This window comes from Camellia sinensis, chromosome 3, assembly GCF_055761805.1.
Source record: "Camellia sinensis isolate YWXY chromosome 3, ASM5576180v1, whole genome shotgun sequence".
NCBI lineage: Eukaryota > Viridiplantae > Streptophyta > Magnoliopsida > Ericales > Theaceae > Camellia > Camellia sinensis.
The window spans coordinates 174,814,952-174,887,040 of record NC_138963.1 but is presented as its reverse complement, the minus strand read 5'-3'; the positions used below and the strand labels follow the sequence as shown (position 1 = coordinate 174,887,040).

The window sequence follows — 72,089 nt, the reverse complement described above, 5'->3', positions numbered from 1 at the left end:
CTATGCAATCAATTTTTTTAATTAATTTTTGTAACTATTTTTAAAGTTGAGATATAAAATATTTGGTTGAATTTTAAAATTTTGTTTTCTTTTTTTAAAAAAAAATAAAAAAATTGTTTGGTAAAAAAAATTATTTTCATTTTCATATGAATCTATCTTTTTTTTGAACAAAAACACATTTTATATTCAAGTAATTTAAAATAATTCATATTCATTTTTTAAAATTGCGTACACTTTTTATTTACACATCTCATTTATTCATTTTTTAAAATTTCGTACACTTTTTATTTACACATCTCATTTTTATTTTTAAATATTTCAAAACAATATAAAATTTTAATTATTTTAAAATTATTATTAAATATATTCAATATTAAAGACATTGTCCATAACTTTTTAATAGAATTAATTTTGTAAAATCTAATTTATATTTTAAAAGTTATATAAAATTTATCAAAATAAATAATAATGAAAAACAAAAAATAATAATGAAAAACAGAAACGGAGAGAGTTCAAAAAATGCAAAACAAAAAACGGCGAGAGAGAGAAAGAGAGTTGAGAGAGGGGGTGATTTGACAGGTGAGAGATGAGCAGAGTGTGAGGGAAAAAGACAAAAAAAGGATAATTTGGTCCATTGATAAAAAACAGTAGATGCTTTTTTGTGATAATTTTGTTTATATTCAAAAAGCACCCCACTGTTCTGTAGGAGAATCCCTATCATATTATTATTCAAATTTTATCTTAAAATATTATTAAAAAATTTATTTCTTATGTTAAAAATTATTATTTTTATCTATTTTTCTCGACAATTTTCTATTTTTTTTATTATATTAAAACAATCTTTTTAATTACTTTTAAATTTAAATTTTATTTTAATAATAAAATAATGAAAACAAAGGAAAAGCATCAGAGGAAAACAGCTTACTCACAAGACAAAGAATGGTTGTCGACCGGTCAAACTAAGGTCAAGTTTGGGAAGACTAAATAAGTGTATTTTTTGATTTTTCTTGTATTATGTGTAAAAAAAGTAGAGAAAAGATATTGATTGATGTGACCCAAAAAAGATAAAAAGACGAAATAAGTGTACTTTTTTAATTTAGCCAAACTTGACCTAATTGTGAGTATTTTCTTTCTTTAGCTATAGTGCACCCACAAAACATTCGGGAGACATTCGAGGGGACGTTTGAGTTATAGTGATTCTCTATAAATAAAAAATCACTGTAATAATACTTATATTTGGAGGATTGGATAAAGGATCTATTAAAAAAGAATTTTTGAAAAATTAATTCCTTATAATAACAAAAAATTATTATAAAGGAGCTGCTGCGGATCGGCTAATGTTTTTTTGCTGCCACCATTGGCAGGTGATTCCCCCTTGTATTAATTGGTCTTGATTTCAATAATTTTTAATTTTTAATTTGTGTGTTTATTTATAATAATATTACATTCATATTTTTTCTTCCTCACAATCTCCTGAATGAATGATGGGAGAATTTTGAGAAAATATTTAAGTGGGATGACTTTTTAGATTTTGTTTATCACACCATTAGGCGAGATATTGGAAAGAAAAATTGTATGAATGAACAATTTTCATTTAATTATATGCATTTATTGTTTGACTATTTTAATAGTTTTTGAATTTATATATCATATTATATAATTAATTCTTTATGTTTTGTATGCATAAAACTAATTATTCATTAAGATTTAACAAATTTTAAAATGTATTTAATGCAAAAAATTCTCATTAATTACTCATTATCAAGTGTTTCGGGGCACTAGTTAGCATGATGATGGCTAATGTTAACGAGTGCCTCTTAGAGGCACTATGGTGTGTTTATAATTGTATTAATTGATATTTATGTCAATAAATTCCTATTTTTAACTTGTGCATTTAATTAAATACATTTATTGATTGACTATTTAAGCCTCCGTTTACGAAGTGGGTTGGTTTTTTGATTTTTTTAACTATTTTAGCCAGAGCTAAAAAGCTTAGTTTGGGAAAGACTTTTTTTATTTTTTTGACTTTTTTTGACTTTTTTTGTGAGAGAAGAGTGTAATGATTATGAGTTGGATGTGATGTTTATTTTTTGTGACTAAAATAGCCATTTTAGCCCTTCCCAAACAATGCAGTAGCTTTTGATTTTATATACTATATTTTATAATTAATTATTTATATTTTCTATGCATAATATTATTATTCATTAAGATTTAATAAATTTTGAAATGAATTTAATGAAAATAAACTCATTAATTACTCTTATTTGATAACATGACACAATGTTAACAAGTGTCCAGAGATACTCGTTAAGGCATATTTATAATTGTATGAATTAGCCTTGATTTCAATAATTTTTTATTTTTAGCTTGTGCAATTAATTGTATGCGTTTATTGTTTGACTAATTTATGGTTGGTTTGGGAAGTGAGTGGGCTTTTTGACTTTTTTGGTTACTTTAACCTGTGCTAAAAAGCTTGGTTTGGGAATGACTTTTTGGATTTTTAACTTTTTTGACTTTTTTTGTGAGAGAAGAGTGTAATAATTATGGGTTGGAAGTGATATTTTGTTTTTTATGACTAAAATAGTCTATTTTATCTTTTGTGGCTAAAATAGCTAAAAAAGCCCAATCTAACTCTTTACAAACGGATAATTAGTAACTTTTCAATTTATTTTATAATTAATTATTTACCTTTTCAATGCATAAAACAATTATTCATTAAGATTTAATAAATTTTAAAATGTATTTAATAAAAATAAATTCTTTAATTATTCCTCATCATCAAGGGTCCCAGGCAATTGTTAGCGCTACCCATTAGGGATATCAAATATTTCTCTTATATATTGATTTTATTTTTAAAACAAATCATCTAAATTATTATACTAATAGTGCCTAACATAGAGTTAAGATCCTCTCCTTGGCCTCTCTTCTTGCGTCTCTATTTGCAACAGTGAAAATGTACTTTGAATTGATCTAACGATTACGATTTGACTATTTAAAAATAAAAAAAATAATAAAAAAAATTCAAATTTATTTTTTCCGCCCAAATCTAGACCGTTAGATCAATTCAAAGTGCATCTCTACCATTGCAAGTAAGGAGGCAATGAGAGAGTCCAAGGAGAGGATCTCAACTACCTAACATATACCATGTGTCTTTTTTAACTTGAAATGAATACATTATGGGTTCGTTTGGGATGTGAGCTGGCTTTTTAGCTATTTTAGCATGGGGTAAAAAAGTCTCGTTTGGAATAAATTTTTTGATTTTTTTGACTTTTGTGAGGGAAAAAATAAAATAATTATGGTTTGGATGTGACATTTTATCTTATTGTACTAAAAAGCCTATTTTGTCTTTTTGTGACTATTTTAGCCAAAAAATCCCATTTAACTTATGCCAAACAAGGACTATGTCTCATTATTAAGAATGTCACTAACAATTTTATTAATCACTTAATATTATTATTAAGGTTCCTAATATTGTTATTCATTATTTTGTATAAAAAATTTAGGAAAGTTTATTAGAAAATCCTCTATCAAGTACTTGTATATCAATTAGTCCATAAGATATTCTTATATTCCAATAAATCCTATTATTTTAGGCATTTGATTCACTAAATCGTAATTCCCATATTTAAGATATTTTATGAACAATTTTACCCTTATAAATATTTTTTCAACCTTTAGCAATTTAGTGATGTGAACATTTATATTAAATAAATTTGACAATATGAATGTTTACATCATAAAAGATTCACACTGTCAATGTGAAAATTAATACGCGCTTCACAATATTATTATTAAGGATATTTTAGTAACTATGTCATCCAAAATATTTATTGGAACATAAAAAAATAATTTGGACTAAGTGAAACATAAGTAATTGAAGAGGGATTTATAAATATATGTCCTAAAATTTTATACAAAAAATATTATTTGTGAGAATATTTTTATATTTGTATGTAAATTTTAAATTGGGCACTTGATGCATAAATCTAAATTATAATTTTGGTCCCTTACCGAAGAATTCGTTTGCTGTTGCATAGTGTAGCTTGCTCGGCTCATGCATAAATCTGGAAATAAGATTTACAAAGTAAACAATGTCTGGCCTTGTATTAGTGAGATAATTTATTGAACCAACCAATTTTCGATAGGCAGAAGCATCGACTTTCTCCGATTGATCATTTACTTGCAACTTCTTATTTAAAGAGATTGGAGTAAAAACTGACTTGTAGTTAAACATATGAAATTTCTTCAATAAATCTTCAAGATATTTTTCTTTGAGAGATAAATATTTCTCCTTTTGACTGTGTCACTTGAATACTGAAAAAATATCTCATAAGTCCCCAATCAGTCATCTCGTACTCCTTTATCATGGCTCTTTTAAATTCTTCTACCATTGATGGTTTAGTTCCTGTATAGATTAAATCATCAACATATAGGCAAACTATGAGAAAGTCTTGCGTACCTCCTTTCTTGACATATAGTGATGGTTCACTTTGGCTTCTTTGAAAACCATTTTGACGAAAATACTTGTCAATGTTGCTGTTCTAGGCTCGGGGTGCTTGCTTCAAACCATATAGTGCCTTCCGAAGTCGGTAAACCTTGTCTTCTTTTCCTTTGATTATGTACCCTTGCGGTTGTTCAACATAAACTTATTTTTCAAGCTCTCAATTGAGAAAAGTTGATTTGACATCTAGTTGATATACTGGTAGCTTATTTTATGCAGCCAAGGCAAGAACGGTTCTTATTGTCTTCATGCGAGCAACTGGAGCAAATGTTTCATTGAAGTCCACTCCAGGTTGTTATGAGTAGCCTTTTGCAACTAATTATGCTTCTGGATGGAGCCATCTTCTTTATATTTGGTCATGTAGACCCATTTAAGTCCGATCACATCTTTGTCTTTGGGTAAGTCAACAAGTTCCCAAGTGTAATTCTTTTCAATAGTCTTCATCCATTGCCATTCTCCAAATTTCTTCTTTCACAACTTCTTCAAAAATCTGTGGCTTACAAGAAAAAAATGCTGCATCACAAGTTTCATATATTTCTCTTGAGGAACGTACCTTTCTTGGTATTGATTCAGATTCTTCAGATGAAAAGCTTCTTGGAGAGTCATTTCTTGGCCTGGGGCTCGGAGTGTTATGTGGACTTTGGTTTGGGGTTTCTTTGAGAGTATAAGATCCTTCTCCTTCTGTTGTTTCATTAAATTCAAATCCCTTCTACTCTAATCATCCCATTTCCATGTTGTCATTTCATCAAATATGATATCTCTAGAGATTACCAATTCATTTTTCATTGGATTATATCGATGATATCCTTTTGATTCGTCGCTATATCCAATGAATATATATTTCTCCCATTTCTCATCAAATTTTTCCCTTGTTGGGAAAGGAATTAAGGCATAAGCAAGACAACTGAATACTTTGAAAAGATTTACCTCGGGTTTCTGTTTGTGCCATGCCTTATATGGTGTTTTGTTTTGGACAGCCTTCATGGGAGATCGGTTTAGAATATAAACAACAGTATTGATAGCTTCAGCCCAAAATTTGTTAAGAAGACCTTTGCCTTTTAACATGCTTCATGTCATCTCCACAACTGTTCAATTCTTCCATTCTGCAACTCCATTTTGTTGAGAAGAGTGTCGAACTGTGAGCTGTCTTTTAATCCCATTTTCTTTACAATAATTCATGAATGGAGTATAAATGAATTCCCCGCCACAATCTGTCCTCAACATTTTGATTTCTCTGTCACTTTGCTTTTTCACCAAAGCTTTAAACTGCAGAAATACTGAGAAGGCTTCAGATTTTCTATTAAGAAAATAAATCCACATCATTTGAGTATAATCATCAATAAAGAGTAGAAAATATCTCTTGTTACCAAGAGATGATGTTCGGCAAGACCCACAAATATCTATATGCACCAACTCCAAAGGTGCTTTGGCTCTTCAAGAAGTCTTTAGAAATGGCAATCTATGCATTTTTTCATAAATGCATCATTCACAAATTTTATTGATTTTGCCAATGTGAGACAATCCTAGAACCATATCTTTTTCTTTTAATAATTTCATGCCCTTGTAATTTAGATGTCCATATCTAAGATGCCATAGATATGGATCATTCGTGTTTTCACTTTTAAGGGCAAAATTATCATTCAGTGGCATTACAAGATGGAAGATTTTGTTTGGAGTCATTTTGACTTTTGCCACTGTATGATTTTTCTTTTTATCAGAGATTATGCATTCATCATTATTAAAATTTACTGCATAACCTTTTTGTACTAATTGCCCCACACTTAATAGATTTTGGGTTAGCCCTGGAACATAAAGAACATCATAAATTAATTTTTTGTTACCTTCCTTTATATGGATGGAGATGACTTCCTTTCTTTCAACATTTTGTAACTTTCCATCACCAAGCTTTACTTGAGACGAGACTTTTCATCTAGTTGCCCAAAAATCTTGCGATTGCCTATCATATGATTACTACATCCACTATCCAAATACCAAATATTTTCTGACTCTTGTTGGGCATTCATGCAAGAAAATAATTGTTTTGCTTCATTTTCTTCAAAAACATTAGCTTTGTCTTTATCATTATTGAACTAGTAATCAGGTTGTGAATGTTTTGAATTTTTGCATCTTTTGCACCTAAATCTGCAATCTTTAGATGCATGATTAAATTTTTGGCAAATAGTGCATTGAGAGTCAGAGTTACCGCTGGAATTTCCTTGATTGTTGTAGTCTCTTTCTTTATTCTGGGCTTGAAATGAACTTCGGCCTCCTCATCCTTTTCCAGGCATTCTTTTTCTTTGAAATGAATCCCTTCCTTGATTTTCTTGTTTCTTGTCTTCAATATTTGTTGGAAAAATGGCTTTTGAAACTTTTGAAAAAATCTTATTTTTTGCTAACTTCTAGCATTAATTAAGTTGGGACCCAATTTAACATTTCTAATTGGGTCCATGTTTAATATTACTGTAGACAGCGCCCGCGTGGGCCTCATGCTACAGTTCGGACTCGATTTGTATCACGGTTCTTAATCTGAACCAAAGAGTCCAAATCCGGCAAATCGTTTTGAGAAACAAATTTTTTTGAAAAGAAGTGCCAAACATGGACTGCTTTGCCAGATACAGAGTCGCCACCTAAATATTTTTGAAATGGGGAAATTTAGGAAACCCTGACTCGGTGCCGAAGGCCACATGTCCGTCATCACCGGAGTTGTCTCGGCTCGGGAGCTTGGGTACGATCGGGGAAGGTCAGCTATGAGCACCCTCTCTCGCCCGGTCCGAAGACCGGCCTCTACTAACTATGATATCCGATTTTGAAAAATTTACGTGTTCTTATTCCAATTATTAGCCTAGAATTACTATGTTATGCGCGCAACAAACAAGTATAGACTAGATTGCCTAACTTGGGAATAAACATTATGACCCTCTGTCTATCATGGATCCACTAATTCTCTGATTTCTGGTATGGAGCAAAGCATTGTGCAGAGCTAAGTGCTACACTATTATGGAAGCCATCTTTAGAGTTCATACAAGCCGCTTCTTGAGTCCACACATCTGTTTTGTTCTGCTTTGTACCGTGGTTAGGATTATTTAGGTTATATGATTTCTGATTATATACTCTACATTTAATATCAAGTTTTGTTTAGCCAATAATTATTCATAGTGATTTTATGCCCTTATACTTTTAGTATAATATTTCTCACTCTGGCATGTGCTTATAGCTGTTTGCCAATTTTCATAAAACAATGCAATTCAGAAATAACTTTTGAAAAGTCTTAGACGCGGGGCTGCGGAATAGACACACATAGCACTTTTATAGTATTTATAATTTTATTATTCATATGTAAATATCGACCTTTTTGGTCAATAAATTTTGTTATAAAAATAAAAGTACCGATGATTATTTTGGTACTCTTACTTAAATATTTTTCCGCTTGCATTTAGTAATTTGTTTAAAAATTGGTCGGAGGTAACTTCAGTTATTGGTCATTACGATACTTAACCCTTGAGTACGGGGAGCGGTTCGTGATACACTTTATCCGTGAAATACTAGATAATTTTTTATTTTTTAAATACTAATTTATTTTCTCTTGATGAGGTGTGGATAATTATTTTATATATATATATATATATATATTTGGGTGTGAAATGGCACTGCAGAGCAAGTTTTCAAAATAATAATAATAATAAATAAAATTACAAATAATGAAAAAATTTATCAATTTTAATAATTATTGAATTTGTAAATATTTTGTAGTAGTATCACAACAGATCAAATCATCAAACCTTAAATGAGGCAACCAAACTGATTTATTTTTATTAAAACATACATAACATGGGGATGGGGTCCTAATTCATGTTCATCCAAACAAAAACACATTCATAGAAATCTAATCTCCCCAACATTGCAATAATATAACAGAATAACATGTATAACGGTAAGTCTCGTCATATTCGACGTAGACACAATACTGTTAGGCAACTACTCTTAAATGGAATTATGTCCATTGAGCACATAAGGTCAAAAGATAATATCGTGGATCCGTTAACCAAAGGTTTGACCAGAGAGTAAGTGTTAAGATCATCGAGGGGAATGAGATTAAAGCCTACTAACTAAAGAGTCGTCTTAATGGCAACCCAACCTAGCTGACTGGAGATTCCAAGATTTAGATTCAAAGGGACAACCGAATTATGTGTGACTCATCAGTATCACTAAGGGAAATTTTTTACCCTTTTCTATGATGACATAGTGATGTCTGCAACGTTAATCAAGTTAAGCTTTGCTTTTAATGATTTTCATGTCTTGGAAATCCAAGTGGCGTATAGCAGAATACTCTTAATGAGAATTACTTATATGAGTGTGAACTGGGCCGGTTCTATGAGAATTGAAAAAAAAAATGCTGAATTCTCTAGAGCGCTTAGGAAAACTAGAAATTGTCCAGGGCCAAAATGGGCACAACCGATAGAACTAGACTGTGTATGGAAATAAAACAGTGTGACAGACTGTTGTCTTGGTTTACACCAATGGCAGAATAATTCAAGACCTCATGTTCACTAATCAGCCAGTAAACCCGTTCGTTTTTTACAAGGGAAGGTTCAAAACCAAAAGTAACCTATCCTTTGCAGGATATTTTCAATTTTGTACTCTTTGTGTCTATATGTTGTTGCATGTTCGCTTCCAATTTTATTCATGTGGGAGATTGTTAGAGAAAATGGTTTATCACCATTAATTTTTGGGAATTTTGAGCTATAATTTATGTAGGACCACACCTCAAGTTTGGTGGGTCCGAGTGGCAACGCGTTCCTTGCCGTGTGATAAATAAGAATATATACTCGGGTGGTCAAAACCATTTTCGAGTGAAGGAGAAATTGATACCGAAGTGAGCCTCATGAACATGAATATGTTTGGTGTGGTTCCCATGAGTTGGTATCTAAATCTTGTCCCACATAGGAAACTTGGAAGAGTTTCCATAAGTATATAAGCTCTAAGTTGGAGACCTCGGGTTGGGCCCCAATGGGTATCCAAGTTTTGCAGGATGAGGAGTTATAGACAAACCCAAAACCACCACACACGCGCGCCACTATCGTCGCTCGGCCGGCCGGGTTGGGGCGGACGCAAGTGTGGGTGTGGGTCAAACCCGTCCTTATTTTTTGCTCCAAAATTATTTGAATATTTCGAATAATTTTTTGCGGGAAAAATTCAAATTCCAGAATTTTGAATTCAAAATTTTCGGTTGCAACTCTTCTTTATCTCCAACCAGTCGCGTTTCCTGTCCGATGATTGTTCATCACAACTCTCTTCCATTCCAAAAAAGGCACTTCACTGCCTATATATATAGCAACTCTTTATTCCAAAATAAATTAGTTTTTTCTTTCCTTCCATCTTCTCTCTTCACTACTTCTTTCGTTCTTCATCTTGCATTCTTTGAGAGTTTGAAAACACAGCATGGTTCGCTGTACAAACAGTACGTTGTGCTGCATCTGTTTGGGTGATTGTTGAATCTTGGAGACAGAACGTCCATTATTCCTCTAGAACCTTAGGAGAGGATGAATTTCTGTCTTAAAAACACAGTGTTCAAACATTGGCTTTATAGCGACCCCGGTCTTTTCCCATTTGATTATTGTATCTGGACTTAGGTTCCGTAGATTCTGTCATTTGTGTAATTGTTGTTGTCGTCCTTTATTTTCTCATTTGGAGTTATAGGATGTGTTGGGCAGGTTTGTTTCAAGTTGGTTGGGTTCGGAAACCAAGTGTTGCTGTCCAGTTTTTGGGTTGGTCGCTCGAGTGAGTACTTGGCCGCTCGAGCGAGGGTTATATTTTGTGTCTGGTGGCTCGAGCCAGCTTTTCTTCGCTCGAGCGAGCGATTGCGTTTAGTATAGACCTGAAGCATTGCATTCTTGGCTCGAGCGAGATTTTCTTCGCTCGAGCGAGGATTTCTTATGTCTGGTCGCTCGAACGACCAAGTCTTCGCTCGAGCGAGCCTGTCCAGTTAAAATAGGCAGCAGCGGGTTTTTAATCAGTTTTTCATCCTCTTTTGATTCCAAAACCCTAGGTCCGACTTTTCTCTCCCTCTACTCACCTTCTCTCTTAGGTTTGATCTATTTAGAGTGTGTTTCTACCCTAGATCCTTTATTAAAAAGATAGAGTGAGTCGAGGGCTTCCATTTAATCTGAACGTTTGGTGGTTTGGAGCACTTTGGAATTTGGGTCTTCATCTCCGTCTTCTCCATTCGGGTTACTTTCTTCGAGGTAGGGATTTCCTACTCCATCTTATAAGTTTTGTTCTAAGTTTTGGTATTTTGATATGTTGGGAGTACTTTAGTAATTTTGGGAAAGACCCTAGTTGTATTAATAAATTAATTTGTATAATTAATTTAAGAAAATTAGGGAATTTGGTTAAATTCATGAAATTGAGGAATTCATTGATTAAATGGTGTAGTTGGATAATTTAAATCACTCGCCTATTGAATTGTTGATATATTTATTTCCAGTCTAGAAATAACTGTTTTGGGCTATCGGTGGAGGATAGTCGTGTTTGTTGTAGACATCGCATGTGGATTAGGGAAAATTGAAACTAATCAATTTGTTTAAGTCATAAATTTAGACTATTGAATTAATACAGAAAATACATGTATTGATTGAGCATTGCATATGCATATTGTTTGGGAAGAGATAGGGGATGTACTCCACGGTTTAGGGGAAGATAGGGGATGGACCTCTAAACCGGATTTTGTTTGGGAGGAGATAGGGGATGGACTCCATTAGCATCACTATTATGTGTGCTTATTAGATTGAAATGTTTTTACATGTTATTGATACAACACTAAAATGTGTATCAAACGGGAAGTATGAAGTGTTTTGATATGAGCCTAAGTCTCATCTGTGTTGTTGGTATTGGAAGTAATGTGAATATGATATATAGTTCACTGTTGTAAGTTTGGCCAGGTTCTGAGCCATTTTGATAATAATGGGAATTGAAACATGTCATAGACATTAGTGTCATGAGACTGTATTAAGTTATAATTGATTATCTTGGTTAACCATCTATTGAATGCTATAGCTTTATTCAATGCTTATATTTGGTTTAGTATTTTTCTACTGGGCTGTGGCTCACCCTTTATGGGAACATCATTTTCAGGTTCAGGTGATAAGCTACCTCCAAGGACTTAGCTTGGGAGGATGTGGCTTTTGGATTTTGAAGACTATCTTTAATTAATTGTTTTTGTTTGTTAGTACATGTAAACATTCAAGCCTAGGGCTTTACGTGTATTTGAGTTAGAACTCATATTTTTGTGTCCAAGTGTTGGCTTGGAAAGATGTTAGCCCGTAGGGCATTTAATTTGATGTTACATGTAATGCTTTTATTTAGTAATACTCTGATGAATGAATTAGCCTCCGTTTGGGAAGTGGGTTGGCTTTTTGACTTTTTGGCTTTTTTGGCTATTTTAGCCTGGGCTAAAAAGCTTGGTTTGGGAAGGGCTTTTTGGCTTTTTGGCTTTTTTGACTTTTTTTGTGAGAGAAGAATGTAATGATTATAGGTTGGATGTGATGTTTTGTTTGTTATGGCTAAAATAGCCTATTTTGTTTTTTGTGGCTAAAATAGCCAAAAAAGCCTGAAAAAGCCCTTGCCAAACACAGGCTAATGAATTGTTTTCTTTAAATATTGCATGTCGATAATATATAAATAGTGGGTTTATTTTGAGGGCGTGACAGGCTTCAATCACAAATTTGTTTTAAGTTTGATTCCACAAAGAAAACTTGTAAGTTAACTCAAGTTTAGTGTTTAATTATTTACTGTATTTAATTATTTTGTTAAATTAATATTATCAAAAAATATTTCCAACATTTAGGCTTGGTTTGGGAAGTAGGTTGGCTTTTTGGCTTTTTGGCTTTTTTGGCTATTTTAGCCTGGGCTAAAAAGCTTGGTTTGGGAAGGGCTTTTTGGCTTTTTGGCTTTTTTGACTTTTTTTGTGAGAGAAGAATGTAATGATTATAGGTTGGATGTGATGTTTTGTTTGTTATGGCTAAAATAGCCTATTTTGTTTTTTGTGGTTAAAATAGCCAAAAAAGCCTGAAAACCATCTTGCCAAACAGAGGCTAGTTGCTAAAAAGTTTTTTTAGAACACTTTTTGACTTTTTTATAATTTTTTGAGAGAAAAAAATAAATCAATTATAATTTAAATATGACATTTTATTTTATTAATTTATTTTAATAAGTTAAATTAATCCCAATTTACTTTCCAAACAGGCCTTCAGTTATACATTTTTAACTTATTATTTAAAATTAAATAAGTTTGAAGATTTATTAAATAAAATAAAATATTATTGATTAATCGGTGTCAAGTGTTCATGAGACACTTGTCAGTAACCCTTTGTTATTCTTGCAAGCACTTTTTCCAACTAATGATATTGGCCCCAATTAGGGGTGGGCGTGGGGCAAATGCAGTCACAGAATTTCTAATTTGTCATTTGTTCGTTAAATTGATAAATTAAAAAAAATTAATTTATATCCGTCTATTACTTCGGCAGATGTTGATTAAATAGATTGGTAAATTGACAGAAGGATGCGAATCGATTTAGCGGTTTAATATTTTATAAATTTTCAACATAATTCAAGTTGTGTATTTCCTCAAAAAAAAATTACAATTAATGACTGAAAAAAATATTACAATCACTACATGCCTCATCCAAATAAAGAAAGTTTGAAACTTTAGAATATTATCATCATTTATGTCTCATACGTGATTCTTAAAATATAAAAACAATTCAAACGACCAAAACCATGAACAGAGCAGTAGTAGAGATTGTATGTCTTTGTATTGTTACATCTATATCTATTTTTGAAAACAAAAATTAATCAACATATATTATCTTTTTTATTTAATATGCTTAAAGTTAGATTTAAAAACTAAAAAATATAGATAAATAATAAATTTATTTTTTTCAATTCAAAAAATATATTCAAGTTGAAAATTCTTTTTCAACAGAATATTTAAACTTTTTCTAATCGAAAACACAAAAAGAGTATCTACACAAATTGAAAACAAAAAATCTTACAAATTTTACAAATTACTAGAAGTGCTCACGGTTTGGCGGTTCAGTTGTAGCCAAATGAATCTCGAATCCGCGATCCATCCAAAACTAGCGAATTAAAAAAAAATATCAATTTGTAATCGTTCGCTCGCCATCACGCATCCGTTCAAAATGCGGGCGGATCAGTTGGATTCGATTGGTTTGCACGGATCAATATATCTATTATTCACCCCTAACCCCAATATGTTTTTCGAGAGATTATTTAATATATTTTACACCATTCACCTCATTATATTTATCATGTGATCACTCAAAAATAAACATATATTTATTATTTTAATTAATAAAAATAAATTGAAACACTTTATCCGTGAAATACTAGATGTTTTTTTTTATTTTTTAAATAGTAATTTATTTGCTCTTGATGAGGTGTGGGTAATTATTATTTATATATATATATATATATATATATTTTGGGTGTGAAATGGCAGTGCAGAGCAATTTTTCAAAATAATAATAATAATAATAATAATTACAAATAATGAAAATTTTTATCAATTTTAATAATTATTGAATTTGTAAATATTTTGTAGTAGTATCACAACAGATCAAATCATCAAACCTTAAATCAGGCAACCAGACTGATTTATTTTATTAAAATAGACAACTTGGGTCCCAATTCGTGTTCATCCAAACAAAAACACATTCATAGAATAACCTTAAGCCCCAGTGGGGGTACTGGGGTCGTGTGATTGGTGAAAAAAAAAAAAAAACTATTTTTTTTTTTTTTTAATTTTTGGCCAATGTGAAGGCGACACCTCACTGGGGGTTGTCAGTGGGGGTCGCCCCACTGGGTGTAGGAATCACAGCCCTAACCTTAATTCCCAACCTCAACGGGTTGGAAACCTTTCTGGATGGACGAAATAACAGCATCCAGAACCAGCTGTGTCTTCCTACTAATTGCCGGCCACTTCTTCTCAGGTTTCGAATCATTTCTCTCAATGCTCGAAATCAACCCAGCAAACACACTCACCATCAGAGCTTCCTGAGGAAGATCAGTGGTGACAGCGTGCTCGGTTGGGATTGGTCCACACCCCAATGAAAGTTGTGCGAATGTGGACTTGGAAGCTGTATAAAATTGCCCAACATTCTCTTGAAATGGTATGACAAAGTCGTGAATGCGCAGATTTCCCTTTGTTCCACCACAAGTTATGTCCATGGTCATATTGGTGAGGAAAGAGCAGTAGAAAGTTGCTATTCTCCCATCACCCCAACTTAGGGAAGCACCACAGGTTATGAGGACCCCTACTTCGTTCAATTCAGGCTCGCGTAAAGCTGTCACGGTTTTAGGGAGCTCATAGTCGGCAGCCCAAAGGATTGCCCGGGTACAGTACCACCCGGCATCACCTAGACAGCCAAGACCATCAAGATCCGGCTTCACACGAATGTTGTTCTTGAAAAATTCCGGCCCAGCATCGTAGGAGAAGATGCTGTGAACCTGTGGGAATCATCACTAGTAGAATTAGATAAGAGTATTTGATTTTTTTTGGCACCAAAAAAAGCTCTAACAACAAAGCTGTGATTTCAATCTCAAGCTAAACATTGAGCACTACACAGCCGGATTGTTTAAAATGTTTGTTTTTACTGAATTTTTTTAATATTTTAAACAATTTTTTTTAAAATTTTTTTAAATATACCTAATACAAATAAACTTAAAAAATAAATATTTGTGAAAAAAATCTTTAAAATATTCAATAAATACCAAAAATATAAAAGCAAAAATTCAGTACATTTTCGTATTATTATATATTTATTGATTTTTTAAAATATTTTTTTACAAATATTTTATTTTTTAGATACATCTAAATAAAGTGCTAAAAAAATTGATTAAAATTTTAAAAATATTTACTAAAAATAAAAATACATAAAAATTAAAAAAATTGAACTTTAAAAAAATTAAAATCAAACATAGTGAGAATCTGTCATATTTATAAAAAAAAATACAAAAAAACAAGCAGCCCTATAGTGAATGATAAAATTAGCAATAAATCCTTCGTTACAAGTCCATAGCAGTTCTTGTCCATTTAGAAATGTGCTTTGAAGATGTGATCATATTTCAGTGTGATCTTCATTTGTTTTTGACTGATTCATTTAATATTCTGGAGACCAAATTCTCATCAAAATATACCCTTCCCCGACAATAAAGATTACCCTCATAGTACTTCGGCAAGCATATATCTTGAACATTTCAAAACTTAAAAAAATCAATATAAAGGTTTGATCTATACCTTTGATTTTATTTTATTTTTTAATTTGAATTTTTAATTTTTTTTTATCGAGATCCACCAAACAAAATTCATGACAAAATTTTGATAAAAAATGATAAAATTTTACTATGTTCACGCCCGGTTTGAAATTTCATTGATTCATTGACAATAAATTTATCTATTTAAGGCTAAAAAAATGAAAATTTGAGGGCCAATTGCACTAACCGAGGACATAGTGCCATTTTGGGAATAAGCCAAAAACGTAAGCGTTTTGTTGATTTAAAGAAAAAGTTGGGCAGCCGAAAACGCAATTTGTTGCATTTGGGATGTGACAAAAACGCTGCCTTGTGAAATTGCCTCAATACCCTCCATGTTAACAAATTACCTAAAATTCCAAAGTTTGGCAAGGGTATTTTGGTCATTTTATTTTGATTTGATGCCATAAATAAATACTAACTCAAAAAGTCAAAAGCCAGTTTTTTACCAACTTCCTAAATCACTTTCTAAAAAAGTCAAAAAAATTTGGTAAAAAGTCAAAAACTAATTTTTTACCAAATTCTCAAAACACCCCATAATTTCATTGTTCCATTCCAGTGTTTAGTTGTATTTTTTTTTTATTTAAAATAAATTTTGACAAACATTCCATCTAACAAAAATTAGCGAATTTTTTAATCTTACAAATAATATTGCAAAGTAAACATATAATTTAAATTATATATTTTCATATTCATTTCAAAACAAATATGGACAAGATGAGATAATTTATTCCATTAACCTACTTAGATAAACAATTCTATACTAATTCATATATTGCTAATTCTCTTACCATTAATCTTGCTAATTAAACATAACAGAGTGTGCGGGTAAGCAAGTGAAATTAAGAAAATACCGATTTGAGTTTGCCAAAACGCTCTGGATCGGAGAGGAACTCCTTCATCTTAGCAGTCCTCGGATGGTGCATCCACATAGTAGCGTCCATGTACTGCACCCCATTTGATTCGCACGCCTCCAGAATCTTATCCAGCTCCGACACATTGAGAGCCACCGGCTTCTCCAGTAGAAGGTGCTTCTTCTTCTCGGCGGCTAACACGGCCCACTTCAAGTGAAGGCTGGTGGGGAGAGGTAAGTAGACGGCGTCGACTTCAGGGTCGTCAAGCACGGCTTCGTACGAACCATAGACCTTAGCCGAGTCAGGGAAGCCATTCTCGGACGCGTATTTCTTGGCCTTGTTGATCGAACGGCTGCCGATGGCCTGGATGGTGGCGTTTGGTGCAAGCCTCATGGCCCTTGATACCTTGCGCGCTATTTCAGCGCAACCTAGTATTCCGAACCTCACTGGTTTGTTTTCCGACATCGTTTCAAACTAATTGCACGGCAAGTCAACAAATGTCACCGTTCATATATATAGAGGAAAGCTAAAGTACACGTGGGGTCCACCTGTTGTACTAAAAGGGCAACACACATTTACGGGCTTTTTTTTTTTGGGCAAGTCAGTCTCCGTTTGGACAGTGGTTGATTTTTTTGATTTTGTTGACTTTTTTTAATTATTTTAGTTTAGATTAAAAAGTTTAATTTAGAAAGAATTTTTTAATTTTTTGAATTTTTTTTGAGAGAAAAGTATAATAGTTATGGGTTTGATGTGATATTTTGTTTATTATGACTAAAATAATCTATTTTGTCTTTTATGACTATTTTAACCACAAACTAACTTGCCAAACAACACCTAAAAGTCAGTTTTTTTTTTAAGTTTTAATTTATTTTAAGTAATAAATTTATATATATATTTTTTATAAAAAATTAATTTTTGATTTACATTCCAAAACAATCCTATTTATGTTTGACATGTGATTGATTTTGTAAACCAATTAGCAAGGTTCATTTATAGGCCTATTTTGGTATCTGAATTAAAAGTCAATTTTCAAATTTTTTTGACTTTTTTTTATTACATTATTTTTTTACATGTTTTTTTGTTAAAAAAAACTACAAAATTAACCTACTTCTCAAAACATCTCATAATTGTATTAACGAATGGCACATACAATACGCATGTAATTTAAATAAGTAAAAATAATAATAAATAATAAAAAATTAATATCATTATATATAAATTGTTTAAATGGTAAACGTGCAATATCTTTAGTTTAAATCTTATTTGCATTGTACTATAATAATTTTTTATTTTAGCGTATAAAAATCTATCACGTGACATGAGTGGAAGGTCTGGAGTTTTGGACACCAAGCCCAGTGTTTTGGATTTAATTTTCGAAAAATTTAGTTTTTTATTTTTTATTTTTTTAGATGCATCTTACTTAAATATATTTTAAAAGTAAAATATTTATAAAAAAAAATTTAAAAAATCAATAAATACATAAGAAAACGAAAAGTATATTGAATTGTATTTTTTTTTTGTATTTTTGGTATTTAGTGAATTTTTTACAAAATTTTTTTACATATATTATACTTTTTAAATATATTTATGTTAGGTGTATCTAAAAATTTAAAAAATTATTTAAAATATTAAAAAATTTAGTGAAAACCAAAAAAAAAAAAAAGAAAACAAGAAAACAAGAACATCAATTTTTTGAAAAATGAATTCAAAAAACTTAAACCAAACAAGCTGGTGAAAGTGAATTTAGAAAATTTAAACCAAACAAGCTGATTATCACTCTATTTTGTTATATTTTCAAAATTATGTGTAAACTAGTTCGGCAAAAATAAATAGAAAAAATATTAACTCAAATTATACAATTAAAAACAAAAATAAAAATATTTAAACATACAAATATTTAAAAAAATGTGTTTTTGTTCAAAAAAGGTTCATATGAAAATGAAAATAAATTTTTTTACCAATCTATTTTAATTTTTTTTGGAAAAATACAAATTAAAATTTTAAAAATTCTATTTACAAAAATTAGTTTAAAAATTAATTGCACCATATATTTCAACTTTATAAATAATTATAAAAATAAAAAAAATTAATCACAAGAAAAGAAGAATTCTCATGATATAGAAAAGAAGAATTCTCATGATATGTTTCACCTTTAAAAATATTTGTACAGAGGGCAAGTTCAATCTGTATGGAATATAAGGATGCAAATTCAATTTGTGTGGGATGCAATTCTAATCTGTGTGGGGTATAAGTCCAGTCTGTGTGGGATGTAATTCAAATTTGTGTAAGGTGCAAGTTTTGTCTATCTGAGAGAATTTACATAATATCAACAAATTATATTTACACTCTACATTGATTCGACTTACACTCCACACAAAATAGACTTGCACCCTTACAATCCACACAGCGCACAAATATCTTGCTTCTTTTTTTTTTTGGTAACTATTTATAAAGTTTAAATATACTATGCAATCAATTTTTTTAATTAATTTTTGTAACTATTTTTAAAGTTGAGATATAAAATATTTGGTTGAATTTTAAAATTTTGTTTTCTTTTTTTTAAAAAAAAATAAAAAAATTGTTTGGTAAAAAAAATTATTTTCATTTTCATATGAATCTATCTTTTTTTTGAACAAAAACACATTTTATATTCAAGTAATTTAAAATAATTCATATTCATTTTTTAAAATTGCGTACACTTTTTATTTACACATCTCATTTATTCATTTTTTAAAATTTCGTACACTTTTTATTTACACATCTCATTTTTATTTTTAAATATTTCAAAACAATATAAAATTTTAATTATTTTAAAATTATTATTAAATATATTCAATATTAAAGACATTGTCCATAACTTTTTAATAGAATTAATTTTGTAAAATCTAATTTATATTTTAAAAGTTATATAAAATTTATCAAAATAAATAATAATGAAAAACAAAAAATAATAATGAAAAACAAAAACGGAGAGAGTTCAAAAAATGCAAAACAAAAAACGGCGAGAGAGAGAAAGAGAGTTGAGAGAGGGGGTGATTTGACAGGTGAGAGATGAGCAGAGTGTGAGGGAAAAAGACAAAAAAAGGATAATTTGGTCCATTGATAAAAAACAGTAGATGCTTTTTTGTGATAATTTTGTTTATATTCTGTTCTGTAGGAGAATCCCTATCATATTATTATTCAAATTTTATCTTAAAGTATTATTAAAAAATTTATTTCTTATGTTAAAAATTATTATTTTTATCTATTTTTCTCAACAAACTTTCTATTTTTTTTATTATATTAAAACAATCTTTTTAATTACTTTTAAATTTAAATTTTATTTTAATAATAAAATAATGAAAACAAAGGAAAAGCATCAGAGGAAAACAGCTTACTCACAAGACAAAGAATGGTTGTCGACCGGTCAAACTAAGGTCAAGTTTGGGAAGACTAAATAAGTGTATTTTTTGATTTTTCTTATATTATGTGTAAAAAAAGTAGAGAAAAGATATTGATTGATGTGACCCAAAAAAGATAAAAAGACGAAATAAGTGTACTTTTTTAATTTAGCCAAACTTGACCTAATTGTGAGTATTTTCTTTCTTTAGCTATAGTGCACCCACAAAACATTCGGGAGACATTCGAGGGGACGTTTGAGTTATAGTGATTCTCTATAAATAAAAAGTCACTGTAATAATACTTATATTTGGAGGATTAGATAAAGGATCTATTGAAAAAGAATTTTTGAAAAATTAATTCCTTATAATAACAAAAAATTATTATAAAGGAGCTGCTGCGGATCGGCTAATGTTTTTTTGCTGCCATCATTGGCAGGTGATTCCCCCTTGTATTAATTGGTCTTGATTTCAATATTTTTTAATTTTTAATTTGTGTGTTTATTTATAATAATATTACATTCATATTTTTTCTTCCTCACAATCTCCTGAATGAATGATGGGAGAATTTTGAGAAAATATTTAAGTGGGATGACTTTTTAGATTTTGTTTATCACACCATTAGGCGAGATATTGGAAAGAAAAATTGTATGAATGAACAATTTTCATTTAATTATATGCATTTATTGTTTGACTATTTTAATAGTTTTTGAATTTATATATCATATTATATAATTAATTCTTTATGTTTTGTATGCATAAAACTAATTATTCATTAAGATTTAACAAATTTTAAAATGTATTTAATGCAAAAAATTCTCATTAATTACTCATTATCAAGTGTTTCGGGGCACTAGTTAGCATGATGATTGCTAATGTTAACGAGTGCCTCTTAGAGGCACTATGGTGTGTTTATAATTGTATTAATTGATATTTATGTCAATAAATTCCTATTTTTAACTTGTGCATTTAATTAAATACATTTATTGATTGACTATTTAAGCTTCCGTTTAGGAAGTGGGTTAGTTTTTTGATTTTTTTGACTATTTTAGCCAGAGCTAAAAAGCTTAGTTTGGGAAAGACTTTTTTTATTTTTTTGACTTTTTTTTACTTTTTTTGTGAGAGAAGAGTGTAATGATTATGAGTTGGATGTGATGTTTATTTTTTGTGACTAAAATAGCCATTTTAGCCCTTCCCAAACAATGCAGTAGCTTTTGATTTTATATACTATATTTTATAATTAATTATTTATATTTTCTATGCATAATATTATTATTCATTAAGATTTAATAAATTTTGAAATGAATTTAATGAAAATAAACTCATTAATTACTCTTATTTGATAACATGACACAATGTTAACAAGTGTCCAGAGATACTCGTTAAGGCATATTTATAATTGTATGAATTAGCCTTGATTTCAATAATTTTTTATTTTTAGCTTGTGCAATTAATTGTATGCGTTTATTGTTTGACTAATTTATGGTTGGTTTGGGAAGTGAGTTGGCTTTTTGACTTTTTTGGTTACTTTAACCTGTGCTAAAAAGCTTGGTTTGGGAATGACTTTTTGGATTTTTAACTTTTTTGACTTTTTTTGTGAGAGAAAAGTGTAATAATTATGGGTTGGAAGTGATATTTTATTTTTTATGACTAAAATAGTCTATTTTATCTTTTGTGGCTAAAATAGCTAAAAAAGCCCAATCTAACTCTTTACAAACGGATAATTAGTAACTTTTCAATTTATTTTATAATTAATTATTTACCTTTTCAATGCATAAAACAATTATTCATTAAGATTTAATAAATTTTAAAATGTATTTAATAAAAATAAATTCTTTAATTATTCCTCATCATCAAGGGTCCCAGGCAATTGTTAGCACTACCCATTAGGGATATCGAATATTTCTCTTATATATTGATTTTATTTTTAAAACAAATCATCTAAATTATTATACTAATAGTGCCTAACATAGAGTTAAGATCCTCTCCTTGGCCTCTCTTCTTGCGTCTCTATTTGCAACAGTGAAAATGTACTTTGAATTGATCTAACGATTAAGATTTGACTATTTAAAAATAAAAAAAATAATAAAAAAAATTCAAATTTATTTTTTCCGCCCAAATCTAGACCGTTAGATCAATTCAAAGTGCATCTCTACCATTGCAAGTAAGGAGGCAATGAGAGAGTCCAAGGAGAGGATCTCAACTACCTAACATATACCATGTGTCTTTTTTAACTTGAAATGAATACATTATGGGTTTGTTTGGGATGTGAGCTGGCTTTTTAGCTATTTTAGCATGGGGTAAAAAAGTCTCGTTTGGAATAAATTTTTTGATTTTTTTGACTTTTGTGAGGGAAAAAATAAAATGATTATGGTTTGGATGTGACATTTTATCTTATTGTACTAAAAAGCCTATTTTGTCTTTTTGTGACTATTTTAGCCAAAAAATCCCATTTAACTTATGCCAAACAAGGACTATGTCTCATTATTAAGAATGTCACTAACAATTTTATTAATCACTTAATATTATTATTAAGGTTCCTAATATTGTTATTCATTATTTTGTATAAAAAATTTAGGAAAGTTTATTAGAAAATCCTCTATCAAGTACTTGTATATCAATTAGTCCATAAGATATTCTTATATTCCAATAAGTCCTATTATTTTAGGCATTTGATTCACTAAATCGTAATTCCCATATTTAAGATATTTTATGAACAATTTTACCCTTATAAATATTTTTTCAACCTTTAGCAATTTAGTGATGTGAACATTTATATTAAATAAATTTGACAATATGAATGTTTACATCATAAAAGATTCACACTGTCAATGTGAAAATTAATACGCGCTTCACAATATTATTATTAAGGATATTTTAGTAACTATGTCATCCAAAATATTTATTGGAACATAAAAAAATAATTTGGACTAAGTGAAACATAAGTAATTGAAGAGGGATTTATAAATATATGTCCTAAAATTTTATACAAAAAATATTATTTGTGAGAATATTTTTATATTTTATGTAAATTTTAAATTGGGCACTTGATGCATAAATCTAAATTATAATTTTGGTCCCTTACCGAAGAATTCGTTTGCTGTTGCATAGTGTAGCTTGCTCGGCTCATGCATAAATCTGGAAATAAGATTTACAAAGTAAACAATGTCTGGCCTTGTATTAGTGAGATAATTTATTGAACCAACCAATTTTCGATAGGCAGAAGCATCGACTTTCTCCGATTGATCATTTACTTGCAACTTCTTATTTAAAGAGATTGGAGTAAAAACTGACTTGTAGTTAAACATATGAAATTTCTTCAATAAATCTTCAAGATATTTTTCTTTGAGAGATAAATATTTCTCCTTTTGACTGTGTCACTTGAATACTGAAAAAATATCTCATAAGTCCCCAATCAGTCATCTCGTACTCCTTTATCATGGCTCTTTTAAATTCTTCTACCATTGATGGTTTAGTTCCTGTATAGATTAAATCATCAACATATAGGCAAACTATGAGAAAGTCTTGCGTACCTCCTTTCTTGACATATAGTGGTGGTTCACTTTGGCTTCTTTGAAAACCATTTTGACGAAAATACTTGTCAATGTTGCTGTTCTAGGCTCGGGGTGCTTGCTTCAAACCATATAGTGCCTTCCGAAGTCGGTAAACCTTGTCTTCTTTTCCTTTGATTATGTACCCTTGCGGTTGTTCAACATAAACTTATTTTTCAAGCTCTCAATTGAGAAAAGTTGATTTGACATCTAGTTGATATACTGGTAGCTTATTTTATGCAGCCAAGGCAAGAACGGTTCTTATTGTCTTCATGCGAGCAACTGGAGCAAATGTTTCATTGAAGTCCACTCCAGGTTGTTATGAGTAGCCTTTTGCAACTAATTATGCTTCTGGATGGAGCCATCTTCTTTATATTTGGTCATGTAGACCCATTTAAGTCCGATCACATCTTTGTCTTTGGGTAAGTCAACAAGTTCCCAAGTGTAATTCTTTTCAATAGTCTTCATCCATTGCCATTCTCCAAATTTCTTCTTTCACAGCTTCTTCAAAAATCTGTGGCTTACAAGAAAAAAATGCTGCATCACAAGTTTCATATATTTCTCTTGAGGAACGTACCTTTCTTGGTATTGATTCAGATTCTTCAGATGAAAAGCTTCTTGGAGAGTCATTTCTTGGCCTGGGGCTCGGAGTGTTATGTGGACTTTGGTTTGGGGTTTCTTTGAGAGTATAAGATCCTTCTCCTTCTGTTGTTTCATTAAATTCAAATCCCTTCTACTCTAATCATCCCATTTCCATGTTGTCATTTCATCAAATATGATATCTCTAGAGATTACCAATTCATTTTTCATTGGATTATATCGATGATATCCTTTTGATTCGTCGCTATATCCAATGAATATATATTTCTCCCATTTCTCATCAAATTTTTCCCTTGTTGGGAAAGGAATTAAGGCATAAGCAAGACAACTGAATACTTTGAAAAGATTTACCTCGGGTTTCTGTTTGTGCCATGCCTTATATGGTGTTTTGTTTTGGACAGCCTTCATGGGAGATCGGTTTAGAATATAAACAACAATATTGATAGCTTCAGCCCAAAATTTGTTAAGAAGACCTTTGCCTTTTAACATGTTTCATGCCATCTCCACAACTGTTCAATTCTTCCATTCTGCAACTCCATTTTGTTGAGAAGAGTGTCGAACTGTGAGCTGTCTTTTAATCCCATTTTCTTTACAATAATTCATGAATGGAGTATAAATGAATTCCCCGCCACAATCTGTCCTCAACATTTTGATTTCTCTGTCACTTTGCTTTTTCACCAAAGCTTTAAACTGCAGAAATACTGAGAAGGCTTTAGATTTTCTATTAAGAAAATAAATCCACATCATTTGAGTATAATCATCAATAAAGAGTAGAAAATATCTCTTGTTACCAAGAGATGATGTTCGGCAAGACCCACAAATATCTATATGCACCAACTCCAAAGGTGCTTTGGCTCTTCAAGAAGTCTTTAGAAATGGCAATCTATGCATTTTTTCATAAATGCATCCTTCACAAATTTTATTGATTTTGCCAATGTGAGACAATCCTAGAACCATATCTTTTTCTTTTAATAATTTCATGCCCTTGTAATTTAGATGTCCATATCTAAGATGCCATAGATATGGATCATTCGTGTTTTCACTTTTAAGGGCAAAATTATCATTCAGTGGCATTACAAGATGGAAGATTTTGTTTGGAGTCATTTTGACTTTTGCCACTGTATGATTTTTCTTTTTATCAGAGATTATGCATTCATCATTATTAAAATTTACTGCATAACCTTTTTGTACTAATTGCCCCACACTTAATAGATTTTGGGTTAGCCCTGGAACATAAAGAACATCATAAATTAATTTTTTGTTACCTTCCTTTATATGGATGGAGATGACTTCCTTTCTTTCAACATTTTGTAACTTTCCATCACCAAGCTTTACTTGAGACGAGACTTTTCATCTAGTTGCACAAAAATCTTGCGATTGCCTATCATATGATTACTACATCCACTATCCAAATACCAAATATTTTCTGACTCTTGTTGGGCATTCATGCAAGAAAATAATTGTTTTGCTTCATTTTCTTCAAAAACATTAGCTTTGTCTTTATCATTATTGAACTAGTAATCAGGTTGTGAATGTTTTGAATTTTTGCATCTTTTGCACCTAAATCTGCAATCTTTAGATGCATGATTAAATTTTTCGCAAATAGTGCATTGAGAGTCAGAGTTACCGCTGGAATTTCTTTGATTGTTGTAGTCTCTTTCTTTATTCTGGGCTTGAAATGAACTTCGGCCTCCTCATCCTTTTCCAGGCATTCTTTTTCTTTGAAATGAATCCCTTCCTTGATTTTCTTGTTTCTTGTCTTCAATATTTGTTGGAAAAATGGCTTTTGAAACTTTTGAAAAAATCTTATTTTTTGCTAACTTCTAGCATTAATTAAGTTGGGACCCAATTTAACATTTCTAATTGGGTCCATGTTTAATATTACTGTAGACAGCGCCCGCGTGGGCCTCATGCTACAGTTCGGACTCGATTTGTATCACGGTTCTTAATCTGAACCAAAGAGTCCAAATCCGGCAAATCGTTTTGAGAAACAATTTTTTTTGAAAAGAAGTGCCAAACATGGACTGCTTTGCCAGATACAGAGTCGCCACCTAAATATTTTTGAAATGGGGAAATTTAGGAAACCCTGACTCGGTGCCGAAGGCCACATGTCCGTCATCACCGGAGTTGTCTCAGCTCGGGAGCTTGGGTACGATCGGGGAAGGTCAGCTATGAGCACCCTCTCTCGCCCGGTCCGAAGACCGGCCTCTACTAACTATGATATCCGATTTTGAAAAATTTACGTGTTCTTATTCCAATTATTAGCCTAGAATTACTATGTTATGCGCGCAGCAAACAAGTATAGACTAGATTGCCTAACTTAGGAATAAACATTATGACCCTCTGTCTATCATGGATCCACTAATTCTCTGATTTCTGGTATGGAGCAAAGCATTGTGCGGAGCTAAGTGCTACACTATTATGGAAGCCATCTTTAGAGTTCATACAAGCCGCTTCTTGAGTCCACACATCTGTTTTGTTCTGCTTTGTACCGTGGTTAGGATTATTTAGGTTATATGATTTCTGATTATATACTCTACATTTAATATCAAGTTTTGTTTAGCCAATAATTATTCATAGTGATTTTATGCCCTTATACTTTTAGTATAATATTTCTCACTCTGGCATGTGCTTATAGCTGTTTGCCAATTTTCATAAAACAATGCAATTCAGAAATAACTTTTGAAAAGTCTTAGACGCGGGGCTGCGGAATAGACACACATAGCACTTTTATAGTATTTATAATTTTATTATTCATATGTAAATATCGACCTTTTTGGTCAATAAATTTTGTTATAAAAATAAAAGTACCGATGATTATTTTGGTACTCTTACTTAAATATTTTTCCGCTTGCATTTAGTAATTTGTTTAAAAATTGGTCGAAGGTAACTTCAGTTATTGGTCATTACGATACTTAACCCTTGAGTACGGGGAGCGGTTCGTGATACACTTTATCCGTGAAATACTAGATAATTTTTTATTTTTTAAATACTAATTTATTTTCTCTTGATGAGGTGTGGATAATTATTTTATATATATATATATATATATTTGGGTGTGAAATGGCACTGCAGAGCAAGTTTTCAAAATAATAATAATAATAAATAAAATTACAAATAATGAAAAAATTTATCAATTTTAATAATTATTGAATTTGTAAATATTTTGTAGTAGTATCACAACAGATCAAATCATCAAACCTTAAATGAGGCAACCAGACTGATTTATTTTTATTAAAACATACATAACATGGGGATGGGGTCCTAATTCATGTTCATCCAAACAAAAACACATTCATAGAAATCTAATCTCCCCAACATTGCAATAATATAACAGAATAACATGTATAACGGTAAGTCTCGTCATATTCGACGTAGACACAATACTGTTAGGCAACTACTCTTAAATGGAATTATGTCCATTGAGCACATAAGGTCAAAAGATAATATCGTGGATCCGTTAACCAAAGGTTTGACCAGAGAGTAAGTGTTAAGATCATCGAGGGGAATGAGATTAAAGCCTACTAACTAAAGAGTCGTCTTAATGGCAACCCAACCTAGCTGACTGGAGATTCCAAGATTTAGATTCAAAGGGACAACCGAATTATGTGTGACTCATCAGTATCACTAAGGGAAATTTTTTACCCTTTTCTATGATGACATAGTGATGTCTGCAACGTTAATCAGGTTAAGCTTTGCTTTTAATGATTTTCATGTCTTGGAAATCCAAGTGGCGTATAGCAGAATACTCTTAATGAGAATCACCTATATGAGTGTGAACTGGGCCGGTTCTATGAGAATTGAAAAAAAAAATGCTGAATTCTCTAGAGCGCTTAGGAAAACTAGAAATTGTCCAGGGCCAAAATGGGCACAACCGATAGAACTAGACTGTGTATGGAAATAAAACAGTGTGACAGACTGTTGTCTTGGTTTACACCAATGGCAGAATAATTCAAGACCTCATGTTCACTAATCAGCCAGTAAACCCGTTTGTTTTTTACAAGGGAAGGTTCAAAACCAAAAGTAACCTATCCTTTGCAGGATATTTTCAATTTTGTACTCTTTGTGTCTATATGTTGTTGCATGTTCGCTTCCAATTTTATTCATGTGGGAGATTGTTAGAGAAAATGGTTTATCACCATTAATTTTTGGGAATTTTGAGCTATAATTTATGTAGGACCACACCTCAAGTTTGGTGGGTCCGAGTGGCAACGCGTTCCTTGCCGTGTGATAAATAAGAATATATACTCGGGTGGTCAAAACCATTTTCGAGTGAAGGAGAAATTGATACCGAAGTGAGCCTCATGAACATGAATATGTTTGGTGTGGTTCCCATGAGTTGGTATCTAAATCTTGTCCCATATAGGAAACTTGGAAGAGTTTCCATAAGTATATAAGCTCTAAGTTGGAGACCTCGGGTTGGGCCCCAATGGGTATCCAAGTTTTGCAGGATGAGGAGTTATAGACAAACCCAAAACCACCACACACGCGCACCACTATCGTCGCTCGGCCGGCCGGGTTGGGGCGGACGCAAGTGTGGGTGTGGGTCAAACCCGTCCTTATTTTTTGCTCCAAAATTATTTGAATATTTCGAATAATTTTTTGCGGGAAAAATTCAAATTTCAGAATTTTGAATTCAAAATTTTCGGTTGCAACTCTTCTTCATCTCCAACCAGTCGCGTTTCCTGTCCGATGATTGTTCATCACAACTCTCTTCCATTCCAAAAAAGGCACTTCACTGCCTATATATATAGCAACTCTTTATTCCAAAATAAATTAGTTTTTTCTTTCCTTCCATCTTCTCTCTTCACTACTTCTTTCGTTCTTCATCTTGCATTCTTTGAGAGTTTGAAAACACAGCATGGTTCGCTGTACAAACAGTACGTTGTGCTGCATCTGTTTGGGTGATTGTTGAATCTTGGAGACAGAACGTCCATTATTCCTCTAGAACCTTAGGAGAGGATGAATTTCTGTCTTAAAAACACAGTGTTCAAACATTGGCTTTATAGCGACCCCGGTCTTTTCCCATTTGATTATTGTATCCGGACTTAGGTTCCGTAGATTCTGTCATTTGTGTAATTGTTGTTGTCGTCCTTTATTTTCTCATTTGGAGTTATAGGATGTGTTGGGCAGGTTTGTTTCAAGTTGGTTGGGTTCGGAAACCAAGTATTGCTGTCCAGTTTTTGGGTTGGTCGCTCGAGCGAGTACTTGGCCGCTCGAGCGAGGGTCATATTTTGTGTCTGGTGGCTCGAGCAAGCTTTTCTTCGCTCGAGCGAGCGATTGCGTTTAGTATAGACCTGAAGCATTGCATTCTTGGCTCGAGCGAGATTTTCTTCGCTCGAGCGAGGATTTCTTATGTCTGGTCGCTCGAACGACCAAGTCTTCGCTCGAGCGAGCCTGTCTAGTTAAAATAGGCAGCAGCGGGTTTTTAATCAGTTTTTCATCCTCTTTTGATTCCAAAACCCTAGGTCCGACTTTTCTCTCCCTCTACTCACCTTCTCTTTTAGGTTTGATCTATTTAGAGTGTGTTTCTACCCTAGATCCTTTATTAAAAAGATAGAGTGAGTCGAGGGCTTCCATTTAATCTGAACGTTTGGTGGTTTGGAGCACTTTGGAATTTGGGTCTTCATCTCCGTCTTCTCCATTCGGGTTACTTTCTTCGAGGTAGGGATTTCCTACTCCATCTTATAAGTTTTGTTCTAAGTTTTGGTATTTTGATATGTTGGGAGTACTTTAGTAATTTTGGGAAAGACCCTAGTTGTATTAATAAATTAATTTGTATAATTAATTTAAGAAAATTGGGGAATTTGGTTAAATTCATGAAATTGAGGAATTCATTGATTAAATGGTGTAGTTGGATAATTTAAATCACTCGCCTATTGAATTGTTGATATATTTATTTCCAGTCTAGAAATAACTGTTTTGGGCTATCGGTGGAGGATAGTCGTTTTTGTTGTAGACATCGCATGTGGATTAGGGAAAATTGAAACTAATCAATTTGTTTAAGTCATAAATTTAGACTATTGAATTAATACAGAAAATACATGTATTGATTGAGCATTGCATATGCATATTGTTTGGGAAGAGATAGGGGATGTACTCCACGGTTTAGGGGAAGATAGGGGATGGACCTCTAAACCGGATTTTGTTTGGGAGGAGATAGGGGATGGACTCCATTAGCATCACTATTATGTGTGCTTATTAGATTGAAGTGTTTTTACATGTTATTGATACAACACTAAAATGTGTATCAAACGGGAAGTATGAAGTGTTTTGATATGAGCCTGAGTCTCATCTGTGTTGTTGGTATTGGAAGTAATGTGAATATGATATATAGTTCACTGTTGTAAGTTTGGCCAGGTTCTGAGCCATTTTGATAATAATGGGAATTGAAACATGTCATAGACATTAGTGTCATGAGACTGTATTAAGTTATAATTGATTATCTTGGTTAACCATCTATTGAATGCTATAGCTTTATTCAATGCTTATATTTGGTTTAGTATTTTTCTACTGGGCTGTGGCTCACCCTTTATGGGAACATCATTTTCAGGTTCAGGTGATAAGCTACCTCCAAGGACTTAGCTTGGGAGGATGTGGCTTTTGGATTTTGAAAACTATCTTTAATTAATTGTTTTTGTTTGTTAGTACATGTAAACATTCAAGCCTAGGGCTTTACGTGTATTTGAGTTAGAACTCATATTTTTGTGTCCAAGTGTTGGCTTGGAAAGATGTTAGCCCGTAGGGCATTTAATTTGATGTTACATGTAATGCTTTTATTTAGTAATACTCTGATGAATGAATTAATGAATTATTTTCTTTAAATATTGCATGTCGATAATATATAAATAGTGGGTTTATTTTGAGGGCGTGACAGGCTTCAATCACAAATTTGTTTTAAGTTTGATTCCACAAAGAAAACTTGTAAGTTAACTCAAGTTTAGTGTTTAATTATTTACTGTATTTAATTATTTTGTTAAATTAATATTATCAAAAAATATTTCCAACATTTAGTTGCTAAAAAGTTTTTTTAGAACACTTTTTGACTTTTTTATAATTTTTTGAGAGAAAAAAATAAACCAATTATAATTTAAATATGACATTTTATTTTATTAATTTATTTTAATAAGTTAAATTAATCCCAATTTACTTTCCAAACAGGCCTTCAGTTATACATTTTTAACTTATTATTTAAAATTAAATAAGTTTGAAGATTTATTAAATAAAATAAAATATTATTGATTAATCGCTGTCAAGTGTTCATGAGACACTAGTCAGTAACCCTTTGTTATTCTTGCAAGCACTTTTTCCAACTAATGATATTGGCCCCCAATTAGGGGTGGGCGTGGTGGGCGTGGGGCAAATGCAGTCACAGAATCTATAATTTGTTATTTGTTTGTTAAATTGATAGATTAAAAAAAATTAATTTATATCCGTCTATTACTTCGGCAGATGTTGATTAAATAGATTGGTAAATTGACAGAAGGATGCGAATCGATTTAGCGGTTTAATATTTTATAAATTTTCAACATAATTCAAGTTATGTATTTCCTCAAAAAAAAATTACAATTAATGACTGAAAAAAATATTACAATCACTACATGCCTCGTCCAAATAAAGAAAGTTTGAAACTTTAGAATATTATCATCATTTGTGTCTCATACGTGATTCTTAAAATATAAAAACAATTCAAACGACCAAAACCATGAACAGAGCAGTAGTAGAGATTGTATGTCTTTGTATTGTTACATCTATATCTATTTTTGAAAACAAAAATTAATCAACATATATTATCTTTTTTATTTAATATGCTTAAAGTTAGATTTAAAAACTAAAAAATATAGATAAATAATAAATTTATTTTTTTCAATTCAAAAAATATATTCAAGTTGAAAATTCTTTTTCAACAGAATATTTAAACTTTTTCTAATCGAAAACACAAAAAGAGTATCTACACAAATTGAAAACAAAAAATCTTACAAATTTTACAAATTACTAGAAGTGCTCACGGTTTGGCGGTTCAGTTGTAGCCAAATGAATCTCGAATCCGCGATCCATCCAAAACTAGCGAATTAAAAAAAAATATCAATTTGTAATCGTTCGCTCGCCATCACGCATCCGTTCAAAATGCGGGCGGATCAGTTGGATTCGATTGGTTTGCACGGATCAATATATCTATTATTCACCCCTAACCCCAATATGTTTTTCGAGAGATTATTTAATATATTTTACACCATTCACCTCATTATATTTATCATGTGATCACTCAAAAATAAACATATATTTATTATTTGAATTAATAAAAATAAATTGAAACACTTTATCCGTGAAATACTAGATGTTTTTTTTTTATTTTTTAAATAGTAATTTATTTGCTCTTGATGAGGTGTGGGTAATTATTATTTATATATATATATATATATATATATATATTTTTTGGGTGTGAAATGGCACTGCAGAGCAATTTTTCAAAATAATAATAATAATTACAAATAATGAAAATTTTTATCAATTTTAATAATTATTGAATTTGTAAATATTTTGTAGTAGTATCACAACAGATCAAATCATCAAACCTTAAATCAAGCAACCAGACTGATTTATTTTATTAAAATAGACAACTTGGGTCCCAATTCGTGTTCATCCAAACAAAAACACATTCATAGAATAACCTTAAGCCCCAGTGGGGGTACTGGGGTCGTGTGATTGGTGAAAAAAAAAAAACTATTATTTTTTTTTTTTTTGTTTTTGGCCAATGTGGAGGCGACACCTCACTGGGGGTTGTCAGTGGGGGTCGCCCCACTTGGTGTAGGAATCACAGCCCTAACCTTAATTCCCAACCTCAACGGGCTGGAAACCTTTCTGGATGGACGAAATAACAGCATCCAGAACCAGCTGTGTCTTCCTACTAATTGCCGGCCACTTCTTCTCAGGTTTCGAATCATTTCTCTCAATGCTCGAAATCAACCCAGCAAACACACTCACCATCAGAGCTTCCTGAGGAAGATCAGTGGTGACAGCGTGCTCGGTTGGGATTGGTCCACACCCCAATGAAAGTTGTGCGAATGTGGACTTGGAAGCTGTATAAAATTGCCCAACATTCTCTTGAAATGGTATGACAAAGTCGTGAATGCGCAGATTTCCCTTTGTTCCACCACAAGTTATGTCCATGGTCATATTGGTGAGGAAAGAGCAGTAGAAAGTTGCTATTCTCCCATCACCCCAACTTAGGGAAGCACCACAGGTTATGAGGACCCCTACTTCGTTCAATTCAGGCTCGCGTAAAGCTGTCACGGTTTTAGGGAGCTCATAGTCGGCAGCCCAAAGGATTGCCCGGGTACAGTACCACCCGGCATCACCTAGACAGCCAAGACCATCAAGATCCGGTTTCACACGAATGTTGTTCTTGAAAAATTCCGGCCCAGCATCGTAGGAGAAGATGCTGTGAACCTGTGGGAATCATCACTAGTAGAATTAGATAAGAGTATTTGATTTTTTTGGGCACCAAAAAAAGCTCTAACAACAAAGCTGTGATTTCAATTTCAAGCTAAACATTGGGCACTACACAGCAGGACTTTTTAAAATGTTTGTTTTTACTGAATTTTTTTAATATTTTAAACAAATTTTTTTAAAAAAACTTTTAAATATACCTAATACAAATAAACTTAAAAAATAAATATTTGTGAAATTTTTTTTTTAAATATTCAATAAATACCAAAAATATAAAAACGAAAATTCAGTACATTTTCGTATTATTATATATTTATTGATTTTTTAAAATATTTTTTACAAATATTTTATTTTTTAGATACATCTAAATACAGTGCTAAAAAAAATGATTAAAATTTTAAAAATATTTACTAAAAATAAAAATACACAAAAAATAAAAAAAATTTAACTTTAAAAAAATTAAAACCAAACATAGTGAGAATCTGTCATATTTATAATAAAATAAAATAAAATAAATAAGCAGCCCTATAGTGAATGATAAAATTAGCAATAAATCCTTCGTTACAAGTCCATAGCAGTTCTTGTCCATTTAGAAATGTGCTTTGAAGATGTGATCATATTTCAGTGTGATCTTCATTTGTTTTTGACTGATTCATTTAATATTCTGGAGACCAAATTCTCATCAAAATATACCCTTCCCCGACAATAAAGATTACCCTCATAGTACTTCGGCAAGCATATATCTTGAATCATTTCAAAACTTAAAAAAATCAATATAAAGGTTTGATCTATACCTTTGATTTTATTTTTTTTCAAATTTGAATTTTTAATTTTTTTTATCGAGATCCACCAAACAAAATTCATGACAAAATTTTGATAAAAAATGATAAAATTTTACTATGTTCACTCCCGGTTTGAAATTTCATTGATTCATTGACAATAAATTTATCTATTTAAGGCTAAAAAAATGAAAAATTGAGGGCCAATTGCACTAACTGAGGACATAGTGCCGTTTTGGGAAGAAGCCAAAAACATAAGCGTTTTGTTGATTTAAAGAAAAAGCTGGGTAGTCGAAAATGCAATTTGTTGCATTTGGGATGTGACAAAAACGCTGCCTTGTGAAATTACCTAAATACCCTCCATGTTAACAAATTACCTAAAATTCCAAAGTTTGGCAAGGGTATTTTGGTCATTTTATTTTGATTTGATGCCATAAATAAATATTAACCCAAAAAGTCAAAAGCCAACTTTTTACCAACTTCCTAAATCACTTTCTAAAAAAGCTAAAAAATTTGGTAAAAAGTCAAAAACTAGTTTTTTATCAACTTCCCAAAACACCCATAGTTTCATTGTTCCATTCCGGTGTTTAGTTGTATTTTTTTTTTTTATTTAAAATAAATTTTGACAAACATTCCATCTAACAAAAATTAGCGAATTTTTTAATCTTACAAATAATATTGCAAAGTAAACATATAATTTAAATTATATATTTTCATATTCATTTCAAAACAAATATGGACGAGATAATTTATTCCATTAATCTACTTAGATAAAAAATTCTATACTAATTCATATATTGCTAATTCTCTTACCATTAATCTTGCTAATCAAACATAACAGAGTGTGCGGGTAAGCAAGTGAAATTAAGAAAATACCGATTTGAGTTTGCCAAAACGCTCTGGATCGGAGAGGAACTCCTTCATCTTAGCAGTCCTCGGATGGTGCATCCACATAGTAGCGTCCATGTACTGCACCCCATTTGATTCGCACGCCTCCAGAATCTTATCCAGCTCCGACACATTGAGAGCCACCGGCTTCTCCAGTAGAAGGTGCTTCTTCTTCTCGGCGGCTAACACGGCCCATTTCAAGTGAAGGCTGGTGGGGAGAGGTAAGTAGACGGCGTCGACTTCAGGGTCGTCAAGCACGGCTTCGTAGGAACCATAGACCTTAGCCGAGTCAGGGAAGCCATTCTCGGACGCGTATTTCTTGGCCTTGTCGATCGAACGGCTGCCGATGGCCTGGATGGTGGCGTTTGGTGCAAGCCTCATGGCCCTTGATACCTTGCGCGCTATTTCAGCGCAACCTAGTATTCCGAACCGCACTGGTTTGTTTTCCGACATCGTTTCAAACTAATTGCAGGGCAAGTCAACAAATGTCACAGTTCATATATATAGAGGAAAGCTAAAGTACACGTGGGGTCCACCTATTGTACTAAAAGGGCAACACACATTTACGGGCTTTTTTTTTTGGGCAAGTCAGTCTCCGTTTGGACAGTGGGGTGATTTTTTTGTTTTTTTTAATTTGGGTTAAAAAGTTTAATTTAGAAAGAATTTTTTGATTTTTTGAATTTTTTTGTGAGAGAAGAATATAATAGTTATGGGTTGGATGTGATATTTTGTTTGTTATGACTAAAATAATCTATTTTGTCTTTTATGACTATTTTAACCACAAACTAACTTGCCAAATAACACCTAAAAGTCAGTTTTTTTTTTTTTAAGTTTTAATTTATTTTAAGTAATAAATTTATATATATATTTTTTATAAAAAATTAATTTTTGATTTACTTTCCAAAACAATCCTATTTATGCTTGACATGTGATTGATTTTGTAAACCAATTGGCAAGGTTCATTTATAGGCCTATTTTGGTATCTGAATTAAAAGGCAATTTTTTAATTTTTTGACTTTTTTTTATTACATTATTTTTTATTTTTTTACATATTTTTTTATTAAAAAAAAAACTACAAAATTAACCTACTTTTCAAAACTTCTCATAATTGCATTAACGAATGGCACACACAATACGTATGTAATTTAAATAAGTAAAAATAAAAATAAATAATAAAAAAATTAATATCATTATATATAAATTGTTTAAATGGTAAACGTGCAATATCTTTAGTTTAAATCTTATTTGCATTGTACTATAATAATTTTTTATTTTAGCGTATAAAAATCTACCACGTGACATGAGGGGAAGGTCTGGAGTTTTGGACACCAAGCCCAGTGTTTTGGATTTCATTTTCTAAAAATTTAGTTTTTTATTTTTTATTTTTTAGATGCATCTTACTTAAATATATTTAAAAAGTAAAATATTTATAAAAAAATATTTTAAAAAATCAATAAATACATAAGAAAACGAAAAATATATTGAATTGTATTTTTTATTTTTTTTTTGTATTTTTGGTATTTACTGAATTTTTTACAAATTTTTTTTACATATATTATACTTTTTAAATATATTTATGTTAGGTGTATCTAAAAATTTAAAAAATTATTTAAAATATTAAAAAATTTAGTGAAAACCAAAAAAAAAAAAAAGAAGAAAACAAGAACATCAATTTTTTTAAAAGTGAATTCAAAAAACTTAAACCAAACAAGCTGATGAAAGTGAATTCAGAAAATTTAAACCAAACAAGCTGATTATCACTCTATTTTGTTATATTTTCAAAATTATATGTAAACTAGTTCGGCAAAAATAAATAGAAAAAATATTAACTCAAATTATACAATTAAAAAAAAATAAAAATATTTAAACATACAAATATTTAAAAAAATGTGTTTTTGTTCAAAAAAGGTTCATATGAAAATGAAAATAAATTTTTTTACCAGTCTATTTTAATTTTTTTTGGAAAAATACAAATTAAAATTTTAAAAATTCTATTTACAAAAATTAGTTTAAAAAAATTAATTGCACCATATATTTCAACTTTATAAATAATTATAAAAAGAGAAAAAATTAATCACAAGGAAAGAAGAATTCTCATGATATAGAAAAGAAGAATTCTCATGATATGTTTCACCTTTAAAAATATTTGTACAGAGGGCAAGTTCAATCTGTATGGAATATAAGGATGCAAACTCAATTTGTGTGGGATGCAATTCTAATCTGTGTGGGGTATAAGTCCAGTCTGTGTGGGATGCAATTCAAATTTGTGTAAGGTGCAAGTTTAGTCTATGTGGGAGAATTTACATAATATCAACAAATTATATTTACACTCTACATTGATTCGACTTACACTCCACATAAAATAGACTTGCACCCTTACAATCCACACGGCGCACAAATATCTTGCTTCTTTTTTTTTTGGTAACTATTTATAAATTTTAAATATACTATGCAATCAATTTTTTTTAATTAATTTTTGTAACTATTTTTCAAGTTGAGATAGAAAATATTTGGTTGAATTTTAAAATTTTGATTTCTTTTTTTAAAAAATAAATAAATAAATTGTTTGGTAAAAAAAATTATTTTCATTTTCATATGAATCTATCTTTTTTTTGAACAAAAACAAATTTTATATTCAAGTAATTTAAAATAATTCAAATTCATTTTTTAAAATTTCGTACACTTTTTATTTACACATCTCATTTTTATTTTTAAATATTTCAAAACAATATAAAATTTTAATTATTTTAAAATTATTATTAAATATATTCAATATCCATAACTTTTTAATAGAATTAATTTTGTAAAATCTAATTTTATATTTTAAAAGTTATATAAAATTTATCAAAATAAATAATAATGAAAAACAAAAAATAATAATGAAAAACAAAAACGGAGAGAGTTCAAAAAAATGCAAAACAAAAAACGGCGAGAGAGAGAGAAAGAGAGTTGAGAGGAGTGAGGATCCTCTCCTTGCAGCTTTTGTGTTTGCGTCCGTCCTTGCAGGCCTTCGGGTCTACTTTTAGGCCCAATTTTGATAATCCGAACCGTTTATATTTTATGATTTATTCAGTATATCATACCTGTAAAAAATCAAGTTGATCGGATATCAGAAAGTATATGTTCGGAAAACTGTTTATTAAATTCTTTAAAAAATAGTGTTTAGTTCAATTTTTCAAACACATACTTTCTGATATCCGATCAACTTGATTTTTTACAGGTATGATATACTGAATAAATCATAAAATATAAACGGTTCGGATTATCAAAATTGGGCCTAAAAATAAACCCGAAGGCCTGCAAGGACGGACGCAAGCACAAGCTTGCATGGAAAGGCTCTTGACTCAGTTGAGAGAGGCGGTGATTTGACAGGTGAGAGATGAGCAGAGTGTGAGGGAAAAAGACAAAAAAAGGATAATTTGGTCCATTGATAAAAAACAGTAGATGCTTTTTGTGATAATTTTGTTTATATCCAAACAATAATGATAGAGACCACTAATTTCGGAATTATAAAAAGACTACTAATGACATGACACTCAATAAAAAAAAAATACAACACTAAGGCCAAAACATCAAATCATTCATGGTGAAGCCCACTGCCACATCATTAGTTATAACACTAATTAGTGCTCTCACTCATTTTCCATATCCAAAAGCACCCCCACTGTTCTGTAGGAGAATCCCTAACATATTATTTTCTAAATTTTATTTTAAAATATTATTAAAAAATTTATTTCTTATGTTAAAAATTATTTTTTTTATCTATTTTTCTCAACAAATTTTCTATTTTTTTATTATATTAAAACAATCTTTTTAATTACTTTTAAATTTAAATTTTATTTTAATAATAAAATAATGAAAACAAAGGAAAAGCATCAGAGGAAAACAAATTACTCACAAGACAAAGAATGGTTGTCGATCGGTGAAAATGCAGCTTTTTGGCAACACAATCAAAATGCAGCTTTTTGTTGGCCAAGACCAAAACGCCAAACAGGGCCAAGGCGCTGAAATTCTCATTTGGGAAGACCAAAAACGCAACACTCAAATTTAATGAACTATCTTCTGAAAAATTTTAATTAATTAACTCAAAAATAAAAAGTAAAGATATTTTGGTCATTTTGGAATGATGTGACACTTTTAAAAAAATATTAAACCAAAAATAAAAAAGTCAACTTTTTATCAATTTCTCAAATCACTTTCAAAAAAGTCAAAAAACTTGATAAAAAGTCAAAAGTCAACTTTTTACTAACTTTCCAAAACACCCCTAACTGTGGGTTTTTTCTTTCTTTAGCTATAGTGCACCCACAAGACATTCGGGAGATATTCGGGGGACATTTGAGAGGACAAGAGAGTTATAGTGATACTTTATAAATAAAAAGTCACTGTAACAATATTTATATTTGGAGGGTTGGATAAAGGATCTATTGAAAAAGAATTTTTAAAAAATTAATCCCTTATAATAACAAAAAATTATTATAAAGGAGCTCCTGCGGATGGGCTAATGTTTTTTTGCTGCCATCATTGGCAGGTGATTCCCCCCTGTATTAATTGGTCTTGATTTCAATAATTTTTAATTTTTAATTTGTGTGTTTATTTATAATAATATTACATTCATATTTTTTTTTCCTCACAATCTCCTGAATGAGTGTAAGGAGAATTTTGAGAAAATATTTAAGTGGGATGACTTTTCAAATTTTGTTTATGACACCATTAGGCGAGATATTGGAAAGAAAAATTGTATGAATGAATAATTTTTCATTTAATTATATGCATTTATTGTTTGACTATTTTAATAGTTTTTGAATTTATATATCATATTATATAATTAATTCTTTATGTTTTGTATGCATAAAACTAATTATTCATTAAGATTTAACAAATTTTAAAATGTATTTAATGAAAAAAATTCTCATTAATTACTCCTTATCAAGTGTTTCGGGGCACTAGTTAGCATGATCATGGCTAATGTTAACGAGTGCCTTAGAGGCACTATGGTGTATTTATAATTGAATTAATTGATATTTATGTCAATAAATTCCTATTTTTAACTTGTGCATTTAATTAAATACATTTATTGATTGACTATTTAAGCCTCCGTTTGGGAAGTGGGTTGACTTTTTAGCTTTTTGATTTTTTTGCCTATTTTAACCTAGGCTAAAAAGCTTAGTTTGGGAAGGGCTTTTTGATTTTGACTTTTTTTGTGAGAGAAGAGTGTAATGATTATGAATTGGATGTGATATTTTATTTTTGTGACTAAAATAGTTTATTTTGTCTTTTGTGACTAAAATAGCTACTTTAGCCTTCCCAAACAATGCAGTAACTTCTGATTTTATATACCATATTTTATAATTAATTATTTATATTTTCTATGCATATTATTATTATTCATTAAGATTTAATAAATTTTAAAATGAATTTAATGAAAATAAACTCATTAATTACTCCTTATTTGATAACATGACACAATGTTAACAAGTGTCCAGCGATACTCGTTAAGGCATATTTATAATTGTATGAATTAGCCTTGATTTCAATAATTTTTTATTTTTAGCTCGTGCATTTAATTGTATGCGTTTATTGTTTGACTAATCTCGTTAAGGCATATTTATAGTTGTATGAATTAGCCTTGATTTCAATAATTTTTTATTTTTAGCTCGTGCATTTAATTGTATGCGTTTATTGTTTGGCTAATTTAGGATCGGTTTAGAAAGTGGGTTGGTTTTTTGACTTTTTTTTTTGTGACTATTTTAGCCTGTACTAAAAAGTTTAGTTTGAGAATGACTTTTTGACTATTTGATTTTTTTTGTGAGAGAAGAGTGTAATGATTATGGGTTGGAAGTGATATTTTATTTTTTATGGCTAAAATAGCCTATTTTATCTTTTGTGGCTAAAATAGCCAAAAAAATCCAATCTAGCTCTTCCAAACGGATAATTAGTAACTTTTCAATTTATTTTATAATTAATTATTTACCTTTTCAATGCATAAAACTAATTATTCATTAAGATTTAATAAATTTTAAAATGTATTTAATAAAAATAAATTCATTAATTATTCCTCATCAAGTGTCCCAGGCAATTGTTAGCACTACCCTTTAGGGATATCGAATATTTCTCTTATATATTGATTTTATTTTTAAAACAAATCATCTAAATTATTATACTAATAGTGGCTAACGTAGAGTTAAGATCCTCTCATTGGCCTCTCTTCTTGTCTCCCTATTTGTAATAGTGAAAATGTACTTTGAATTGATCTAACGATTAAGATTTGACTATTTAAAAATAAAAAAAAAATAATAAAACAAATTCAAATTTATTTTTTCCACCCAAATCTAGACCGTTGGATCAACTCAAAGTGCATCTCTACCATTGCAAGTAAGGAGGCAATGAGAGGGTCCAAGGAGAGGATCTCAACTACCTAACATATACCATGTGTCTTTTTTAACTTGAAATGAATACATTATGGGTTCGTTTGGGATGTGAGTTGGCTTTTTGGCTGTTTTAGTATGCGATTAAAAAGTCTCGTTTGGAATAAATTTTTTGACTTTTTTGACTTTTGTGAGAGAAAAAATAAAATGATTATGGTTTAAATGTGACATTTTATCTTATTGTACTAAAAAGCCTATTTTGTCTTTTTGTGACTATTTTAGCCAAAAAATCCCGTTTAACTTATGTCAAACGAGGACTATGTCTCATTATTAAGAATGTCACTAACAATTTTATTAATCACTTAATATGATTACTAAGGTTCCTAATATTGTTATTCATTATTTTGTATAAAAAATTTAGGAAAGTTTATTAGAAAATCCTCTATCAAGTACTTGTATATCAATTAGTCCATAAGATATTCTTATATTTCAATAAGTCCTATTATTTTAGACATTTGATCCACTAAATCGTAATTCTCATATTTAAGATATTTTATGAACAATTTTACCTTTATAAATATTTTTTCAACCCTTAGCAATTTAGTGATGTGAATATTTATATTAAATAAATTTGACAATGTGAATGTTTACATCATAAAAGATTCACACTGTCAGTGTGAAAATTAATACGCGCTTCACAATATTATTATTAAGGATATTTTAGTAACTATGTCATCCAAAATATTTATTGGAACATAAAAAATAATTTGGACTAAGTGAAATATAAGTAATTGAAGAGGGATTTATAAATATATGTCCTAAAATTTTATACAAAAAATATTATTTGTAAGAATATTTTTATATTTGTACGTAAATTTTAAATTGGGCACTTGATGCATAAATCTAAATTATAATTTTGGTCCCTTACCGAAGAATTCGTTTGCTGTTGCATAATGTAGCTTGCTCGGCTCATGCATAAATCTGGAAGTAAGATTTACAAAGTAACAATGTCTGGCCTTGTATTAGTGAGATAATTTATTGAACCAACCAATTTTCGATAGGCGGAAGCATCGACTTTCTCTGCTTAATCATTTACTTGCAACTTCTTATTTAAAGAGATTGGAGTAAAAACTGACTTGCAGTCAAACATATGAAATTTCTTCAATAAATCTTCAAGATATTTTTCTTTGAGAGATAAATATTTCTCCCTTTGACTGCTTCACTTGAATATTGAAAAAATATCTCATAAGTCCCCAATCAGTCATCTCGTACTCCTTTATCATGGCTCTTTTAAATTCTTCTACCATTGATGGTTTAGTTCTTGTATAGATTAAATCATCAACATATAGGCAAACTATGAGAAAGTCTTGCGTACCTCCTTTCTTGACGTATAGTGATGGTTCACTTTGGCTTCTTTGAAAACCATTTTGACGAAAATACTTGTCAATGTTGCTGTTCTAGGCTCGGGGTGCTTGCTTCAAACCATACAGTGCCTTCCGAAGTCGGTAAACCTTGTCTTCTTTTCCTTTGATTATGCACCCTTGCGGTTGTTCAACATAAACTTATTTTTCAAGCTCTCAATTGAGAAAAGTTGATTTGACATCTAGTTGATATACTGGTAGCTTATTTTATGTAGCCAAGGCAAGAACGGTTCTTATTGTCTCCATGCGAGCAACTGGAGCAAATGTTTCATTGAAGTCCACTCCAGGTTGTTGTGAGTAGCCTTTTGCAACTAATTATGCTTCTGGATGGAGCCATCTTCTTTATATTTGGTCATGTAGACCCATTTAAGTCCGATCACATCTTTGTCTTTGGGTAGGTCAACAAGTTCCCAAGTGTAATTCTTTTCAATATTCTTCATCCGTTGCCATTCTCCAAATTTCTTCTTTCACAGCTTCTTCAAAAATCTGTGGCTTACAAGAAAAAAATGCTACATCACAAGTTTCATATATTTCTCTTGAGGAACGTACCTTTGTTGGTATTGGTTCAGATTCTTCAGATGAAAAGCTTCTTGGAGAGTCATTTCTTGGCCTGGGGCTCGGAGTGTTATGTGGACTTTGGTTTGGGGTTTCTTCGAGAGTAGAAGATCCTTCTCCTTCTGTTGCTTCATTAAATTCAAATCCCTTCTGCTCCAATCATCCCATTTCCATGCTGTCATTTCATCAAATATGATATCTCTAGAGATTACCAATTCATTTTTCATTGGATTGTATAGATGATATCCTTTTGATTCGTCGCTATATCCAATGAATATATATTTCTCCCATTCCTCATCAAATTTTTCCCTTGTTTGGAAAGGAATTAAGGCATAAGCAAGACAACTGAATACTTTGAAAAGATTTACCTGGGGTTTCTGTTTGTGCCATGCCTTATATAGTGTTTTGTTTTGGACAGCCTTCATGGGAGATCGGTTTAGAATATAAGCAATAGTATTGATAGCTTCAGCCCAAAATTGTTAAGAAGACCTTTGCCTTTTAACATGCTTCATGCCATCTCCACAATTGTTCAATTCTTCCATTCTGCAACTCCATTTTGTTCAGAAGAGTGTCGAACTGTGAACTGTCTTTTAATCTCATTTTCTTTACAATAATTCGTGAATGGAGTATAAATGAATTCCCTACCACAATCTATCCTCAACATTTTGATTTCATTGTCACTTTGCTTTTTCACCAAAGCTTTAAACTGCAGAAATACTGAGAAGGCTTCAGATTTTCTATTAAGAAAATAAATCCACATCATTTGAGTATAATCATCAACAAAGAGTAGAAAATATCTCTTGTTACCAAGAGATGATGTTCGGCAAGACCCACAAATATCTATATGCACCAACTCCAAAGGTGCTTTGGCTCTTCAAGAAGTCTTTGGAAATGGCAATCTATGCATTTTTTTCATAAATGCATCCTTCACAAATTTTATTGATTTTGCCAATGTGAGACAATCCTAGAACCATATCTTTTTCTTTTAATAATTTCATGCCCTTGTAATTTAGATGTCCATATCTAAGATGCCATAGATATGGATCATTCATGTTTTCACTTTTAAGGGCAAAATTATCATTCAGTGGCATTACAAGAGGGAAAATTTTGTTTGGAGTCATTTTGACTTTTGCCACTATATGATTTTTCTTTTTATCAGAGATTATGCATTCATCATTATTAAAATTTACTGCATAACCTTTTTGTACTGATTGCCCCACACTTAATAGATTTTGGATTAGCCCTGGAACATAAAGAACATCATAAATTAATTTTTTGTTACCTTCCTTTATATGGATGGAGATGACTTCCTTTCTTTCAACATTTTGTAGCTTTCCATCACCAAGCTTTACTTGAGATGAGACTTTTCATCTAGTTGCACAAAAATCTTGCGATTGCCTATCATATGATTACTACATCCACTATCCAAATACCAAATATTTTCTGACTCTTGTTGGGCATTCATGCAAGAAAATAATTGTTCTGCTTCATTTTCTTCAAAAAAATTAGCTTTGTCTTTATCATTATTGAACTAGCAATCAAGTTGTGAATGTTTTGAATTTTTGCATCTTTTGCACCTAAATCTGCAATCTTTAGATGCATGATTAAATTTTTCGCAAATAGTGCATTGAGAGTCAGAGTTACCGCTGGAATTTCTTTGATTGTTGTAGTCTCTTTCTTTATTCTGGGCTTGAAATGAACTTCGGCCTCCTCATCCTTTTCCAGACATTCTTTTTCTTTGAAATGAATCCCTTCCTTGATTTTCTTGTTTCTTGTCTTCAATATTTGTTGGAAAAATGGCTTTTGAAACTTTTGAAAAAATCTTATTTTTTGCTAACTTCTAGCATTAATTAAGTTGGGAACCAATTTAACATTTCTAATTGGGTCCATGTTTAATATTACATAGTGAATAAAGCGGTGTATTTTGTTACTCAAAACCATTACTGGATGAATGAGAATTCAACGCGCATTTTCTAGTTCGTGGAAATGGTTTAGGTGGGTTTCCTACTGTAGACGTGCCCGAGGACTTCCGATATCCGCGCTGCGAGGGCGCGAATTCCGTTTGCTCTCTAGCTATTACAAGTTCGGACTCATGTCACAGTTCTGAATCTAATCTCACAATGTGCGATGTAAGATCGATAAATCACCAAAGAGTCCAAGTCCGGCAAATCATTTTGAAAAACTGATTTTAATAAAGAAGTGCCAAACATGGACTGTTTTGCCAGATACAGAGTCGCCACCTAAATATTTTATTTTTGGGGGAATTTAGGAAACACTGACTCGTGCCGAAGGCCACATGTCCGTCATCACCAAAGTTGCTCAGCTCGGGAACTTGGGTACGAAGGGGAAGGTCATGCAATGAGCACCCCCGCTCGCCCGATCAAAGATCGGCCTATACTAAACATGATATTTTGTTTTTTGAAAACACATGTGCTCTTATTCCGGTTAATTAGCTAATCTTACTACGTGATGCGCACAGCATACAAGTATAGACTAGATCGCCTAATTTGGAACAAAACATTACATGTTCGTTTATGAAAATGGTTTGAAGTTTTGATACTCGGAAGTAGGCTAAATCGAGGATTTTGATGAATTATTCCAATTCAAGCAATCCAACCTTCACCCACAGGCATTCAGGCAGTTGTAGCAAATAAGCAATTAGCGTCATGGCAAGCATACTTTCAGGGAAAAATTAACACACATGCAGTATGCTAAAGCGTAAACACTCATAGTGTACTCCGAGCCAAAACAAAGAACTAGTTAGAAATCATGCATGATCCTAGTTTATGTTAAGATGGCTAATGCAACACATGCGAAAATGTAACTAACATAGGCTCGGCTACCTAGAATGTCATGTGAAATGCAATCGATAACATGTTGTAGAACACGTATTCAAGTAAATGTATTGAAAATACAATGCAATTAGTATAATGCGCCGAGCCCGGTGCATGCAAGACAGATGAATAGATGCACGCATGTGAAGCATGAGGTATGCTAAACAAAATATGCCCTAAAACTAACCATCGTAAGCGGTTAAGTAAAATGGAGAAAGAAATGGGGGTTAAAAGACATGCATCACACACACGCACACTTATTACAACACTGCGCCCTCTCGACGGAGGGACCGAATAAGAAGCTAACTAGCTAATCTAAGCTAATTAAACTAATTATTACAAAACAAATTGAAATAGCTAAACGCATTAACTATTAAAGTATAAAAACGAATGTCTAATCTAGCTAAGTAAAGAAGCTAAATAAAGCAGTAAAACAGGAGGTTCTCAGAGGGAGAAGACTGGATGCATGCTCGGTCGCCTCGTTCAAAAATCCGTCGCGATGCCCCAATTTGCCTCTGTTTGCAATTGTCCTCACAACCTTGCACCAAGCTCCAGAAAGCTTCCAACCCACCTTGGAGACCTGTGGGAGGTTGGCCAACCACCTAGGGATGTCACCAGCTACTGGCCGACCACTTTCTGTGCTGAAAACCAGAAAAAGTGGCCGGCTAGCTAGTTTTTCTGGCTGGCTGACCAGTTGTAGCTACATTTCTCCAGTTTGCTGCAATAGAGAGCAAGAAAGGGCATGGCAATGTATTTCCAAGATATGTGTGCACAACCACCATCCCTATCATTTCATAAGCTCAAGGGAGTGTAGTTCTCGACCCTCAGACCACCAATCGCGCATTTCAATGCATGATGGCCGAGAGGCGAAGTTGCATAATTCAATGTAAATGAATGCACACATAAACACATAAAGCCTAAAACTCTATCATGTATGATCAAGAGCGTCGGCGACCGAGAATTGAGGCACGTTTCATCACTTCAAGTATGAAACGTCCCTCGTTTCTCGTGCTCGGATTAACACTTAATCCAAACAACAATGCAACAACATGGCATACACAACACAAACAACAACATGGCATACTCAATGCTATGTGACATGATCAACTTAACAAAGCTAATGGAATGTGAACAATGCTAATGCATGCATGCACAATGCAATGCTACAAGGGCAACTTAAAAATGTTAGGAACATGCATACTCAATGCAAAGAAACAACTTGACATATACAATGCAAATAACCACAAGGCATGCACAATGCAATGTAAGATGGCATACTTAATGCAATGAACAATAAGCATGCGAACAACATGTAAATAAACATGCTAAATGGACTTAAACCAAAAGGGGGTAGACCTCAGTCATGCCCAAATCAGTGGCCATAACACCAAAATAAAAGGCACAAAATACAAAACATGCATGTACAATGCATTGGCCAACCAAGTAGGCCTAAGAGCACAACCCTCAAGAAGGCTCAAGGTGTGACAAATGCAGAAGTGCAACAACACTAAATGCACTGAAATAAGGTAAGAAATGATGTCAAATCATTCAAACAACACAAGCAAAGCATGCAATGGTCCTAAAGCATGAAAGCTAATAAGGAGGACTACAAAGGAGGCATGCAATACATGGCACGAATGCATGAACTAAACATGGACAGAGCTGAAATAGGTCAAAACAAAGACTTAAACATGCTGAGGTAGGGGCTCAAAGATCAAGGCATGCAAGCATACAAGCTAGGCCATAAGCAAGACAATAATGCACAACCCTTTTAAGCACTTAAATCATGAAAGAAATGGGAACATAGTCATGCTACATGCTCTGAAATGAAGTATTAAATGATGCCAAATCATCTAAATAGCTCAAAGATAGCATGCATGAGTGACTAAAACACAAAGCTAACAAGGCCAATTGCACTACAGCTATACAAAGCATGAAGGATATGGCAAAGGCAACCCAAAACAGTCCTAGATCATGCCAAAATGATACTAAAACATGCATGGAAGGAAGCCAAAACAAGCTAGCATGAAGGGCATAAGGCATGATGCATACAAGGCAAATAAGGTGAATTACACTACACCTATTAAGACCAAGCATGGAATGACTTAAGAAACAAAAATCAGAGTTATATCATGGCATTATAACCCCCAAAACACATTGAAATAATAGCTTGCAAGCTTAGGCATGAAGGCATACGCAATGACCTATTCTTAAGGCATAAAGGACCAACCCTCCAACGCATTGAATAAGTGAAAGATGCAAGTGCATGGCCATGAAACATGCACTAAAATAACATAACAAATGATGTCAAATCATTCAAATAGGCCAAGCAATGCATGCTAGTGAACTCGATATACAAAGCTAACAAGGTAGAATGCACTATAACTATACAAAGCATGGCATGCATGGCCAAAACCACAAATCAGAGCTAGAGCATGCTAAAACATGGACAAAAGCTTCTTAGAGTTAAACCAAAAGCATGCTAGAATGACATGTCAAAGCATGAGACACATTAGGCTAATTCATGGAATTGCACTACAAGTGCATGGAGTATGCATGGGGCTATCAAACCAAACCCTAACAGAGGTATATCATGGTAAAATACCACCAAAAACATGCTGAGATGGACTCAAATAAAGCTATAATGACATGCTACTTCATGAAGCATACAAGACTAGTTTTTGACGATTACATTATAAGTGTACAAGGCATGCAAGGGGTGACCAAACCAAACCAAAACAGTGGTATGACATGCTGAAATAACCCCAAATACATGCTAAGAACGAGCCAACACAAGCTTAACAAACATGCTCAAACATGAGGCATATGAAACAAGTATCCCCTCTCCTATTTAGGACCTCAAAACCACTTTTCCACCACTGAAAATCCTCTGAATTTCAGTGGTAGAAAGTTCATGCAAAGGCCACAACAAGAGCCTAGAGGGATGGCTCAAAACAAGGCCTAAGAGGGCGTAAAAACCCTAAATACAAAAGTAACCTTAAACAAAGATCTTAAGCACCAAAATTCAGAACTTTTTATAGTTAAGAGTTAAGCTTAAAACAACATGCAAATAAGGCTAAAAGCTTAAGAAAACATGGGGGATTTAAGGGTTAGAAACTCACCCTTGAAGACCACCTTTAAAGCTGCAAATCCAGCAAGTTTTTCAAGCTTAAACCAACCCAAGAACACCAAAACCAGCTCCTAAGCACCTCAGCAACAAAAGGATGGTGTTTGAGTGCGTGCTTGTGTGCAAAAGTGAGACAAAATGACACTTTAAGGCACAAAACAAGAGCAAAAGAGAGATATAGATACAAGTGTTATGTATAACTCAAACCACAAATTTCTGAACCTGGAGGAGGGAGGAGGAGCCTCCCTCTTATAGAGAGAAAAAGCTAAAGCTTCTCAAGAAAGCTAAGCCTCAAGGCCATCCCTCCATACATGTGTATGGAGGATGGTTCTAGTGCTCTCTAGTTGTGCCAGCTGGCCAAAAATATCTCCAAAAAGGTGACAAAAAGCAGCCGACCACTTAAAGTGGTCGGCCAGCTACTAAAAGTGGTTGGCCGACCACTACAAGTGGTTTTCCACAACAAAAACTGGTCGGCCAGGGGTAGGAGAAGTCTACACACTGAAAACAAGCAAGTGGTGTGGTGGCCGACCAGAAAATGTGGCCCAAAGACCAAGAAAGCCAGTTATCCGACCAGAAAACTAGCTGGCAGGAGGAAAAGTGCTCTCTAAGGGGGAAAAACTGGTCTCCCACCCTTGTACCACCTTCTAAACAAGGAAAACAAGGTTTGTACCAAAAACAAACCAAAACGGATGCAAGACGAGAGATCATGAGGCAAAGCACGCGGTCGAAAGCCTCGAAAACTAGTCTACTGACATCAAAAGTGGTATACGACCACAAAAGTGGTCTCCCGGACCACAGTGTTCCTCTAGGTAGAGGCAACAAGGCATGATTCAAAAACCATGCCAAACGGAGAACGTTAAGCGGTCCCGAGACAAAGCGCGCGGCCGAAGGCTCCAAAAATCAAAAACTAGTCTCCAAATGGGAAAAGTGGCCTACGACCACAAAGAGATGGTCTACAAGACCTCTCCCTTCCTTTGGGAAGAGAAAATAAGATTTGGTCCACAAACCGAGCCAAAGCACAAAGAGTTCAGAGGCCCGGAGGCAAGACTCTCAGCCAAAAACTCCGAAACCTCAGAACAAGCACAACATGCACAATCACCAAGCGCTCAATTGATGACGTCTGAGTCTTAAGGTCGGTCAAAAATGGGGTGTCTACACCTACACATTTGTGAAATGTGATTGTCCCACATTGGAAAGGCTTAAGGTTTTGAATGGGTTTATATACCTTAGCTTGGGATACTTGGGATAGGCCCCAAGGGGTACCCAAGTTTGTAGAAGGGTGAGGTTATGGGTAAAGTGGGTTAGACTCATTGGACCTAAAACTAAAACTACACATGCTTACCGCTGCCGCCGTTCGATCGGTCAGATGGGTTGGGTTGGGCTTGTTTGGCCCAATACTTATCTCTTTGGGCCAAAAATATTTGTAATTTATTTATTTATTTATAATTTTGGTTTCAAAATTCAAAATAAATGGGTCCAAAATTTTTTCCTTCATCCAAACAGATCCTAACCCACCCGAACAGGTTTGAACCTGTTGAATCCTTCCCGGACAAATGTGGAACCGTCCAAACAGTTCAAACAGATTTTCTATCTGTTGAAATCTGTCCAAACAGTTGCCTATCTATTGACACCTGTTCGGAACAGCCACTATTCTGCCTATATAAAGCCTGCTTCTAGCAATTCATTTCATAAATTTTTTCCCTCAGAATTTTGTCCTTCTTCTTCTGTTCTTTATGTGCTCTTGCATCTGTTTCTACATTTATTTTTTAGGAAGAAAAAGAGAAAGTTACAATTGAGTTTTGGTTTGCCAAACTTAAATTTGTAGTGCTGCAAATTTAAGTGTTAGTCTTTGCATCCTAGGAAGTAAACGCCGGTAAAACACGAAGCATCGAAGCGAAGGTGAAATCTACTTTATGGAGATTGTGTCCAACACAAGCCTTGACATTAATTTCTGTAAGCGTTTAATTCAGAAAATAGTTTATATAATTATTTTTTGAATTATTTTATTTTATTATTTATTTAATTTATACATTTAATTTGTACACACACACCACTGTAGGTATAACAATCTTAAAGTGGATTTCTATTTATTTATTTATTTATTTGTGTTAGATAGATGAATATTTTGTTTCGAGAAATTAAATAGTTGTAATATACTGTTTAATGATTTCTTTGATAACATAGTAGTAATTTACTGTTTATCATTGGAATTTTGTTACAAAATATTATTCTGTTTATTTTGTGTGTAAATTCTTTTGCATATCAATTTGTGATTAGGTATTTTAATTTCATCAGAATTATGACAACTAAAATTAACAGTACTGAGACTGTTATTACTCCGACTCCCACACTTGTTGTGCCAGTGATGACTCCGGCAGTATCGGTAAATCATAGGGAGAACCCACAAAAATTCAATGAAAATGATTTTAAAAGATAACAACAAAAAATGATGTTTTATCTTACCACATTGAATTTGGCTTGCATCACCCATGAAAAAGTTCCAGCACTGAACGAGGGAGAAACTGACCAGCAAGCGGTTGTCGCAGTCGATGCATGGAAACATGGTGATTTTCTATGTCGAAATTGTATCCTCAATGGGTTGAACAATGCACTGTATAATGTGTATAGTGTTAAAAGCACTGCTAAAGAACTATGGGAATCTCTAGATCATAAGTATAAGACAGAGGACGTCGGTACAAAGAAATTTGTTGTAGGCCGTTTTCTGGATTTTAAAATGATAGATTCCAATATGGTTATTAGCTAGGTTCAAGATCTCCAATTAATTCTCCATAACATACATGCGGGAGGGATGGTTCTCAGTAAATCTTTCCAAGTAGCGACAATCATTGAAAAATTGCCACATTCCTGGAAAGAATTCAAGAATTATCTAAAGCATAAGTGTAAGGAGATGAAATTGGAGGAATTGATTGTGCGACTCAGAATTGAGGAGAACAACCGTGGTTCTGACAAGAAATTAGGAAACCATGTCATGCAGGCTAAAACAAATGTTGTGAAACATGGATAAGGGTCAAAGTTCAACAACAAGAAGCAGAAGCATGACAGCAATGGTCCCAAACAAGGATCTACTAGTAAGATCAATAAAGGGATCAACAATGGGTTCAACAAAAGGTTCAAAGGCAAGTGTTTTGTGTGCGGAAAAGATGGGCATCGCGCTAAAGATTGTCACAAGGACGGTGGGAGTTCAAGCGAAAAGCCAGCACAAGCTAACATGGCCTAGGATTTTTATCTTTCCTATGGAGTGACAGACATCAATCTTGCTACAGTAGTCTCTGAAGCAAATTTAGTGGGCAATCCCAATGAGTGGTAGGTGGATACTGGAGCAATCCGCCATATCTGTGCAGATAAAAAGATGTTCATAGCCTACAAAGTGGTGGAAAGTGGGGAACAACTTTTTATAGGAAACTCTTCTACTTCAACAGTAAAAGAACAAGGAAAGATTGTGCTGAAAATGACCTCAGGGAAAGAACTCACTCTTAACAATGTACTCCATGTGCTAGAGATTCGCAAGAATTTCATTTCTGGGTCATTCACTACAACAAATTTGGGATTTAAAGATGAAACAAATTTGTCTCAAAATGTATATATTTTGTCACCCAAACTAATTACGACGAACATTTTTCGTCACCCGTTTTGTCTCCAAAGGGTCGTCGCTAAAGGGTCTTAGAGACGAAAAAAAAAATTCGTCATTGAAAATCATAAATTTGTGATTGAAAATCATAAATTTGTGACGAATTTTTTTGTCTCCAATACACTTTGTTGGGAACATACTTGTAAGTAATTAGCGACAAAATATTTCGTCATTAAAGAAGAAATTAGAGACAAAAGTATTTTGTCATAAATATAAGAAATAGAGACGAAATAATCTTGTCACGTTTAATATAAACGAAGACGAAAATTTTTTGTCAAAGAAGCTACCAATAGAGACAAAAACAAATTCATCATTAAAAATGATAAATTTGTGACGAATTTTTTTGTCTCCAATACACTCTGTTGGGAACATACTTGCAAGTAATTAGCGACAAAATATTTTTTCATTAAAGAAGAAATTAGAGACAAAAGTATTTTGTCATAAATATAAGAAATAGAGACGAAATAATTTTGTCACGTTTAATATAAACGAAGACAAAAAAAATTTGTCAAAGAAGCTACCAATAGAGACAAAAACAAATTCATCATTAAAAATGATAAATTTGTGACGAATTTTTTTTGTCTCCAATACACTTTGTTGAGAACATACTTATAAGTAATTAGCGACAAAATATTTTGTCATTAAAGGAGAAATTAGAGACAAAAGTATTTTGTCATAAATATAAGAAATGGAGACAAAATAATTTTGTCACGTTTAATATAAACGAAGACGAAAATTTTTTGTCAAAGAAGCTACCAATAGAGATAAAAACAAATTCATCATTAAAAATGACGAAATAATGTCAAAAAAAATTCGTCACACATTGAGGGTAATAGTGACAAAATGTGACAATATTTTTTGTCATGACAAATTCATTTAGCGACGAAATAAAGAATTTATGACAAAATTAATCATCCACCTAAGCCAAATAAGAGACAAAAAAACCTTCTTTAGGGATGGAAAATTTTGTCAATAACTTCATAATATTTTTTTCCACATTATATACCTATTTTATCAAAATCTAAATTTTAGTTCAATAAATATGACCTTGTTCATGTTGAAACCTGTTGAATATAACAATTCCATCACAACTTAACCTAACCTGTTATCAACACATTTACGAATTAACAAAATGAAAATATCCATTCATCATTACAAATAATTTCATCCTGATATAATAAAATAGTGAAATATCCACAAAATATCCAAAAGTTATAACTTGTTCAATTCCACCAAAAATCCAACAATAACTAGTGTAACTCCAAAAAGTATGTGTATCCTTATCAAACAAAAATGAACATTCAAACAAATTACATCATTGTTGCACGTCAAAAATGCCACCCCAATCTAATCTGCAAAAAAATAAATTAAAAGTTTTAGTAATTAATCAATTATACAAAAGATTAAAAACATTAGTAACTCATCAATTTACAATTAGATCAATTATACAATTTATCCCTGTAACAGACTTTTTTTTAGATTATGAGAACAAAAAATTAATTTTAAGGCTAATTCACAAATGGTGCATCCCATTAATGTGCCGTAAGCTCATACAACTTATATTGGTCCCTCCTAAGGTGTTTCTATTGGTTCTTGTACAAATCTATAATTGTGTGATAATTTAGCATTTTGACAGCCTTTTTTCAAGCTTTAAGTATAGAGAAAAAAATATATTTTTTAGACTAATTCACAATTTATACATCATGTGCACCTGCACAAATTGGATGTCATATGCATGTTTCCATTACTTCCTAATTCTTCAAACATGTATTCTTTTATAAAATTTGTTATATTAAAGTTAATATACTTTACCAAGAAGTATGTCCACTTGTGGATGAGTCCCCTCCACTTCCAAAGTGTCCAGTGAATCCTTTGGTCCTCAAAAAGTTGACAATATCAGCCATTATCTCCCCTTGCTTCTTCTTACCCTCTTCAAGATCTTCTATTTTATTGTTCTGCATTTGTATTTGTTCCTTTTGTGTCTCTATTTGCATCTCAAGGCGCTTCACATAATCATTTGTTTCAGCATATATGGTAGTGGCTCTCCTAATAGAGGATGAAGGTCTCATGCCAAGTCCCTTCACATAGCCAGACCTTGGCTTTAGGACTTTGATTGATAGCTCTTCTGCAGTCAAATGGGTTGATCCTGGCTGTGAGAGGTGATCAGCCTGTGTCTGTATCATATTTTCCTATCAAATATAAAAAAAATTAAATAATTATTAGAAAATTAAATAAGATTATAACAAATAGTATTCTAAAATTTTGTTAATAAAAATTGCAATATATACTCACATAATTACACTGAGCTTGAGATGAGATCCACTCATGTGTTTTCTCATTATAGTGAGTTTCCTTGTACAACTCTGTTAGATCAGGTAGCATCTTCTTTTCTCGTGCCTAATTCAATAGACCAAATATTCAATAAATAAAGCTAAGAATCTAATATAATTCTGAAAGTGCAAGGATACATACCAGTTTTTCTACTCTAACAGGGATTGACCTAGAACCACACCTATGTTTTGTATACATCCTTTCTCTGTTCGCGATGTTGGCCTTTGATTGTTCCTATAAGGAAGAATGACCAATATAACAATGAAATGTATCATTAGTAAGACAAATATGTTGGCTTTTGATTGTTCCTGTAAGGAATAATGAACCAATATAACAATGAAATGTATCACTAGTAAAACAAATTTAATGGTTGATAATAAAGAAATTGCATTGTTCCTCTCTATCATTTTCCTATATATCATTTCAACTTAAAAGATATTTCAAATTACTCTCTAGTTTCATTCAATTCTGTGAAAAATAGATTAGAGGACTTGTTGAGATTTCATTATAAGATGGTTTTTCTAGGTGAAAAAAGAAAAACGAGTAATTTACACCGTTCACAAATAGGGGGCATATAAGCATGGGCAAGATAGATTGTGAAAAAATCCATTTACATTTCACAAGATATGGAACAATTACTGATACCAAACTCATAACCCTTTCTTTCTTCCGCAACTCTATCAAATCTAAAGTTCTGTCTCAATACCCTATATTAGTTACTTAGCTAGTTGCTTACCATTATCATGAAACTTCAGACCAAACCCAAGAACAAACAGAAAATTAATACAATCATAGAAACTGAAATCTTAGTTCTTTATTCTATGATGTGAAAGATGCACTTTAAGGAACCATAAATTAATCTCCTATTATACGAGCCTTCCAATCCATGTTTAATAGTTTCCCTTTCTCATTTTTTCACTTATTTGGTTTTTATTATGTTCCACTTACATGCCTAGAAGATAAAGGGAAAAGAATACATATGGAATTTCACAGCAAATTGATTGTGTTCTTTCTAGTTGTTTTAGAATCTCTCCCTATTCTAATCAAATTCTTTCTTCGCTAATATAATAAAAAAGATGAAAATGTTACCAGAAATTCTTTAGTGTTCCACTTTTTATCAATAAGATCTATCCACTTGGTAGGATTGACATTCTTTGGTGGGTGGTTTCTTGCATACTCCTCCCCTTTAGCCTCCTTCAGCTCCATGAATTGTTTGTGCAGCCTATAGGTATGGTTACTCAATCTCCGACCAAATTTTGTGTTCATTGCCTTCTCTATATCAACAGGGTCTCCTTGTAAATCAAATTGATCCTGCAAAAAATAGATAAGTCATAGATAATTCTTATAAAAAATAAAATAATTACAATAAATAATTAAGATTTCTAACCTATTATAAAAATGAGTAAAATCTCCTATAAGTAGACAACGAACTTACATTCAAGCGTTGAAACATCGCCTCCTTAACGGAGGCATCAACATACTTCCACCTACGAACACTTGGATTTGGTAAACGAGTTCGTACTTCTACACCAATCTTTGAGGCTAGTTTTGAGGCATAGTCCCCTACCGGTGCACGAAATTCTGGAGGGATAGGCATGCTAAGCTTTCCATCTTTATCAACAAGGCCTTGAACCTCTTTGCCTCGAGTCGGGCCACGAGCACGCTTAGCAGCTGATATTGTGAAGCCATAATATTGAAATAGTATGTGAACAAATTTAATTAAGATCTCAAATCAATGTAAATAAAGAGTGTGTCTTACCAATAGTATTACCAGCAGTCACCTCAAGTTGAGGCTCCACATTGAGAGGTGGTGGTGGATTGCTAGTCACCTCAGGACGTGAAGAGGTATCCTTCTCTTCTAATGCGTAGGTCAATGCCTCATGATGAGATTGTGAACGGGCTCTCGATGGTATCTCTAACAGCTGAATAACATAATAAAATATGAATATATGTACAAAGATATACATGTCTATGTGTGTATGAATTGAAAGTAACAAGAAAGAATATATTTCACAATGCATAAATGTATAGTACCTCATGCTCAAACGAATCATAGGTTTTAGTGTCACTGCCATCTTCAGCCTCTGACGGTCGATAATCATCATCATTTTCCTCAATTGGTATTTGTTTTTCCTTCCTCAATTTCTTATGTTGAACCGTAGCCTTCAAACAAGTTGTTATATTCTTCACTCCTAGAGCATTCATTCTCTCACGGTTTTTATTAATATTCTTCATTCTTTGTTTCTCATAGTTCGTTACCTTCTTAGTTGCGGTACTTGGTTTGGTCAATTGCTTTTTTGTAGCGTCCATTTTGCCCAACTATAAAGTATAATTGAACATTTTTTTGGTGGATACGCATAATTGAACATTTGATGTAAAGAAAAGATAATTATATATTTCTATACATAAAGCATAAAGCAACAACAATCTCAACAAGTGGATATGTCATATAGGCTCTAAATCATTGAAATATGGCTAGAGTGATATGGATGATTTTTGTTTTTACCATTTACTTATCATAGAACAAATTAATTACAAAGCCATCAGACACACAATATGACCAATCAATGATAAACCTACATAACAGTGAATGAACCCCACAACTGAAATTCAACTACATTAATTAAGAACAATGTTCATATAGAAAGTGTAAAATAACTACAAATCCTAGTCTACATCAAGATCCATATCGTAATCCACATCAGGTTCGTCACACTCTTCATTTTGTTTGTCAGCTCTTTTCTGTATCATTGTTTCATCAGATGACCTAACCCTTGTAACAACTTCTGCTTCAACACCATCTCTATAACATTGAACATTAGGGCCGATGTCAATTGGAACAACATCGGTAATATTTTCTTGTTGGAACACATCGTTTTCTTCTGGTTCATGTAATGATTCTCCATCGCCTACCTCTGGTACATCAAAGACACCCCTATGTTGCACTCGTTGAACGACTTGCCAAGGTTGTCCCCATTTGGTATCATTTAGGTAAAAGACTTGCTTAGCCTGGCTAGGCAAGATAAAAGGGTCGTGTTGATACCACCGACTTGTGACATCAATACTTGTGCAATAATCATCGGTTCGCAATGTTCTACTTCGACCTGTATTTCCTGTGTTGTACCATTCACACTGGAACAATACAACTTTGTTATGACACATGTACTCCAATTCCCACACATTGCACAAGTGACCATAAAATTCATGCGTCACTCCCTCATGATCCCCTTCCGTAAGCACACCACTATTCTGACTGTTACGGCGATTGTCTACTTCTCTTGTACGAAACCGTACGCCATTGATTATGCAACCTGAGTACTCTTTTACTAGTAAATTTGGGCCATTTGCTAACGACCATAAATCATTGGTTGCTTCTGGTGACTTTTCTTCTCTCAATATATTTATCTACATTCACATATAATGTACATTAAGATAGTAAAAATAAATTAATAAATGATCAAATCTTATACAAATTTTTAATCATGTCTTAAAATTGAAAATGCCTTACCCGCTCTTTGAACCACTTGGGAAACTCTTGTTGTTGTATACAGGTTATGCCTTGGTCAGATGGAGTTCGTAATAGATTTTTGTGTATCCTACTCAAAAGAATGTGATTATTATGCACTGCTAACTACATTAACAAAGCTAAGAATACACATATTTAAATGAAAAACATACTCTAGATACTTCTCTATCTCGGGGCTATTGTTCAACAAGAACCAATGAGCCATATCACGATATTCTTGTGACATATCAGTATCCCTTGTGATTAGGCCAATAGGACGGGAAGTTTCTGTGAATACAGTTAACCCTTTGTGACGTTCGCCACGATCTTGATTTCGTTCGGGTCGATTATGCACTGTTTCGATCCCATCAACATACATTGAACAAAAAGTAATGCACTCTTTGACAATGTAAGCCTCTGCGATTGAACCTTCTGGTCGAGCTCGGTTTGTAACAAACTTTTTTAAAGCTTCGAGAAACCTTGAAAAGAGAATTAGTTAAGAGCAAGGTTACACATGCAACATATAATTACGAACCTTTCAATTTAACAATTACCTTTCAATCCGGTACATCCATCGATATTGCACCGGTCCTCCAAGAATAGCCTCATGCGGTAAGTGAACGGCCAAGTGAATCATCACATCAAAGAAGGCCGGAGGAAAGATCTTTTCAAGCTTGCATAATATGTGTACTATACGTTCCTCTAATTTCTCAAGTTCATTACGGCGCAGTGTCCTTGAGCACAAATCCTGGAAAAAGCTACCTAACTCAAATAGTGTTTTACTAATCTCTTTGTCTACGTAACCACGCATCCCAATTAGAAGAATCCGTTGTATGAGTACATGGCAGTCATGACTTTTCAAGCCTGTTAATTTACCATTTCTCGCATTCACTGATCTTGATATGTTTGCAGCATAGCCATCCGGATACTTCACTGATTTCAAGAATTCAAAGAAACCCTCCCTCTCTTCAGGGGTCAATGAAAAGATTGCCCTAGGTTTGACATAAGTTCCATCAGGATGACGTGTTAACCACAACTCTTTCCTTATACCCATATCTTCCAAGTCCATCCGTGCTTTGTCGGTGTCTTTGTTCTTTCCATCAATGCCTAACATAGTTCCAAAGGTATTTTCACTAAAATTCTTCTCGACGTGCATAACATCAATGTTGTGTCGAAGCTTCCGTTTCTTCCAGTATGGTAACTCATACAAGATGCTTACCTTTGTCCAATTTGGTGCCTGACGGAGTCTTTTCTTATTTCTTGGATGCTTCCCATATGTGACACCTGTCACTCTATCCAATTGCTCTAATATCTTTTCCACTGGTAACTTTAAAGATCTCTTTCGCTTCTCATGCTTACCATTGTAAGCCTTACTCTTTCGCCTTTCGGGGTGGTTTTGAGGCAAGTAGCATCGATGGTTAGTGTATGCAGTCTTACCTTTCAAGGATTGAAAATATGGTTCATCATTGCAAGTGTAGCAAGAATAATGACCCTTTGTTCTCCACCCAGATATGTCACCAAATGCGGCCCAATCGTGTATAGTCCACATCAAAGCTGCACGCATCTGGAAAGACTCACCAGTTACGGCATCGTAAGATAATGCACCATTTTCCCACAACTCATTCAACTCATCCACCAGAGGTCTCATGTAGACATCAATATCGATCCCTGGTTGTGATTCTCCAGGAATAAGTAGTGACATCATAAGAAAGGGATCTTTCATAACCAACCAAGGTGGCAAGTTATAAGGAATGAGTACTACAGGCCATAAACTATATGAGTTGCTCATGTTCCCGAAAGGATTGAACCCATCAACAGCCAACCCTAGCCTCACATTTCGAGACTCCAGGGCAAACTGAGGATGTTGCACATCAAATTCCTTCCATTCATCACTATTGGCGGGATGTCTCAATACTCCGTCATCTATACGTTTCTCCTTGTGCCATCTTATGTCCTCAGTAGTCTTTCTTGACATGTACAATATTTTCAACCTTGGTGTTAATGGGAAGTACCGCAACACCTTATGGGGAATCTTCTTACCCCTGCCACAATTGATCTTGTATCTGGATGCCTTACATTTTGGACATTTATCTAACCTTGCATTTTCCTTCCAAAAGAGTATACAATCATTTATACAAGCATCAATTAACTCATATGACAAGCCCAAATCTCGAAGTATTTTCTTAGCTTCATAAAATGACTTTGGAACCAAATTATCTTTTGGTAAAAGTTTTGTTAAAAACTCCAATAGTGTGTTAACCGACTTATTGCTCCAGCGGTTTGTTACCTTCATATTAAGCAGCTCGATGACAAACTTCAACAGAGTGTAGTTTGTGCAACCTAAGTACACCTCACGTTTGGCATCATTCAATAGTTTATCAAACGTTTGTACTTCCTCATTCTGGGGTGCATCGTTGGGTTCTCCTCTTATTCGATCTTCCACTAAGGCATCAATACCACCTAAAACCTCATCTTCATCAATTACCATTTCATGATGAGCCTCATTTGATACACGTGGTTCCCCGTGCTCATGCCAAATAGTGTACGTTTGCATAATCCCATATTGAAGCAAATGAACTTGCACATTTCGAAGACTTTGGGAATAATAGTTCACACAGTTCAAACATGGGCACGAAATTTTACCTTCCTGGTCAACAACTGCCATTGCAAATTTGATAAATGATGTCACCCCATCAATAAATGGCTGACTCATCCTTCCATCAGGTGTCTTACCCAATGCAATCCAACTCTTGTCCATGTCTGATCACAAATGAAAGATCGAGTTTTTTTTAATTTGTTTATGTCATAAAACGCATCATGTGTACTATTAACCTATTCCATTTAGGAATGAACAATGTGTATCATACAAAGAAAATCATATGACGTTGTCTATATCTAATCTTTCCTTAGTTCTCCAAGTATATAACATAGATTAAGATAGAAGTATTATGGGAAAGGATAGAGTAGAAAAAAAGTGGTTCCTGACAAGTTTACAACATTAGTACATTAAAAGGAATAAAAGAAAATTTGCTCATTTAGGAAACTAGTTATTTTTGAAGAAACAAAAAGAATCTTAGTTGATTGGACTGTTTATAGAGGCAATATTGATTATGGTGTGTAACTGTGGCTTCAGATTTCTCTAATAACGATATAATTGGAAAAGAAGATAATCAGGCACAATATTATTTGTTCTTCCTTTCATTTCTTCTATTTTCTTATTTTTATTGCCTTCGTTTTAAAGAGAAGGTGAACTTAGAGTTACTAATTCTTTCCTCTATCCATCCATTAAGTTTTTAGGAGAGATCTTTGTACACACTACTTAACTTATCATGTAACAACATCACACTTGATATGTTCTTTAGTAACTCTAAGTTCAAACCAAGCCATGGAATTATTTATCTTCACTTTGACTTGTACACTAACAACCACATGTTCTCTACCTTTTGTCGTCTTCCATGGTAATTTTCTAATTTTTCTCTATATTTTTTCATCATTTTTTATTTTGTAGTCATTAGCTAGCCACTTTGTCCTTTGTTAGTGCTCCACTCTCACTATGCTCAATTTGGTTCAATTAATTTACGGTTTGATGTTTAAGTGCTTTTACCAAGTTGGTTTGTGGAATGTAACAGTTTGGTTGTTTTGGATTGTGGCTTTATGAAATTTTCTATACCCTTATTTGCTGTGCTAAAAGCTTAAATTTTTAGGACTATTAGCATTAATATGAACACAGAAATTGCTTTCAAGTCACTACTTAATTCATGACCTGTTTGGTAATGTTGTGTGTTTAAGGTTGGTCAGTTGTTGTCAAATTTTGTCTTCCTTAAGTTAGTGATTTTGTTATTTTTGTCATTTTTTGTTATTAAACATCTTTACTTAACAATTAAACCTCTTTAAAAAAATCTGACAGATTAAACCTCTATAAAAATAATCTGATATAAAAATAATCTGAAATAAAAAGATTTGACAGATTAAAAAATTTAAAATAATAAAAAAAATGTGAAATAAAAAATCTGACAGATTAAATCTCTTTAAATAATATATATAAAAATATATATATTGAGCATATGTGCATTTAAAATATATATAAAAAAATTATATATTCTATGCCGATAATATATATATATATATATATATATATATATAAAATATATATAATTATGAGAGAATAACTTAAAACAAAACAGAGCATCACATATTATAAACAAAACAAACCAAACCGCTGACTTAAAACAAAACAGAGGATAATATATATATGCCGATTATATATATATATATATATATATATATATAAACAAAACAAAGAAAGGAGCTGATCTCTTGATATACAAGTGCTAGTGTTCTTAATGTTGTTAATAGGGTAATTTTTTGTTTAACATTTTTATTGGTGTTTCATATTTTAAGCTAATTTTAAAACTTGACCTTCATTATCTACATGATTGTTGCTTTTCTGCACTTGGTTTTGCAGCAAGCTCTGACTCTGGTTTTTGTGGAGACGAAGAAAGGAGCTGATTCACTGGAACATTGGTTGTGTATGAATGGGTTTCCTACTACTACCATTCATGGTGACAAAACACAGGAGGTAAAGTTGTTTTAAGCATTATCTTTTGCTGGGGTATTTATTATGATATTGGTGGTGTATATTTTGGACAAATCACAAAAGTAACTCATTCAGTTATAATTAAAAAAAGAAAAGAAAAGCTTGTGGATAGCAGCATATTTGTTCTTGTTTCATGTTTACATTTTGGTCTAGAGGTTAAATTGCATTGGCGTCCCCTAAGGTTTTGAAATTAGGCACTCTCCATGTGCATGTGTCCACGGCTGTGAGAGAGAGAGGGAGAGCGTTTTTGCCCTCTCCACCACTTTCTTCTTCCTATTTTCCTTAATTCAAGGTCAGTTCTGGTGTACACATCAGATAAATAATTATATCGTTTAGTCAGGTTTAATAGTGGACAGTCTTGCTATTAGTTTGTATCTATATGTGTATATGTATCTGTACTATATATTGAACTATCAAGTGGCTATATGTATATATGTATCTGTACTATATATTAGACTATCCCCTATTAGCCGTCTTTAGCATAGATTTATTCTGTATAAAAAGTGTCAACACTACAAACTCTACAATGGTGAACAATGAACAAAAATGAATTATGAACTCCCCACAGAACCTTCAAAACAAGGATTTGGAGGTAAATTACGGATCAAAGCTTAATAAAATTAACTATAATTACCGGTGCTAACACTGGCTTGCTAATTTTCTCTGTTCATATCTCCATCGCCAGAGCATTATTTACAACTCTCGCTCGCAGATTCGAAACAACCATGCAAAAAAAAAAAAAAAAAAACAATTCCATAGTTGTGGAATAAATTTCCAGCGACGATAATCAATTGATCAAACCCACGCATACATACGTCTTATTGGAAGGTCATATAAATATGTATTGATTGTTCCTAATGGGAGGGAAGAGAGGGAGGGAAAGAGGGATACATGTGTACCGTGAGAGTCCCTTCCAGTCAAATACAACCTAATCATTGTGTGATCAAAAAACATAGAAATTGTCGCAATCCAAACAAAAAAAATTTGTCATCAATGATTTACAAATTTTTTTAATTGATATTTAAAAAACACAATTATTATTTTTTTTTAAAAACACACTGAGTTCAAAAACTCAATCAGTTTAAAAATACAATCACCGTATATTTAAAAAACACAATTATTATTTTTTCAAAAAATACAATAAGTTAAAAAAACTTAATAAGTTTAAAAAATCACAACCACATTTTTGTACATAATAAAATAAATAAATAAATAAAAAAACTATTGAAAAAGAAATGAACAGATTACTTACAGATCTTTTGTGACTCTGAAGGTTTCAGTCTTTTTCCTCAAATTCTGTCCAACTCTCTCTCTCTCTAAACTTTTCCCAGATTCTGTGAATCACATTTTTTTAAATAAAACTCTCTCTACTCAAAAGGAATGATGAATGCAAATAAAAAAATTATGCAATATAGAGTTGTGATTGTACAGATGCATCCTTCCATGGCGAATATATTATTTTTATCAACAATGAAATTAATTGGTAGTTAAAAAATATAATTATTTTTTTTTCAAAAAATATAGTCACTTAAAAATTCAATCATAAATTAAGTCAATTGATAATTAAAAAATACAATCATTTTTTTTTTCTCAAAAAACACAATAAGTTAAAAAACCAAATTATAAATTTTTTTTTAGTAGACAAAATATAATCTAATTATTATGCGATCAAAAAATACAGAGATTGTCACAATCCAAACAATTTTTTTTTTTTTTATCATGAGTGAGTTACAAATTTCCACAATCACATTGGTATTTATGATCTTCTTACACTTTCTAAAGACAATGATCAATAATCACATAGAAGAAGAAGTACTTTAATCCATGTGCCTAACAAAATAAACTATGATTCAACTCTCACGAAAACTTAAAAGGAATGATAATGCAAATAAAAAAATTATGCAATATAGAGTTGTGATTGTACATATGCATCCTACCATAGCGAAGATATTTTTTATATTAGCAATGAAGTTAATTGGTAATTAAAAAATTTAATTATTTTTTTTTTCAAAAAAACACAATGAGTTAAAATTTTCAATATAAATTAAGTCAATTGATAGTTAAAAAATACAATCATTTTTTTTTTCTCAAAAAACACAATAAGTTAAAAAACCAAATTATAAATTTTTTTTTAGTAGACAAAATATAATCTAATTATTATGCGATCAAAAAATACAGAGATTGTCACAATCCAAACAATTTTTTTTTTTTTTATCATGAGTGAGTTACAAATTTCCACAATCACATTGGTATTTATGATCTTCTTACACTTTCTAAAGACAATGATCAATAATCACATAGAAGAAGAAGTACTTTAATCCATGTGCCTAACAAAATAAACTATGATTCAACTCTCACGAAAACTTAAAAGGAATGATAATGCAAATAAAAAAATTATGCAATATAGAGTTGTGATTGTACATATGCATCCTACCATAGCGAAGATATTTTTTATATTAGCAATGAAGTTAATTGGTAATTAAAAAATTTAATTATTTTTTTTTTCAAAAAAACACAATGAGTTAAAATTTTCAATATAAATTAAGTCAATTGATAGTTAAAAAATACAATCATTTTTTTTTTCAAAAAATACGGTGAGTTAAAAATCAAATTATAAATTTTTTTTAATAGACAAAATACAATCTAATCATTATGTGATAAAAAAACAGAGATTGTCACAACTCAAACAAATTTTTTTTTTCTCATCAGTGAGTTACAAATTTTTTTAATTCATATTTAAAAAACACAATCATTTTTTTTCCCAAAAAACACACTAAGTTAAAAATTGAATCAGTTTAAAAATACAATCACCGTATATTTAAAAAATACAATTATTTTTTTCAAAAAATACAGTGAGTTAAAATATCCAATCAATTTAAAAAATCACAATCACATTTTGACTCATAATAAAAAAAATAAACGAAAAAAGAAACTATTAAAAAAATAAAAAAATTACTTACAAGTTTTTTTTTCTGTGGACTATGAAGGTGTCAGCCTTTTTCTTCAGATTTTGTCCAACTCTCTCTATACTTTTCCCCAGATTTTGTTAATCACATTTTTTTCCCATTAAACTCTCTCCCTCTTTCTTTAAAGAGTTATTTATTTTATTTGAAGTTATATGTAATACATGGCGGATGGCGGATGGTGGAAGGAGTTGAATAGGCTGCGCAGTAGGTAGGGGAAGTCAAAAAAGTTGTGACAGTAGGAGTAAGGTTATTAAATTTTGAAAAAGTTGAAATTAAATGGTGAGTGGGATTATTATTTTTTAAATCAAAAAATTATGAAATGAGAATTGGGATATTAGAGTTCTCTCAAGACTTGAAAAGGGTGTGTATGGGAAGTTAAAAAGATTTGAGAAAAGTCAATAAATGCTGAAGTTTTTTTGAAATCAAAAAATTAAGAAATTAAGATTGAGACATTGGAGCTCTCACAAGACTTGTGGGTTAAAAATCCTATTTTTCTTATATAATACTAACATATCACCCGTGCTATACACGGATTGTGTTTATAATTATCTATATATGTGAATTGTGATTTTTAAATGTATTTTTTTTAAATATTTTCTTTTTTTCCTTTTTTATATTATATTAAAGTTTAATATTTTGATAATAATCATATGTGTTGGACTTTTCAAAGAACTAAATGTCTTTTTTTTATACTTGTTCTTAATGCATTAAAGTATTATTATGAGGAATAATAATCATATGTGTTGAGACTTTTCAAAGAATTTATATGTGTTAGATTTCAAAGAATTTTTTTTATCCTTGTTCTTAATGCATTAAAGTGTTATTATGAGGGTAAGACTTGAGAGTTGGGAGAAGTTAATAAATGCTAAGTTTTTTTTTTTTAAATCAAAAAATCAAGAAATTTAGATGGGGAGATTAGAGCTCCCACAAGGCTTGGGGTTAAAAACCCCCTTTTACTTAATATACAGTATAGATGTGTTGAGACTTTTTAAGGAATTTATATGTGTTGGATTTCAAAATTTTTTTTTATACTTGTTCTTAATATATTAAAGTGTTATTATGAGAGTAAAACTTGAGAGTTGGGAGAAATTAATAAATGCTTAGATTTTTTTTTAAAATCAGAAAATCAGGAAATTTAGATTGGCAGATTGGAACTCCCACAAGTCTTAGGGTTAAAAACCCCCTTTCACTTAATATATAGTATAGATAATATAGATATAGATATAGATAGATAGATAGATAGATAGTATAGATATAGATATATATATTTATATTTGTTTTAGATTTTTTTTTAATATACAAATTATTTTTTTTAGATTTTTTATAAAAATAATTTAACAATCTCATCACTAACTATAGTGTATGAGAGAAGTTAAAAATGGTGTAATAGTAGATATGAGAGAAGTCAAAAAGACTTGTGAGTTAAGAGAAGCCAATAAATGCTAAGGTGTTTTTTTTTGTTTTTTTGTTAATCAAAAACTTAGAAAATTAAGATTAGAATATTGAAACTCCCGAAACTTGTTTGTTAAAAACTCCTTTTTCCTTATATAATACTAGCATATCACACGTGCCATGCACGGGTTGTGTTTACAATTATCTATATATGTAAATTATGATTTTAAATGTCTTTTTTTTTTAAACGCCTTATTTTTTTCTTTTTTTATATTATATTAAACTTTAATATTTTAATAATAATCATATATGTTAGACTTTTCAAGGAATTAAATGTCTTTTTTTTTATTATATTATATTAAAGTTTAATATTTTGATAACAATCATATGTATTGGACTTTTCAAGAAATTTTTTTTATGCTTGTTCTTAATGCATTAAAGTGTTATTATGAGGGATAATAATCATATGTGTTGGGACTTTTCAAGGAATTCATATGTGTTGGATTTTAAAGATTTTTTTTTATACTTGTTCTTAAAGCATTAAAGTGTTATTATAAGGGTAAGGCATGGGAGTTGAGAGAAGTTAATAAATGCTATGATTTTTTTTTTAAATCAAAAAATCAAGAAATTTAGATTGGGAGATTGGAGCTCCCACAAGGCTTGGAGTTAAAAACCCCCTTTTACTTAATATATAGTATAGACTAGCATATCACCCGTGCTATGTACGGATTGTGTTTACAAATTATCTATATATGGGAATTGTGATTTTTAAATATATTTTTTTAAATGTTTTCTTTTTTTCCTTTTTTATATTATATTAAAGTTTAATATTTTGATAATAATCATATGTGTTGGACTTTTGAAGGAATTAAATGTCTTTTTTTTTATTATATTATATTAAAGTTTAATATTTTGATAATAATCATATGTGTTGGACTTTTTAAGAAATTTTTTTTATACTTGTTTTTAATGCATTAAAGTGTTATTATGAGGGATAATAATCATATGTGTTGGGACTTTTCAAGGAATTCATATGTGTTGGATTTCAAAGAATTTTTTGTATGCTTGTTCTTAATGCATTAAAATGTTATTATAAGAGTAAGACTTGGGAGTTGGGAGAAGTTAATAAATGCTAAGATTTTTTTTTTTAAATCAAAAAATCAAGAAATTTAGATTGGGAGATTGGAGCTTCCACAAAACTTGGGGCTAAAAATCCCTTTTTGCTTATTATATAGTATAGACTAACATATCACCCGTGCTATGCGCGGATTATATTTACAATTATCTATATATGTGAATTGCGATTTTTAAATGTCTTTTTTTTTTTAAATGCCTTCTTTTTTTCCTTTTTTATATTATATTAAAGTTTAATATTTTGATAATAATCATATGTGTTAGACTTTTCAAGGAATTAAATGTCTTTTTTATTATTATTATTATATTAAAGTTTAATATTTTGATAATAATCATATGTGTTGGACTTTTCAAGAAATTTTTTTTATACTTGTTCTTAATGCATTAAAGTGTTATTATGAGTAATAATAATCATATGTGTTGAGACTTTTCAAGGAATTCATATGTGTTGGATTTCAAAGAATTTTTTTATACTTGTTCTTAATGCATTAAAGTGTTATTATGAGGATAAGACTTAGAGATTGGGAGAAGTTAATAAATGCTAAGGTTTTTTTTTTTCAAAAAATTTAGATTGAGAGACTGGAACTCCAACAAAGCTTGGGGTTAAAAACCCCGTTTTGCTTAATATATAGTATAGACTAGCATATCACATGTGCTATGTACGGATTGTGTTTACAATTATCTATATATATGAATTGCGATTTTTAAATATCTTTTCTTTTTTCTTTTTTTTAAATGTCTTTTTTTTTCTTTTTTTATATTATATTAAAGTTTAATATTTTCATAATAATCATATGTGTTAGACTTTTCAAGGAATCAAATGTCTTTTTTTTAATTATATTATATTAAAGTTAAACATTTTGATAATAATCATATGTGTTGGACTTTTCAAGAAATTTTTTTTATGCTTGTTCTTAATGCATTAAAGTGTTATTATGATAGATAATAATCATATGTGTTTGGACTTTTCAAGAAATTCATGTGTTGGATTTCAAAGAATTTTTTTTATGCTTGTTCTTAATGCATTAAAGTGTTATTATGAGGGTAAGACTTGGGGGTTGGGACAAGTTAATAAATGCTAAGGTTTTTTTTAAATCAAAAAATCAGGAAATTTAGATTGGGAGATTGGAGCTTCCACAAGGCTTGAGGTTAAAAACCCCATTTTGCTTAATATATATTATAGATAATTATAAATATTTATATTTGTATTAGATTTTTTTTAATATATAAATTTTGTTTTTTAAGATTTTTTATAAAAATAATTTAACAATCTTATCACTAAGCATAGTGTATGAGAGAAGTTAAAAAGGGTACTGTAGTAACTATACACGGATTGTATCTATAATTATTTGTATGAGGGGATTTCAAATGTTGATCAGGGGATTTTGACCAAATCAATAAATGTTGAGTTTTTCTTTTTTTAATAAAAAATATAAAAAATTTAGATTCGGATATTGAAACTCCCACGGGCCTTGGGGGTTAAAAATCCCTTTTTGCTTAATATATAGTATAGATATAGATAGATAGATAGATATAGATATAGATAATATAATATAGATAAATAGATGTGTTGAAATTTTCAAGGAATTTTGTTTATGCTAGTTTTTAATGCATTAAAGTTTAATTATGAGGGGGTTTTGACCAAATCTCCCAAAAGGTATGGGGATTGGGAGAAATTAATAAATGCTGAGGTTTTTTTTTTTTTTTTAAATCAAAAAATTAAAAAATTAGGATTGGGATATTGGAGCTCCCACAAGCCTTGGGGGTTAAAACCCCCTTTTGCTTAATATATAGTATAGATTACCATATCACCCGTACTATGCACGGATTGTGTTTACAATTATCTATATATGTGAATTGTGATTTTTAAATGTCTTCTTTTTTTTTTTCTTTTTTTTAAATGTCTTCTTTTTTTCCTTTTTTATATTATATTAAAGTTTAATATTTTGATAATAATCATATGTGTTGGACTTTTCAAGAAATTTTTTTTATGCTTGTTCTTAATGCATTAAAGTGCTATTATGAGAGATAATAATCATATGTGTTGAGACTTTTCAAGGAATTCATGTGTTAGATTTCAAAGAATTTTTTATGTTTGTTCTTAATGCATTAAAGAGTTATTATGAGGGTAAGACTTGGGGTTGAGAGAAGTTAATAAATGCTAATGTTTTTTTTTTTTAAATAAAAAAAATCAGGAAATTTAAATTGGGAGATTGGAGCTCCCACATGGCTTGAGGTTAAAAACCTCATTTTGCTTAATATATAGGATAGATAGATAGATAGATAGATAGATAGATAGATAGATAGATAGCTATAGACATATAGATAGATAGATAGATAGATAGATAGATAGATATGGCACATACCATTTATATGACACAAGGACCAAAGTACCGGGACAATTGCTGCAATTTGCCCTCATCTAAATTAAAGGGATTTAAAAAGTAAAAAAAAAATTATAATATTAAAAAATGTTCACCAAAAAAATATAGATTAAAAATTAAAAATTAATTATTGAAAACTCAATACTAAACAAGGTCATGTTTTCTATTAATTTTGAAAATTAAAAAATTATTATTAATTTTTCCTCTGTTTTTTTTCTCATAAATTTATTTATTTATTTATTTATTTTTTTTATTTTTTTTTTTTGTGGAGAGGGGTTTTGACCTGCAATTTTTCTAAAATGAGTCTTCTAGACGGAAAGGGTAGAATTGGTTCAGACAATGAGAAAAAGTGCTTATGCAAGGGGCGCCTTTACTATGAGAAAGAATAGTCGGTTTTGCATAGGGTGCCTTTTTGGATAATAGCTTCAATACTGGCATGCATGAAGGGCTTAAGTGTGAGACATATGAGAGGGGCTTTAGTGCGAAAATAAAAGAAATGGT

The 72,089-nt window shown here is 31.5% G+C and overlaps 4 protein-coding genes across 4 annotated transcripts; all 4 read right to left on the bottom strand.

The window, feature by feature from the left end:
* Positions 1–14,303: 14,303 nt before the first annotated feature.
* LOC145821198 (putative oxidoreductase At4g09670) lies at positions 14,304–17,170 on the bottom strand. Its single transcript, XM_082917739.1, has 2 exons — positions 16,684–17,170; positions 14,304–15,025 (listed from the first exon to the last, which is right to left on the bottom strand). Exons 1-2 carry the CDS (start codon positions 17,146–17,148, stop codon positions 14,405–14,407), a joined length of 1,086 nt encoding a protein of 361 aa, XP_082773865.1. The 5' UTR covers positions 17,149–17,170; the 3' UTR covers positions 14,304–14,404.
* Positions 17,171–32,947: 15,777 nt separating this feature from the next.
* On the bottom strand, positions 32,948–35,781 carry LOC114289808 (putative oxidoreductase At4g09670). Its single transcript, XM_028233622.2, has 2 exons — positions 35,317–35,781; positions 32,948–33,661 (listed from the first exon to the last, which is right to left on the bottom strand). The coding sequence occupies exons 1-2, from the start codon at positions 35,779–35,781 to the stop codon at positions 33,041–33,043; spliced, it is 1,086 nt and encodes a 361-aa protein (XP_028089423.2). The 3' UTR covers positions 32,948–33,040.
* Positions 35,782–54,431: 18,650 nt separating this feature from the next.
* LOC145822925 (uncharacterized) lies at positions 54,432–58,193 on the bottom strand. The gene is made up of 6 exons (XM_082921486.1): positions 57,645–58,193; positions 57,046–57,532; positions 56,700–56,921; positions 55,752–55,844; positions 55,572–55,676; positions 54,432–55,468 (listed from the first exon to the last, which is right to left on the bottom strand). Exons 2-6 carry the CDS (start codon positions 57,205–57,207, stop codon positions 55,088–55,090), a joined length of 963 nt encoding a protein of 320 aa, XP_082777612.1. The 5' UTR covers positions 57,208–57,532; positions 57,645–58,193; the 3' UTR covers positions 54,432–55,087.
* Positions 58,194–58,277: 84 nt separating this feature from the next.
* LOC145822037 (uncharacterized) lies at positions 58,278–61,873 on the bottom strand. The gene is made up of 4 exons (XM_082918612.1): positions 59,670–61,873; positions 59,289–59,594; positions 59,119–59,206; positions 58,278–59,015 (listed from the first exon to the last, which is right to left on the bottom strand). Exons 1-4 carry the CDS (start codon positions 61,871–61,873, stop codon positions 58,278–58,280), a joined length of 3,336 nt encoding a protein of 1,111 aa, XP_082774738.1.
* Between the last annotated feature and the right edge of the window lie 10,216 nt (positions 61,874–72,089).

What these genes read in the sequence shown, in the direction of transcription:
- LOC145822037 (XM_082918612.1), bottom strand. Translation starts at nt 61,873, where the DNA reads ATGGACAAGAGTTGGATTGCATTGGGTAAGACACCTGATGGAAGGATG. An exon ending in GAGATAGAGAAGTATCTAGA is followed by an intron (nt 59,207 to 59,288) that starts GTATGTTTTTCA and finishes TCTTTTGAGTAG; the next exon opens with GATACACAAAAATCTATTAC. An exon ending in CCAAGTGGTTCAAAGAGCGG is followed by an intron (nt 59,016 to 59,118) that starts GTAAGGCATTTT and finishes ATGTGAATGTAG; the next exon opens with ATAAATATATTGAGAGAAGA.
- LOC145821198 (XM_082917739.1), bottom strand. Translation starts at nt 17,148, where the DNA reads ATGTCGGAAAACAAACCAGTGAGGTTCGGAATACTAGGTTGCGCTGAA. An exon ending in GTTTTGGCAAACTCAAATCG is followed by an intron (nt 15,026 to 16,683) that starts GTATTTTCTTAA and finishes TGATTCCCACAG; the next exon opens with GTTCACAGCATCTTCTCCTA.
- LOC145822925 (XM_082921486.1), bottom strand. Translation starts at nt 57,207, where the DNA reads ATGCCTATCCCTCCAGAATTTCGTGCACCGGTAGGGGACTATGCCTCA. An exon ending in CGATGTTTCAACGCTTGAAT is followed by an intron (nt 56,922 to 57,045) that starts GTAAGTTCGTTG and finishes TATTTTTTGCAG; the next exon opens with GATCAATTTGATTTACAAGG. An exon ending in GGAACACTAAAGAATTTCTG is followed by an intron (nt 55,845 to 56,699) that starts GTAACATTTTCA and finishes TCTTCCTTATAG; the next exon opens with GAACAATCAAAGGCCAACAT.
- LOC114289808 (XM_028233622.2), bottom strand. Translation starts at nt 35,781, where the DNA reads ATGTCGGAAAACAAACCAGTGCGGTTCGGAATACTAGGTTGCGCTGAA. An exon ending in GTTTTGGCAAACTCAAATCG is followed by an intron (nt 33,662 to 35,316) that starts GTATTTTCTTAA and finishes TGATTCCCACAG; the next exon opens with GTTCACAGCATCTTCTCCTA.